This window comes from Mesoplodon densirostris, chromosome 4 (genome assembly GCF_025265405.1).
Source record: "Mesoplodon densirostris isolate mMesDen1 chromosome 4, mMesDen1 primary haplotype, whole genome shotgun sequence".
Taxonomy (NCBI): domain Eukaryota; kingdom Metazoa; phylum Chordata; class Mammalia; order Artiodactyla; family Ziphiidae; genus Mesoplodon; species Mesoplodon densirostris.
In genome coordinates this window covers 71289414-71361502 of record NC_082664.1, presented here as the reverse complement: position 1 = coordinate 71361502, position 72089 = coordinate 71289414, and the positions used below count along the sequence as shown (strand labels likewise).

At 36.7% G+C, this 72089-nt stretch overlaps 1 pseudogene; it reads right to left on the bottom strand.

The window, feature by feature from the left end:
• Window positions 1–37689: 37689 nt before the first annotated feature.
• Window positions 37690–41887, bottom strand: LOC132488082 (ubiquitin-conjugating enzyme E2 E3-like; annotated as a pseudogene).
• Window positions 41888–72089: the final 30202 nt, after the last annotated feature.

Genomic DNA, 72089 nt, shown 5'->3' with positions numbered 1-72089 from the left:
TATACATTCACAAATCAAACAAAATAGCCCAGATGCTTGGAAATCAGTTCCAAATAACTAGCTCCTTCAACTCAGTAACAATATGGGGAGATTAAGGTTTATATTTTCATTGGATTAAATATTATAGATTACATATTTTTCTTCAAAGACTGAAAACATATCATGTTCTACACTCTGAAAGGTTATTTGTCCTCTTATAATTTTAGTCAGCTGATAGAAATGTTAGGGATATTGTACATTTGAATATGGGAGCTCAGCAGCATTTGCTCATTTAACTGCTATTGGATATGTTGTCATCTACCTGTCTTTCTGACCATCTATTTCACATACGAATATGTCAATATACAACTGACTGCAATTAAATGAATTTATCCACCTAAAACATATAACTGAGGTATTTGACAGAGTAAGCAATTTCTTATGGAAGTCGTTGCAGTTTTGTTATTATGGTTGCTAGTTATTATACATCTCTGTCAGTTTAGCCCCAGTTGGGTAAATGGAAGGTATTGAAATTCAGTTTCCATCATCAAAACTTGGAAAAGACAACCAGTAGTTTAGGACAGTGTTTTTGTTGATTTTGACTGGTATCTGGTGAATGTCTATATCAGAATATCAATTCAGAATATCCTTTAATTACTAGGAAATTTGACAAAAATGACTATCAAAAACTAGGGGCTTGCATTTTTTTAATTGTTTTAAATATTTTTGGACACACAACAGACTGTGCAGTTATTACCTAAACAGATTTCTTCTCTGTGGGCTGAGTTGAGGAATTTTTGTAGTGACTGAAAGAGCCACATCCATTTCTGTCTTAGATTCAAAAACAGTAAAGCTAGAGGGTATGTCTGTTTTTGTGTGTATATATGTAGTTAAAGAACTACACTATCAAAACATTAATTATATTTGAAAGAGAGCAGAGAGCTTGTTTTGGAGAGAATCGCATTATTGAATTTATATTCCATAGAATGTGTCTGTGGAGAGGGCTGAAACTGCATACCTGTCTTATATGATGCACCTCTTCAGTGAGATGTGTAACAAGAGCAAAGAGATGAAGGAGGCAAACTTGGAGGGGAGGGATCTTAGACATTGGTCCTTAGATGGTCCTGAGCAGAGGAAATTCATGTGCAAATGCAAATCACATGAAGAACAGTCCGGGGGTCTTTGTTCTCTGTCAACAAAAACAAATATAATTTTTTCCTTCTATCAAACATATCACAGAATGATCTTAGCTGAATTTGGAGCAGGGAAGGGGGAGAGATGGAGTGACTAAGAATATTCCAATTATCATGGTTCTGATCCCCAAGTCCTGTTTATTTCATAGCTGCCAAATTTTATATCCAAAATTTAGATTCTCTTCCTCCCAAATCCTACATTGGTATGAATCATCTCTGATCATTTTTAGTTTTTGGCTTAATTACTAGTTTTCTACTTTAACTTACCAATAAACTAATTAATCTGACTAATCTTTCTAAACTTCTGTTGAGTAGTATAATAGCAGCAACAACAACAAAAATAAAAACAAAAACTGCAGCAATAATGACAAAAATAAAATGTTAACAATAATGCACACAATAATAGCAGAAACAATTTAAAAATAATTTCTCTGGCCAACAGGATGAAGATGGAATCCATTTCAGTCTGAAATTTGTGTTTCACGGCTGCAGTTGGACATTCCTCTGATTTCTTGTTTCACTGTTAGATGGATGATCTGTTCCTGCCCAACTCGTGTTCTAATAGAGACTCCCTTGGTCTAATATGGTAGGTCTTTTTAATGTCATTGAGTACTTTTGTGCCCACTCCTCTTCATTGCTATGGGCATGTTCCCCTTGGACACTGTTCCCAAGTAAATCAACCTGGGAAGGAGGCTGGGAGCAGAGGCAGACATGTGAAGGGATTCTTGAGTAGAAGGACCTGGTGCCTTCTGGCTGGAGTTCTGCTGGCGAATAGGCAAAAAGTTGTCGTATCTGGGAATCATGTTCACAGAGCTAAGGAGTCTGAGAGGGGCAAAGTAACTTAGGTTTCATGAATCCAAAGAGAACACTGGCCCTGAGGAACTCAGGCCATTGGGTAAGAAACAAAAATGAGAAATTAGGGCCCCCTGGATGAACTCTTGATTCCTTTAGGGATGGAGGGATGGAAAGGGGACTAAAGTGTAGGGAGTAGAAGTGGAGGCAGGAGACCAGGTTGAAGATGTTAGCAGCCAGTGGGACACTAGCTGGTAAAGCTGACCCATCTCCTTAGGAGGAGGGAGATGTGTTTTTGTCAATTGTAAACTTGCCAAGGTTTATTGTTCTGGGTTCGAGAACAGCCACCAGTGCCTGAGACTAGGCTGGAAAGAATCTGCCAGTGAGTCTGTACCTGCAGACATCTAACTCTCCTCTCAGCCCAGTGTTCTCCCTATCTCCTGAGCCCCCTGTGCACCCCACCCCCCAAGAAAAAGGAAATGAAAGAAAATAAAAAGTAGATGGGGAGGGAATTAGACTCATTTTTTTTTTCAGGCAGATGTTGGGGTTAAAGCAGGTTGTTTGGTAACTGCTTTCATTTTGAAGGGGAAAGAAAGCTGGTTAGGAGAGAAAGGGTGGTTGTGGGAGAGAAGAGCAGAGAATGAGATAGAAATTCCTCGGCAGCCCAGCAGCTAGGGCCAAATGGAAAACAACCTTAGCAACAGAAGGACAGTTTGAGAGCAAGGAAGGGTGATCATAAAACGTTTTTGCATTGTTCTGTTCCTGCAAATTAATGTAGCCCTGAGAATTTATAAGAAAATGAGATCTTCATACCTTGTTAAAAAACAATTACAAAAAGAAAGGCATAACTATCAATAGCCACTTTTGTCCTCAAAAAACTTTTTTCTTTAGGTATTACCGTATACGCACAATCCATAACTAAACCAAAGGGCAGTTGAGGGAAGAAAGGGAGGGGAAAAAAAAGAAGGACGCAACTTCCCTGCTGGTCGTACTGTGCATCTATCTCTTCACCTTTCACAACAGGGAGGTTGAACAATCTTTTTTCATTTCCGTCTAGTCTTTTCACTTAAAAATGTATGAAAATATTCCAGTTCATGAGATTGTTTTTCACTAAAGGTCAGCAGAGAATGAGGAGCTTTCATTTCTAGGGATAAATTCACTGAGGTGATGCTCAGTCTGCACTAGAGAAAGGCAGCTTTGGCTGGAACTGTATATTACTCTGCTCTTCAGTGGTACCCCCAGGCTTTCTCTGTGCACTAAAAATAACTAATAACTACTAAGTTCAATTCTTCTGGAAGTACAACTCTGCAACTTGAAATCAAACTGGTGCTTTCCATATAAAATCCAACTCTATTTAAAATAATATTTTATGGAAAATGTTCTTAGTTATTATGATTGTTTTTCATTCATTTGAATTGTTCCTTTGATTAAAAGGCAATTATCATTTGTTTCAGTAAGAAAATTAAAAGAAATCAACATCACCAGTAAAAGTAGCCCTCAATCCTGTTATGTACACCCCCAAAGTATGGCTTTTAAGAAGTTTCAAACAATTTGGACTTAATTGTATGTAACTGAGAACCTCTGAGTCACTGGAGACATGCCTAACTAGAATAAACTAAGTCAATACTTTTGTAATGGGAATATTTGACAGAAAGTAAAGAAACAATAAAAGCAGATATTTCACAAAGTAGTAAAAGTCATGCAGACATTCACCTGCATTCCATTTATGCACCCATTTAACAAAATTAGTAGGCTTCTATATCCCAGTATCGTAAAAACATCTTTAGCCAACCTATATTAATGCTTATGCATATGTATTATATATACCATGCTACATATAGCTCAAATATGTATATTTATTTTAAAGTAGAAACTAAGAACTAAACAAATATTAGCATTTCTAACTTTTTAGCCACCCATAATTGGTGTTTATTTGTGATCTGTAAACACCGAAGGAAAGCCAGAACCACGACATTCTGCTTAGGCTGTATTATGAAGCAAATATGTTTCTTTCTGTTTTGGGGTGTGCAAGAGTGAGGAATTTAGGACTGAGTGGCACTAAGATCTATATATGTTTTCAGTAAGCCAAGATGTAGTAATTTCAGCCTTTAAACATTCACATTCTATAATTAAAGAAATATACACAGTTTCAAAGACAGGAGAGGTAAGTCCAAGTCAAGCTATTATATCTCACAAAAGGAATGGTTTCAAATGATGCTAACATTTTTTTCCAGCAAAGAATTTTTCAAGGCAGATACAGCCAGATCTGTTGCACAAGTGGCAAAACAAATATTTAAAAAATGGTCTGTGGGATTTAATGGACTGATACTCTTTGAATGTTTATGATGAGTAATACTCCTTTGAAGAGTGTTGTGTGACTATCACACTCCTTAAAAATGGGGGAGGGGGGAGAAGTTTCGGGGGGTGGACGTGTCCAAGCCTCCTAACTGTTGCTAATGGTGGAAGGATGTGACCTGTGTAGAAAAAGGAAAGGATTCCACGCCAAGAGGGGAGCTGCAAAAGTCTATTGGTCCTATCATGTTTATTTTCTTTTGGGTACACATTTCAAAAACATAGCCTTTACATTAGGCTCTCATTTGCAGTTATGGCTTCACAGACAGTAGCCAGCTTGTATTAAAGTGCAATCCAATGCATCAGTCCAGTTTTGAAAAGAAGACGATGGACAGGAATAATAAAGTGACAGTCTTATCAATGAAAGTCTCATTGGCAGTTGGAAACTAGGGAAGAAGGAAGCTTCAAAACAGGGTAGTGGGAGGAGAGCAATACTCTTTAGGTGAGTTTTGGGAAGATGCTAAGTAAAATACTGTTCAGAAATTGGGATTAATCGAGCAGTTTAAATACAAATCTGCCGGAAATCGTGCTCTGTGCAAATGAAAATGAAGAAATTTATGCATATTCTAATTTTCCCTCTTTGGCTGCTATTTTGGAGGAAAAGACTTCTTTTGCTGATGGTGGGACTTTTTTGTTCTGCACAGGAAATGTGTAAATGAACACAAATGTGTGTGTGTGTTTCTCCCTTTCCATTTCTCTCCTCCGTCCCTCCTCCCCCTTTCAGCAATCAGGAGTTGTTAGGGTCCTACAGATCCTAGGGTTTCTCCCCATTCCCAGGATGACCGAGAGCAGGCAGGGCAGGGAGTGGAGTCAGGGCTCCTCTGGGTCACTAACCTTTGGAAATTAACCTAGAGTTTCCATTCCATCTTTGGACATTCAAAGAGAGTAGAGAGTGAGGAGGAGTCATCTATTTAATGCGATGAAAAATCATCTCGAAAGCTATTTCTTCTCACAACCGAATTCCCAGTGACGACTTGGTTGGGGAGATCTCAAAATTGATCTCATAAGCCATGTTGTGCAAATCCATTAACCATCAGCGCCGAGTTCAAACATTTTCCCTCTCGCGCCTTTGGGAATACAGAGGGCTGGTGCATTTTAATTATATTAAGACCAGCAAGAAACTCTCTAGCTCTCCTATTCTTAAGTAAGTCGCCCAGGGCTGGGAACGAGTGAAGTGGAGCGCTCTAGTCGTTCTGTGTTCTGTGGAATATGTCAGGGACTCCTGAGACGGTCCAATGAAGTGTGCGGGATGAAGGCAGGGGCAGGGGTGAGCCGGTCCCTGGAGAGAGGGAGGACGGGCCGGGGGCTGGGGGTGGGGATGGAGAGGGAGGAAAAGAGAGGTGCTCCCTGTCCTCTCCCTCCGCCTTTGCAGGCCTGGCCGAGAGCTTCAGAATTAATTCGGGGTCGAGAAAGACCAACAGAGACAGCCTCCGAGTTTCTATCTTCTTTTACATACCCCGGATAAAAACCCTAGAGCCAACTTTCTTCTTAACAATTTAGTTTGAAAAGGGCCCCACGGTGCCCCCTCCGCCCCCACCGCCGCTCGCAAAGCGCCGCGCGAGCCCGGGGCGTTCACCGAGGCCGGAGACGGTCCTCTGCCGGGTCCATCAGCCGCTCCGCCGCCCCGGCCGGGGGCCTCAGAAAAGAGGGCGGCCAGAACAAAGCCCCCGCTACGAGCCGTGCCTCAGATACATTTTCAGTGGCCCCGTTGGAACCCCGGACCCCCAGAGGGCCAGCTTTCTAACACCCACCCCGCCGCCCACTCCAATCTTCCTCCCTCTGGAAGGGGGCGCGGCGCGGCCGACGCCGGGCAGGACCGCACCCCAACCCCGCCCGCGCGACTGCGGGCCCGGGGCGTCCGCTCCCCTCCGCGTACCGGTGTCGGGGGAGCAGATTTGCCCAGGAAAATGCTGGGAGAGGAGCGCGGACCCTCGCTGCAGACCTCACGTCAAGGTTACCGCCACCTCTAGGAACCTCTTCGGAAAAGCTCCAAAATGCCTATTTTGCAGAAAGCCTGCTGTGCCGCGATGGGGCCTGGTGGCCAGAGAACCCCCTGAGAGGCCTCGTAAGGTCTCGGTGCTTGAGTCAAGCCGTGCCCAGGCCCATTTCTCCCGCGCCCTCCAGGTCCTACACTTCCGGTTCCCCCGGGGGCACTGACCCTCCTCTCCCCAGCACTTCCGTCCCGTGGGCTTCTTTGCTCCCGCCTAGTCACCGGGCTGAGGGACACCCCTGAGAGCTGTTTTCTATAACTTTCCCGTAGCTGTTGGGAACTTTACCTGTTCCATTCATTTCTTTTTATTTTGACTTTAATTTCTTTGCTTCCTTAAACTTGGGGGTGAGGGAGGGGGGCGCAGTGGAGGAGGGCCAGAGGTTGAGAGAAAAAGCCCATTGAAGATTTTTTTTTTGTCTTTTCAGATCACCCCCCCGCCCCCTCCCCCCCCCTTTCTGAATTCCCTGCACCCATTCACATCAGCAACTGAGATTTAGGCCAGTTTTCCCGAAGGGCCTAGAGCAGTGTCCGCACTTAGTAGGCATGCAATAAATGTTGAAAGAATTATTGAATAAATGATGCTGCTCTGCTAGACACATGGTGCTTAGGGATAGTAGGTATCCTCAGAAAGCAGCTGACTTTTGCCTTCCGGTGTTTTGTTAAATTCAGTTGCGAGGTTGATAAATAAATGGTTTTTACGGGCATTTTGATGTTTTTTAGGGACTCCCCCAAACAGTGGGAGGAAATCTCTTAGAGTTACTGAAAGTGTTTTCTTGAACTTTTTCATACGTATGAGATAAAATGCTGTGATTTTTAGAATGTGGGGTTATCAGCCCTTCTGTGGCTTTTCCTTTCCATTTTGCTTTTTTTTTTTAAGTTTTACTTTCTGTGGTAAGAGGTCAAGGCCTTATGAAGTTAATCTCTTGTAGCTAATTTGAGGCAGAAACTGAGAGATTTCTCTTTTGCTTTCTTGCTATGTTATAGTTTAATCCTTGCCAAACAATTCAATCCTATGTTGTATCTTCTGCATCGTTCAACTGTTCTTGTTCTTTACGATAACATTTCCTAAAAAATGCTATAAGAACTTTATGTAACCAGGAGAGAAATTTCATAGCTGTGAACTTGTGAGACTGGATTCAATCAGTCAACATATATTAAATGCATATTCTGCTAAGCACCAGTTGTGTAATCTATAGACTAGTCCCTAGGGCAGTTAATGTCCCACTCTCATTGACTGTAAAATAGTGAGAATATATAACCAATAAGCTAATAACCATGAAAGTAATTTGAAAGGTTATAATTGCTAATCAAAGTTAAAGTGTATTTAGCATCATTATTAATAGGCATCTGAGGGATACAAATAAGACCTGTTCTCATCTGGGAACTTACAATCTAGCTGGGCATAAATAATGTGAATGTAAATTGATAGAAACAGCTACTAAGCAGTATTCAGTGTCTGGAATATTGAAAACATTCAGTAAACAATTGCCTCACAAATTAATTTGCAGTCGTGTCATTCTTTTAACAGAAATATGATACTGATAAGAAATACAGGAAGGATTAATTAGGAAAACTTTCATGGAGAAAATGAATTTGCCCTTAATGTGCCACATAGAAAAATTGGAAATACAAGCTGTTTGTGTTCAAGGGGGGTAAAGGTGGCATAAATGGAGAATGAGAAAGATATTTGATGAGATGGAGTTTGGTGGTAATTTGTAGGAAACCTTAAAGATCATGCAGAGGAGTTTGTATTTGATAGTAGAGGTGATGGAGACCTGTGGTGGCCCTGTGAGCAGAGGATGACATGATTAAAATTGAGATTTATATTTAAAATGATTCTAGCCAGCAACTGAGCATAGTAAAAATTGAGGGAGAAAGAGTATGAGAAAAGATTTTGGTGCAGTTCTGGAATGGGACATTACTACAGAGTGACTGTAGACAGTCATCATTAAGCCCTTTCTCCCCAGTTTTTGTACAATGGAAATTACACTTAAATGATAAAATCAGTAATGAGTCTTGAATAAAGTAAGAGCCCAGACCACTGGAATAAGCATCACCACTTTAATCTTCATTGTTGGTAGTGCTAGGGGATGTTAGGTGTTGACTGATGGTGACTAATTTCAGGATATCTTCGTCACCAGTTAAAGCTCAAGATATCTTTCTCATTTAACATATTTACCCACTATTCAGTTTCAGTGGTTCTCAACTGGGTGTGATTTTGACACACCTCCCCCACCCCCAGCAGGCACATTTGGCAATGTCTGGAGACATTTTTACTTGTAACAACTGTGGGGCTACTACTGTCATCTAGTAAGTAGAGACCAGGGATAGATGTTACTAAATATCTTACAATTCAGAGGAGAGACCCCCATGACAGTGAATTATCCGGTCCCAAATATCAATTGTACTGAGGCTGAGAAACCTTCAGTTGTGGGAGTGAAGCCTGAGCTCTAACTCTGGAGAACTACACAAGGAGTCCCAGAACCTAACTTCTATTATAGTAACAATTTCGATTGAAGAAATGTTTTGTTTAGTGAGTCAAATGTACCTCTGAAAATGGCAGTGTCTCTTCTTAGCCTTGAGGCCTTTGAAATAGGAAAATCAGAAGGGTACCTGCTTGGATTTTCTACTTTTTATAAAATGGAGTTAGAAATCTTCCTTAAGGATTCGTCATCTAAATGTTATTTATTAAATTAATAAAATGTGCCTTTGAAGTTGCTTAGCAACTTACAGAAAGCTTGCTTTTTAGAAGTTCATTTGTTTGTTTAAAACTAGGGTAGGTTGTGTATTATTAGCTACATTACATAAATCAACAAAGAAATGTACACTGAAAATGGAATAAGATGTTTCAACACATTTTCTGCTCTCGTGTCTGGCAATTAAAACACTCTAATTGTCTCATAAAATTGCATCAAGTATTCGACAAACATTATTTATGTATGAAACTTCAAAATAATATTGAGTCTGTAAGAGAACCAAAGGGGGAAAATTCAGCAGGTTTGTCATAAAGTGTGTGTTTATCTTAACCTTTCTTCTTCAAAAATCTTATCTACTAAGTACTTTTATCAGACACTAATTATACTCTTTCTGAAAAGAATTTCTCCAACACCCTTCAGTGCCTGCACCCTTTAATCATATCTCATTACATCTACCTAATCCATATCTTTTTCACATTTCCAGGGCTCATTAACAGTTTTTAAAGCTAATCTTAATCTTGGACATTATTATTCCTTGTAATCGAGATGAAAATAATGCCAATAATATTTTATTTCTAAAATGTAATGGATCATTTAAAATTTGTTCTGAAGCCATTTCTTCTTTAAATATTAATGAGAAATTAACTTTCATACATGCATTAAACTATCATGAACAGTGAGATGTGTCTGAAAACCCTGAAGCACCTTTTCGAAGGAGAAGTTATTTTTATAAGCTGTTTTAACAGTGGATCATCAGTCACTTTGAAGGGAAGTGATCCTTGATTAACAGTTGGCTGATACTGTGCTTCCACAGATGTGTGACAGTAATACAGGTGCTACCTATGAAACAGGACAGGTAATTCATAGTATCTGATGGTTTTTTTTCTGATTGAAAAAAAAATCGTAAAGCCTTCATCTTTGTGTATAACCCCATTAAATTGTTGTAGACAAGACAAACCAAATGTCCCACTCAAATAATGAACAGTAGGCACCATGTTTCCCATAAATTTAAAGAAAAGATTGTATGGCTAGTACTTTATTCCTTTTGATTTTCCATTTTAAGAAAAGAAAATGGATCAAATGTGCTGTTACATGACTAAAGTGGAGGCTCACGATGATGAATTTTTAGGACTTGAAAGTCAAATCCTGCCTCTCAAGAGTATAACTACATAGGACTAACGTGTTATTCTCAATGGAAGATTCCTCCACTATTATAACTGAGATTGTTTCTTGAAAGTAATCTTTAAGTGTCTTAGGAAAAGTTTAATGGTCTGTTATTTATTTATGCACATACCATTTAGCTATAGTGTTTTCAAAAAACCACAAAAGTCATTGTCCAAAAGAACAATTTTTGGATAAGTACCTCAAGTTATGATTCAGTGGTAATGAAGATATAATAAAACTTTAAACCTGCTCTGATTTTTTTCCCATTCATTAGTTCTGCCAGACAGTACAGTAATTATCTCTTATTTCAGGTGGTTAATTAGATATTTCTTAGGTTTTTCCTTTGGAATATATTTTTTTCCTTATAGAATTTTTGATTTCTGATTTCTCTCCATTTATATGGTTCAGGTTGTTACCTATAGGAAACTGTTATTAAGCAGAATCAAGTGACAGCTAGTGAGTTTGCTGTGTCTTATCTTTTGCAGTGGCTAAGCACTAAACTGAGTAATTTAACTGAGTAAGATTTTTAGGATCTGTAAGATAATGTTTTTAAAATCACTCTTTTGACATTTTTTCTTTTAATTTCCTTACTCATCATTTTTGGGGAGGGTAACTTTGCATATGCTCAATTAAACACAGCAAGTTTTCACGTGTTCTTTTTTGCTTTACTGAAATAGCTTGAATATTCAGATCTTATCAAATTTTTACAATGACACCATAGACAATGCTTACTTTAATGGAATTTCCCTCCTTTCATTATGAATGAAATTAGTTCTACTAATAAAAATAAAATTTAGTATACAGTATAACATCACAACAATTTTTAAAATTGCAAATACAGGATTAATATAGTTTAAAATTGTTTTTGCTTTTGTAAATTAATTTTTATCTTTGTCTATTTCTCTCTTATTATTAAGAAGTTTTGCCTTTTTTGTACTGATCATCTACTTTCTTGTCCTTTCCATGTTGTTATTTTCAGAGGTTTCTCATGGGTCAGTACAATGAAGGTTGATGGCACAGTTGTTCACTTTGAATCAAAGGATATCTATTTATTGGTGTGCTGTTATCAATCAGAAGTTTCCAAATACGTGTTCTCCAATTCAAAGAAAAGTAGCTGGATCCAGGCAAAAATGCGTCTGGGACTCCCTGCACATGATGCATCTCTGGAGAAAGTTGCCTCAGCATTCTTTTTTGTTTTTGTTTTTGGAACACTTCTTTCTACAGTATACTCCAACTACTAGATAGGTTCCTAAGTTCATCCAAATCTGTCCCATGTCTGAATTCTTGGTCTTCTTCCCACCCTCTGACTCCACAGATAAAGAAGAAATAATAATAAAGGAATAAAAATCGTTTGTTTCTGTCTGACTGAATCATTCCAGTCTTGAAGCACCCTGGTAGGTTAATTAGCCTTATTACTGTATTTACTATCTCCCACACACTTATTTGTGGGAAACTGCTCCTCTTGGCATTTGCCTAGGTGGATAAGGGAACATTAGGAATGCAGCACTGGACTTTACACTTGAAATGCATGGCACCATAGCAGCATAAACCTTGAACGAGCTTAGTTTTTCATTGACAGGGTACAAGTGGCATAGCATCATCTTTCCCTGACATTGTATGCCAGTTATGATTTATTCTGGGCCACACTTCCTTCCAGAGCTAAAGTTCTTAGTATGGGGTTTGGTACCATCATAAAGAGAAAAATGGTGCCTCTTGTAGGAAGAGTTTGGAGAGCTTTACCCCAGTAATCAAGGTGGTTAAGATGATTAACTGAATCCTGTGGATATACTGCTTCTACTCTAAGTGAAAGAAAAAGAGAACAGCTGCTATTATTTATTCTCACTCATTTCTCACAAATAGCCATGATTTTTCAGTGAGCATTATCTTATCCTGGAATTAATTCTTTCAACTCCTGTCATGGTGCTTTGCTCTTATAGATTATAATAGAGAGGTATTAGCAAGAAATTTGAAATAAAGGACACAAGATGAGATTGCCTTTCGATTGTTAAATTTCAAGATCAACAAAAAACAAATCAGCATGAGTGTGTGCAAAGTTATCTTAAAAGAATAGACAAAATTCCTGTGCAGCAGGGTTTGACATAAACTAATTGAAGGTATTGACATATCTGCAGAAGGAATTTTAGCCATGAAAGTAGATAAAGGAAAGCCAGAAGCAAAGTAGGCAAAGCCTATGCAAGTATGGTTCAGAGATGAGGGTGTGGATTCAATTCCATTGGACTTCAATCCCAATGAAAGGCTATTCCTGCTGTGAATGTATATCAGGCTCTTTAAACTTGATGCTGTTAAACATTCTATCCACAAAAAATATCTTCTTTCTGAATCCATGTCTTCCAAGCAATATTTGGATTATTATTTGGCTTCCAAAGTATCTTTGTTCTTAGAATATACACTAATCACATGAATTTCAAATATTTCACTTATAACAGCAGTTACCTTTAGGTGAGTAATTATATCCCAGGCCTTCAATGAAGATCTATTCATTTAAGTTATTCATCATAAATGAATAATTTGATTTCTGGGTCAAAACATTACTGTTTTGATTTGATGATTACTGTATATCTACCTTTGATAGATGAATACATTTTTGGCATGTTGATAAAATCAGAGTGTAAGGTTTCTACTATGAGGGGCAGATCCAGAATTATACCTGCTAAGGTCAACCCTTCCTGTCAGTCTTTCCTGTGACCTACAAAATGCACATATTCAATACAAGTATATGATTCTCTTTGTGTGAAGGATAGTAGTTGAAGTAAATTACAATTGATCAAACAATCATTGGTTTGGACCAAATATTACCTTCAAAGTAATATTATATATTAATAGGAGTCAAAAAGACTTTTTGAGTTCTCACTTACTAGCTGTGAGGTCATCTTTACTTTTATGGACATCAGTTTCCTCTGTAAAATGAGTATATTGTCAAAACTCCCTCATATAGTCACTTTGAAATTAAATGAGATAATTCATATAAAGTGCTTAGCACTCAGCCCGGAGTATGGTATGAAATGAATGGTAGCTAATATGCTTTAAGCATTTATCACTAAGAGTAATAATAATACCATAATAAGATGACATAAGTTCAGCACATGATTGGGGAAGCAAGACTTTGACAGGGACCAATTGCAGAATACTTGAAATCATATAGTTTCTAAGAACTATGCTTACTCTAATATTCAGATCCAGTAGTTACCACTTTTGCTTTCCCCTGAAGTACCAAATTTTATTTTGATCCCCTTTAATTCTTTATTATTCATAATAATTGAGAAGCAGATTAAAAAATGAATGAATAATCTTCTAGGTCTTCCCTGGTGGCGCAGTCGTTGGGAGTCCACCTGCCGATGCGGGGGACACGGGTTCGTGCCCCGGTCTGGGAGGGTCCCACATGCCACGGAGCGGCTGGGCCCGTGAACCATGGCCACTGGGCCTGTGCGTCCGGAGCCTGTGCTCCGCAACGGGAGAGGCCACAACAGTGAGAGGCCCACATACCTCAAAATAATAATAATAATAATAATCTTCTAGCCTTTCTCAGGTCTCAGTGGCTTAATACCATCAAGATTTATTACTCCTTTATGTCATATTCCTTGTGGGTCGGGTAGAGAGCAGGAGTGGGTCTTTGTTCCATCCAGTTCCATTCAGGGACCCAGGAATGGCTCTGCCATCTTCTAGAGCCCTGGAGTCCTCCACTGGTACTCTGCATTGGGTAGGGAGGGAGGAAAGCTTTTTGAGGATTCTAAAAGATAATACCTATTCCTTTGGCCTGAAGTCAGTCACGTTAGGCCCAACCTAATTGCAGGGAAGGTTTGAGAATATAAGTTAGTATTATGTTTAGGAGGAATAAGAAATAGGTTTGCTGAACACATAGCATTATCTCTGCCTTACCAACCAACCAAACATTTCCACCAACAAAACTAAGTCTTAGGATTCTTCTCTAATTTTTCATCAATTAGTTAAAAATGGAGAGGAGGGCTTCCCTGGTGGCGCAGTGGTTGAGAGTCCGCCTGCCGATGCAGGGGACACGGGTTTGTGCCCCGGTCTGGGAAGATCCCACATGCTGCGGAGTGACTGGGCCCGTGAGCCATGGCCGCTGAGCCTGCGCGTCCGGAGCCTGTGCTCCACAATGGGAGAGGCCACAACAGTGAGAGGCCCGCATACTGAAAAAAACAAAAAACAAAACAACAAAAAATGGAGAGGAACTCTTTGCCTACAAAATTTATTTGCCCATAATTTTATAAAGCTATGTATCTCCTATTAGAAAGCCTTTATCAACAGGTATTGGTATCTAGGAAGACTTTCTACCACTTTTTGATAAACTTTGTTTTATAGGAATTCTCTGGGTTAACTTTTTGTGGAGCATTTATCCTACTTTATTTTTACTTAAACCTTGTATATGTGAAAGAGATTGTGTCCTCAAATGAGCATTTTCCTTGCTTTTATCATCTTGTGTCATTATCCCAACATTCTTTTATTATAGTTGTTATTGAGAGCATACTTTCAGATTTAGCATGGAGATTAACTGTAAAATAAGTAAATAGTGAATTGTTTTGTCAGAATGAAGTATAAAAGTCAATGCTTTTAAGAGGTTATTTTGTTAACTGCTATTTCTCAGTGACTACGGTACTCAAAAAACAGCAGATTGACAACCTTAGATTTAAGAATTTTCCCTATGAAGAATTGCTGTGACAGTAAACTACACACAGGGCAAACTTTGCTATGATACTCCAAAATATGACTTTTTCTGAAGTTCCACTTTACTGATGAGAGGGTTCCTTATATTAAAACACATTTAGCACATGGATTCCTAGGCACTCTCCAAAAGACAGACTTTTAATGTTTTCATGATGGTGTTTTTCATCCTGGTTAAATAAATAGATTCAAACTTCCTGCTTACTTTACACTTTATCCAACAAGTCACAAATGATAGCAACTAGCACTCAACACTCACATTTTAGTAATACCAATAATCTGTTAGAGATTGGCTGTGTATATTAATGGGTTTGTTTCCAATAAGAGCACTTTTGATTATACTGATACCATTTTGGAAGGCATAAATATTTTACACATTTTCTCATAACTAATATGCATATATGAAATTGGTCTTATATTTTGCTATTTTTATTAGATATCAAACTATCCCTTATTATTCATGTTTAATCAAAGGATATGTTTGTGAGACTTTTTTTTTTTGAGACATTCTTAAATGACCATTTTACTAATTCAATGAAGTTAAAGACTGACATTCTTTAGGTGATTATATATTCATGCACGTACTTCTGTTTTTAGTGGTTATAACACTAATTAATAATTCTTTCATGAAATATTTGTTGTTTTCCAACTGCTTTTTTTGTGTATCCTACAATTTTTCATATAATTACCTCTTTGCAAATTGTATAAGGTTATAGAGTTCAAAATAACATTATAATTTTTGTTTCCATGCTAGCCTGACCAACTTTAGCCTTTATTAAATAAATAAATGTTGAAAAATGAATATCCATAAATACATTAGTTCTTTAACTGGAAATGCATATTATTTAATTGAACAATTCTGTGAGAGAAAATGTTTGCAACTACACATTAAAAAAGTAAAAAAAGCAGCTTTATTATTTAATTAAATAGAAATAAATTATTGTGTGTATTCATATAAAGCCATGATTAAATATTTCAAGTATTATGCATTAAAAACTCAGTTGTCTTGCATTATCTATCTTTGCATATAACATTTCATTGATTATATTGTTTGTGTTATATAAATCATTTTCTCCATACTTTAGAATAATGATTGATGAAGATGAGGGAGCATTTACTGAGAAAGTAACTTGAGTTATTTTAACCTTTACACAAGCATCCTAAAGCTTTCATTTAACTTACTCTATTGAATGTGAGCCTCTTGAAGAATTTTTAAGTTTTCAGTCTACTTGGACATACAAGTTATTGAATATTCATATCAGAAATTATTACCTTGAGTGCTACATATTCTTTATGAGACTTCATACAATGTATTAAGTATTAAAAGGGTTTAAGTGCTCTAGACTTCAAACTATTTTGCTCCTTTTTCATAACTTAAATTGATATTACAAAGTCTGCGTTTGTATCACTAAACTTTTATATTATAGAATGTAGATATTTTAAGGTTTTATGCATATTTGACAAAAATATTTTCAACCCTATAGTAGTTAAGCAGAAATTGTTTAGCATTTGCAGTTGTAACATAAATGCTAATTATAATTCATTGTCAAACCATTAAAGATTTTATGTAAGTTGACTTCAAGACATTTTCTTCCAAAACATTTGTTACATTTCCCCATGTTTCCTGCATGGTGGATTTTGAATTTAGCATCTGACATGTTTTCTCAACTACTGGTTTATAATGAAAACATGTAGGTACTCGAGGGAATGTGTTAAAAGCAAAAATTCTATGATCCTTGAAAGGTAAATGACAGCGGTGAGATTGTCACATCTGGATCAGAAAAGTTTCATCTGTTTATCTATCTAAACAAACACAAATAAGATAATTAGGATTCTAACAATTCATGTTTTAAAAAACAATTTATGGCTTTGATTAGGTCAGAACCCAGTGATTTTTATTTTTCTTTGTTCGCACAAATGAGTAAAAATGGATTGAACTTCAGCATCAAATGCCTGTGAATGATTACAGCAAATCTACTATTTAATATTTTGAAATTTGAAGGCAAAATTAATCCTTGGCTTTCAAAAATTATAGATATATATTAAATATATATATTTATATACACACACATAAACACACATGCATATGCACATATGTAATCATGTACATTATAGTATGCTTAGTTATTCAGCTAAATTTACCTCACCATATTTTCATTCTTATTAGAACAGAGATAGTATATTTCAGAATTGCTAACCTGTAGCTGTGAAAAATCAATCCTATAGAAAAGTATCAATAAAATGAATCCCTTGGAAAATCACAATTGTTTATATTTAAAATGAATTTTTAGCATCATAGTAAACTATCAATTGACTTTTAATTTTAGTTTTGTATGTAGATTAGTAAGTTACAGAAGAAATTTTAATGTAAACGGACATCTTCTAAACCATGTTAGTTTTAACTTTTAAAAGAAAACTCTCTTGATATCCTGAAGACAGGAACTTAAAATATTTTGTTTACATTCCAATTACATGTCTTGATTTTAAATTAGTATAATCATATATTCTTACTGAATTAAAAATGGTTTCTTTAAATTCTAGTCACATGGCTTTCTATTAAATTAATATAATCATACTCTCTTGTTCAGTTAGTAGTAAAGTAGTTGTTTAATTAAACATGCCATTTGTTTACAATGCAGTGTTTCAGAAATGTTAGTTCAAAAGGTAGGATAAGAATTTATATCAAACATTTCAATCTGACAAGTAAATTACATTTCTTCCACCATAAAGAGGTAAGCAGAAAACTGTAGCAGTGATGAAAAGACATACTCTTATTACTCAGAGATATGATATGGGCTAGCCTACAAAATATGACCTTTTCCACTTTCAAGATTAAGACAAAATCTCTACAACCACTAAAATAAGGATTTGTCTTGACTTTGGTATTTTAAATATTTTATTAAAATTGTCACTCCTTTCATTAGTCAACCCAGAGGGTGAAAAAAAGGAGGATGGCTTTTAATATAAAAATCTGGATAAAATGAAATCTGTAAGTTATTGTACACATATGAAAAACTACAAGTCAGTAAATGCTATACTCAGGAGTAAAACATACAAAATGTCTTCCATTTGCCAAAGCAGAATTAGGATGATTGTGCAAACTTTTTATATTTTTATATTTTGTTAAGTAGTATTTGTTGTAATTTCTCCTTTACACAAAGCATTTGTTATTATAGCAATTACTATTGCTTTTACTACAGTGAAGGCATTCTCCTAACTTTTTGGTTAAACTTACGAAGTGAAAAACAAAAACACAATAAAAATTATATATGTAAAGTAAACATTTTCTATAATGCTCAATTTGCAAGGAAGTCTGCATAACTTTTTAAAGTCCTATAGAGCCAGAAGACGGGTTTTATATTTTGGTTATTTTTGCCATAACTAAAGTATAATACATATTTTTGAGAAAACATATCTGGTTTTGATTTTCCCATCGGAACTAAAACATGGGAAAGCTAAGATGACTAATAGTTATGCCTCAACTTGTAGTTTGTCAGAATAATGAAAACTGATGGTACTATGTCACAAAACATAATCTGATTTTCTGTTATTTACTCAAAATCCAGCTATCATGAGCTTGTTAAATGTTTTCAAAATTATTGAAATATTACCTCTTTAGCCTATGAATTACAATTATAAACGTCTATTTCCTCAGTTTCTAATTGATTCTTTGTGCATCCCTCTGTTAACGTTTTAAAAATTATGATAGGAATACTGATAATAGCTAATAATTATTGAGCGATTATTCTGTGCAAGACACTTTACATGTGTTTACTATTTGGATAAATTTGGCCGCCTCAACATACACATACACACACACACACACACACACACTGTTATCCTCACAATATACTTACCTTTTATTGAGTAGATTAAAATTATATATGAAAGAGAAATTAGGAACCACTCTTTTATAAGTAGGTTAATGAAAAGGGATGTTAAAGTGTGGTAAAACCAATCTGGTAATTATTTTATTTTGGCAGTTATATATATTTTTTCTCCCCTCAGTGAACCACAAAGAAAGAAGATGGGTATGATTTTTACAGGGGTGAAATAAGTTGTCTGTCAGTTGGGTTTAGGCGACAGTCTGTCTGCAAGCCGTAAGATGATCTGCAGAGTGCCAGAGGAAAGCAGGCAGGATTCCTGGCTTGCAAGAATAGATATTGATCTACCTTAGCCACCTAAACAATGCCTCACCTGTTTGCCTTGTCCATACCTTATTTTACGTAGTCTAATGCTTGTTTTGTTTGACTTTTCTTTTATTTCTCTGGATCTGAGCTTTGATACACTTTGGGGAGTACATAAACATAGTGTTGTACTTGAACATCACCATACTTCAGAGTCCTCTGGTGGTTTAGGACCACCCCTCCCTCTTGAATAGCTCTGTTATTGAAAATTATGAACCAGAGCTAAATTACTAGGCCTCATAGAGAAGTGGTTGGTCCAGCAGCCTAGTGTCCAATAACACTGAATGTGAGATGCTGCTAATTACTGCCCTATGGACCTCGTTTAAAATTTCTTAAATTTCAACTTGTAAAAGGTTTTATTATTATTAATTCTTTCTCTTCCCAGCAGATAGTTGATAAGTTACTATAGTATTTACAATTCTATCCACTTATTTTGGAGCACAACTATGTTACTATGTATTGCCTCGAGCACTAATGAAATACAAAACTACATTCAGCTTCCTAGTAAACTATAATATAAATATTTTACCAGCACTTATTATTAGTTTGCCATTTCCTGCTGACAGCTATTCCAACTTTGCCAGCAGGCACTGGGTCTCACAATTGTATTATGTTTTGAACAAATAGCGACAAACAAAAATTCTTGCAAAATAAATGAACAAGATTTCCTGGGGAAAAAAAACCTCTTCCAATGTTAAATGAATATTTCTTTCAAACTCTGACATGTAATATTATTTAATTTGCATATTGCACATTTCACTTTTACTGGAAAACAATTAAGTTAATGAGGAATTAAATAATGTGCGTTCAGGGATAATTTAACATTACTGGTTCTTTTATTTTAATTTTTTTTAACTTTTTGCTGTTCCAGAGAAGCCCACATTCTAATATATATATTGATAATAAAGGGCTGTGGTTTTCGAATGTTGCAGTTTAAAGACTAGCAGAGAATAAAAGCACCTTTTCTAGAACCACAAAAGGAAAAGGTTCACATAAAACTTTTGTGTTTTTTCTGTCCTGCTAGGGAATACCATAAAACTTAGAATTGATGAAATCTAAAAATGCTAAAAATATGTCTTGTCTTTAAGCTGGTATGACATTCTAAAGCCCTTCTAACGATCAGTGATAATCTCTCACTAGCAGATACCATCCACTCCTTTGCCCCAGTCTTGATTCATTAGATCAGTTGGATAAAGCACCACCTATGTTAAATCAAACTCTAACCTTCTCAATGTTTGCCCACTTGCAACTGAATGCAGCTAGAGAAAAAAAATCCAAATCAATGCTGACTAATTTCACCTTAAATTTAAGATCACTTTTCACTAGCAGGTCCTTCATACTGTCTAGAAATCATACTACATTTTCCTAGTTCATTAATAAGACTAAAATGATTATTCTACATCTTCTTGCCTCAAATCTCCAACCCTTCTTTCCTCATACTCATCTTAAGCTGTTGACTGTGATTTCTACTCCACTAAGAAAACTGAAGCAAGTGCAAGGGACTTTCCCCTACCTCTACATCTCTTGACCTAACTCTCTGTGCAAATTTACTTGACCTTTAATTACCATACTCCTAAAGGCTAGCCCTCAACCGCTGTACTAGATTCTATCCCTTTCCCACTGACTCTGTGATGTGGGACTAACCATTCTCTCTTCTCTTTTCTGCGCCATATATATTTCCTTCGATACTGGATGGTTCACATCGGCACATACACATGCTGCTATTTCTTGCTTTCCTAAAAAAAAAAAAACCCCTCCCTTTTGACTCTACTTCCCCTTCTGGCTCATTCCCCTTACAACCTTTCCTTTTCTCTCATTCCTTTTAAAACAAAACTTGAAAAAGAGGTTTCTACATGTGTTTTCCAATTTCTCCCCCCTCTTCTTTCTTTAATCCATTCCAAACAGATTTTTAGCCACAGAACTCTAGTGAAATTGCTTTTATCAAGGTCAACCATGAACTCCATGTTGCTAAATCCAGTGGTCAATTCTCAGGCCTCATCTTACTTGGACTCTCATTAACATTTGACCAAATTGATCACTATTGCCTTCTTAAAGCGCTTTCTTTATTTGGCTTCCAGAATAACAAACTTACAGTGTGGTTGTGTTTTATGTTTGTGTTGTTTTCCTACCTCTGGATGTTCCATCTCACATTTTTAATTTCCTCCCAATTTCCCTGACTTCTAAATGTTGCTGTGTCCCTAGGCTCAGTACTCATGTCAATTCTCTTTTCTATCCTGAATAATTGCTTTGTTGAACACATCTCAAGGCTTTAATTGCCATTGATATAATATATAAGCATTTAATATAATAATAATATAAAAATATTAATTATAGGGCTTCCCTTGTGGCGCAGTGGTTGAGAGTCCGCCTGCCGATGCAGGGGACACGGGTTCGTGCCCCGGTCCGGGAAGATCCCACATGCCACAGAACAGCTAGGCCCGTGAGCCATGGCCGCTGAGCCTGCGCGTCCGGAGCCTGTGCTCCGCAACGGGAGAGCCCACAACAGTGAGAGGCCTAGGTACTGCAAAAAATAAAAATAAAAAAAATAATATAAATATATTTATATGTAAAATATAACACATAACCAATAAACATATATAAATATAAATGATCAGTTCAGATTTCTTCTGTGAATCCCATTATTTACAGTTACCCATAAAATATCTCTACTTGGATAGCAAATATACACCTTAAGTCAGTGTGTCCAAAAGTAACCTTCTGCTATTCCCTTACAACTTGCTTTTTACCCAGTCTTTTCCTTTTCAGGGAAAAGCAACTCCATTCTTCCAATTGCACAAACCAAAACTTCTTAGAATTGTCTTTGGCTGTTACCTTTATTTCACATTTGGTAAAAATGTCTGTCCAATTTGTGAGTAATTGATGTTGGTGCTATTTTCAAAATGTATCCAAAATTCACCCACTTCTTGCCACCCTCATGGCCACAGCTCAGGTCTAAGCCACTCTCCATATCTCCTTTGGTTTATCACAACAGCCTCTGCTTCTGCCCTTGTCTCTCTTTAGTTTTTATTCAACCAGTAGCAAGGAAGGAAATGTTCAAATCTAACTCATATAATCTCATTTTTCTGCTCAGCCTCCTCCTGTGTTCTTATTTTAGTCAGGCTAAAAGCCAAAATTTTCACAACGATATACAGGGCCCCACATTACCTGTGCGCTTCCTTACCTTGTGACTTCCAGCCGTTTACTCTCTTCCTCCATCATTCTCTCTGTCCACACTAGTCTCCCAACTGTTTCTCAGTTATACCAAAACTGCTCCTGTCACAGGACCTTTGAATTTCCTGTTCCCTCTGCTGGGAAAGCTTCCCTTCCCCCCAGCCACACGCACATATACACATGGCTCACTCCTCACTTCCTTTACATAGATGTCAATGAGTCCTTACAGACTATAGGATCAAAAATTTCAACTCTTCCCCCATGCTTCCTATGACTCTTCCCTGTTTTATTTTCCTCCTTACTATTTAACAAACACATTATATATTTTGCTTATTCATTGTTTGACTTTCCCACTAGAAAGCTCCATGATGCCAGGGCTTTGTCTTTTTTATCTTATTTTGTCTGTGATAATTTCCAGTGCTTATATCATTGCTTCCTCCTGCCTGTAATGGTAAGACTTAAGAGGTTTTCAAGAACCGTTGTCTGATAAATGCATTCTGTTAACACAGAACATGCATATCATGCTGACCTAAGATAAGTTGATAAGTATCTCTTTAATGGATAGATGAATGGATGAATAAATAAAGATTTAAGGGGGGCTGTGTAAAGAAAACATTTTATTAAATTTTAATATTTTTAAATTGTTTATTAGTTGTATGGTGTCTGATGGATTGAGGAAATAATGTATTTTCCTCTCTGATTCTTCTGGTCTGTCCTATCAACTCTGCCATGCACTAGTTAATTTCAAAGACTCTGATATCAGGCATGTAATAATCTAATCTTCTTATATATTCTAGATTTCTCAGTTGAAAAAGGAAGCTAGTTATTGGCTATTTATAAACTTCATTATAGATGAATGAGAGTAATTTAAATTTACCTATTCCAAAATGTTTAAAATTACAGTCAGAAGGAATGTGCGATGATCTCTCTTCCCTCTGGACCTCTATATCTACTTTTTCTTTGGTCCAGTATACTTTTACTCCTTTTTCAACTTTTCAACCTCTGTCCTTGAACTCTCAGCTTCATGTCAGTTTCCTGATAAAATCTTCTCTTAACCACTTCCAGTTTGGCAGATTGGGCCAAATGCTGTATTTACCTCTATTTACCACTTACCACGCTTTGGTAAAAATGTCTGTTTATTTTTCAGTCTCTTATAATAAAGAGACTTTAAACTTATTGAAGGCAGGGCTTTTGTCTTATATTATTTATATTACTTTGTATACATATTATATAACTCAGTGGCCAAGATATGAATGGACATTTAACAAGGGTCTCCTACGCTCTGCACTTTTGCCCTCCAGAGCTAGGACTTAATCAGTTAAATAGAGAATCTTGAGAGAATGAAACAGGGGCCGTGTCTGCTTTGTTCATTGTTGCATTTTGTGTCTGTGCATAACAAGTATTTAACACATGGATGTTAAATGCATGCAGTTCTATATAGTAACATTAAGAATAAATATAGGCACATATACACATATCATTGCTTCCTCCTGCCTGTAATGGTAAGACTTAAGAGGTTTTCAAGAACCGTCGTCTGATAAATGCATTCTTTTTTTTTCTTCTTTTTTTTTTTTTTTTTTTTTTTTTGCGGTATGTGGGCCTCTCACTGTTGTGGCCTCTCCCGTTGCGGAGCACAGGCTCCGGATGCGCAGGCCCAGCGGCCATGGCTCACGGGCCCAGGCGCTCCGCGGCATATGGGATCCTCCCAGACCGGGGCACGAACCCGTATCCCCTGCATCGGCAGGCGGACTCTTAACCACTGCGCCACCAGGGAGGCCCAAGATAAATGCATTCTTTTAACATAGAACATGCATATCATGCTGACCTAGGTTTTTGGTAGTTTTCTTCACAAAAATCTTTATTGTTATTATTATTTTTTAGATTCTTATTTTCTTCTAAAAGCCTAGGAATAACTTTTGTGACAAAGTTGTATTCCTCTAGGACATTTTGAGGAAGATCCTTTTCCCAAAAGCCAATTTGAAAAAGGCTGATTTGTTACGTTTGTTTCTTTTCTTTTCTTTCCTTTTTTTTTTTTTTTGCTGCACCACTCACATGTGTGATCTTAGTTCCCCAACCAGGGATGGAACCCGTGCCCCTTGCAGTGGAAGCATGGATTCTTAACCACTGGACCACCAGGGAAGTCCCACGTTTGTTTCTTTTAACTCTTCAGTGTTAATAAGCGACTCTTTATTTTGTTGTTATAACAGTATTTTAAGAAATATCAAATTTCACTCTATCTCTGCTCCCTATTTGCATCTGTAGAGTAAGGGGCAGAGAGTGGAAAAGACAGAGTAGAGAATGTGGAGAAACCCAGGGGCACTCAAAATTCCTTTCACCAACTTTGTTTTGTTTGCATAATATGAAAATAAGCATATCACTCAAATTCAGGAATTGAATTTATCTTGTTCTATTCTCAAGTGCAAGGTAACTATAAGGTGAATCAACATCCCTTCCCAAATCCATCTGAACACGCACACACACAAAACCTTCTCATAGCTATATCTTAAAATTACAATTATTTTAGGTTAAAAGAATATTCTGACCCACAGATCAGTAGAAAATATTTGTAAACCACATATTTAATAAAGGACATGTATTTGGAATACATAAAGAACTCCTACAACTCAACAACAACAAAAAACTAACCCAATCTTAAAATGGACAAAAGATTTATGTAGACGTTTCTCTAAAGAAGATATTAAATTGGCCACTTATTACATGAAAAGATGCCCAACTTCATTAGTCATTAGGGAAATGTAAATCAAAACCACAATGAGATACCACTTCACTCCCATGAGGATGGCCAAAATAAAAAGGACAGACAATAACAAGTGCTGACAAGAATGTGGAGAAATTGGAACTCTCATGCATTGCTGGTGGGATTGTAAAATGGCAAAATCACCTTGTAAAACAGTTTGGCAATTCCTCAAAATATTAAACATAGAGTTACCAGTTAACCCAGCAATTCTACTGCTAGGTATGTATCCCAAAGAAATAAAAACATATGGTAATTCAAAAATATGTGTATAAATATTCATAGCAACATTATTTATAATAGCTAAAAGGTGGAAACAACCCAAACTTCCATCTACAGATGGGTGATAAACAAAATGTACTATATCCATACAACAGCATAGTGTTATTTGGCAATGAAAAAAAATGAAGTCCTGAGGCATGCTAAAATATGGATGAATATTGAAAGCTTTATGCTGAATTAAAGAAGCAGTCACAAAAGACCACATATTGTATAACTCCATTTATAAAAACTGTCTAGAATAGGTAAATCTATAGAGATACTAAGTAGATTATTGGCTGCCAGGGTTGGGGAAGGAAGGAATAGGGAGTGACTGCGAATGCATATGGGGCTTCATCTAAATTTAGATAGTAGTGGTGGTTGCACAAGTTTGTGAATATACTAAAAACACTGAATTACATACTTTGGAAGACTGAATTTTATGGTATGTGAATTATAATTCAATAAAGCTGTTAAAAACAGTATTCTGTTGTTACATGTTTCTGACAATGTAAATTTTATTCATGGTTTAGGTGTTCTTTTCCTTTGATTACATTAACTTTCTTGTACAACTTTTTCTTAGTTTGGTTCATAATTATGTTGCTTTATATTTGTTTGTTACACCATTGTCTCAGAGCCAGTTTTGAACCCAAACTCTAAAACTTGTTTCCATATATTCAAACACATCAGGCAAGATATTCATTTCTTTTCTTTTTATTTTATTTTCTTGGATATGTCTATTCTTCTGATCTAGCCTGTACAATCAGCCGTTTAGGACTACTGCATAGTTGTTTTCCTGGAAGATTTTTCATCACCTTGAAAATTACCTGTTTCTTTCCTGAGTTTGATTTCCTGTTTGCTGAATTGCTGGACTCCATTTCATTGCTTACTTCTTTGAGTTGGTGGAGTGCATCTTTAATAGCTTCCTAAGGTTGACTAGAAGGTAAATTATTTTAGAAATTATCTAAAAAGTCTGCACTCTTCTTTTTTTTTCTTTTTTTTAAATTTTTTGCTTTATAAAAAATTTAGTCAGTTATACATATACATATGTTTCCATATCCCCTCCCTTTTGCATCTCCCTCCCACCCTCCCTATCCCACCCCTCCAGGCGGTCACAAAGCACCGAGCTGATCTCCCTGTGCTCTGCGGCTGCTTCCCACTAGCTATCTACCTTACGTTTGGTAGTGTATATATGTCCATGCCTCTCTTTCACTTTGTCAGAGCTTACCCTTCCCCCTCCCCATATCCTCAAGTCCATTCTCTAGTAGGTCTGTGTCTTTATTCCTGTCTTACCCCTATGTTCTTCATGACTTTTTTTTCTTAAATTCCATATATATGTGTTAGCATACAGTATTTGTCTTTCTCTTTCTGACTTACTTCACTCTGTATGACAGACTCTAGGTCTATCCACCTCATTACAAATAGCTCAATTTCATTTCTTTTTATGGAGGAGTAATATACCATTGTATATATGTGCCACATCTTCTTTATCCATTCATCCGATGATGGACACTTAGGTTGTTTCCATCTCTGGGCTATTGTAAATAGGGCTGCTATGAACATTTTGGTACATGTCTCTTTTTGAATTATGGTTTTCTCAGGGTATATGCCCAGTAGTGGGATTGCTGGGTCATATGGTAGTTCTATTTGTAGTTTTTTAAGGAACCTCCATACCGTTCTCCATAGTGGCTGTACCAATTCACATTCCCACCAGCAGTGCAAGAGTGTTCCCTTTTTTCCACACCCTCTCCAGCATTTACTGTTTCTAGATTTTTCGATGATGGCCATTCTGACTGGTGTGAGATGATATCTCATTGTAGTTTTGATTTCCATTTCTCTAATGAGTAAAGATGTTGAGCATCCTTTCATGTGTTTGTTGGCAGTCTGTATATCTTCTTTGGAGAAATGTCTATTTAGGTCTTCTGCCCATTTTTGGATTGGGTTGTTTGTTTTTTTGTTATTGAGCTGCATGAGCTGCTTATAAATTTTGGAGATTAATCCTTTGTCAGTTGCTTCATTTGCAAATATTTTCTCCCATTTTGAGGGTTGTCTTTTGGTCTTGTTTATGGTTTCCTTTGCTGTGCAAAAGCTTTTAAGTTTCATTAGGTCCCATGTGTTTATTTTTGTCTTTATTTCCATTTCTCTAGGAGGTGGGTCCAAAAGGATCTTGCTGTGATTTATGTCATAGAGTGTTCTGCCTATGTTTTCCTCTAAGAGTTTGATAGTGTCTGGCCTTACATTTAGGTCTTTAATCCATTTTGAGCTTATTTTTGTGTATGGTGTTAGGGAGTGATCTAATCTCATACTTTTACATGTCCCTATCCAGTTTTCCCAGCACCACTTATTGAAGAGACTGTCCTTTCTCCACTGTACATTCCTGCCTCCTTTATCAAAGATAAGGTGACCATATGTGCGTGGGTTTAACTCTGGGCTTTCTATCCTGTTCCATTGATCTATCTTTCTGTTTTTGTGCCAGTACCATACTGTCTTGATTACTGTAGCTTTGTAGTATAGTCTGAAGTCAGGGAGCCTAATTCCTCCAGCTCCGTTTTTCATTCTCAAGATTGCTTTGGCTATTCGGGGTCTTTTGTGTTTCCATACAAATTGTGAAATTTTTTGTTCTAGTTCTGTGAAAAATGCCAGTGGTAGTTTGATAGGGATTGCATTGAATCTGTAGATTGCTTTGGGTAGTAGAGTCATTTTCACAATGTTGATTCTTCCAATCCAAGAACATGGTACATCTCTCCATCTATTTGTATCATCTTTAATTTCTTTCATCAGTGTCTTATAATTTTCTGCATACAGGTCTTTTGTCTCCTTAGGTAGGTTTATTCCTAGATATTTTATTCTTTTTGTTGCAATGGTAAATGGGAGTGTTTCCTTGATTTCACTTTCAGATTTTTCATCATTAGTATATAGGAATGCCAGAGATTTCTGTGCATTAATTTTGTATCCTGCAACTTTACCAAATTCATTGATTAACTCTAGTAGTTTTCTGGTAGCATCTTTAGGATTCTCTATGTATAGTATCATGTCATCTGCAAACAGTGACAGCTTTACTTCTTCTTTTCCCATTTGGATTCCTTTTATTTCCTTTTCTTCTCTGATTGCTGTGGCTAAAACTTCCAAAACTAGGATGAATAAGAGAGGTGAGAGTGGGCAACCTTGTCTTGTTCCTGATCTTAGAGGAAATGGTTTCAGTTTTTCACCATTGAGGATGATGCTGGCTGTGGGTTTGTCATATATGGCCTTTATTATGTTGAGGAAAGTTCCCTCTATGCCTACTTTCTGCAGGGTTTTTATCATAAATGGGTGTTGAATTTTGTCGAAAGCTTTCTCTGCATCTATTGAGATGATCATATGGTTTTTCTCCTTCAATTTGTTAATATGGTGTATCACGTTGGTTGATTTGCGTATACTGAAGAATCCTTGCATTCCTGGAATAAACCCCACTTGATCATGGTGTATGATCCTTTTAATGTGCTGTTGGATTCTGTTTGCTAGTATTTTGTTGAGGATTTTTGCATCTATGTTCATCAGTGATATTGGCCTGTAGTTTTCTTTCTTTGTGACATCCTTGCCTGGTTTTGGTATCAAGGTGATGGTGGCCTCGTAGAATGAGTTTGGGAGTGTTCCTCCCTCTGCTATATTTTGGAAGAGTTTCAGAAGGATAGGTGTTAGGTCTTCTCTAAATGCTTGATAGAATTCGCCTGTGAAGCCATCTGGTCCTGGGCTTTTGTTTGTTGGAAGATTTTTTATCACAGTTTCAATTTCAGTGCTTGTGATTGGTCTGTTCATATTTTCTATTTCTTCCTGATTCAGTCTTGGCAGGTTGTGCATTTCTAAGAATTTGTCCATTTCTTCCAGATTGTCCATGTTATTGGCATATAGTTGCTTATAGTAATCTCTCATGATCTTTTGTATTTCTGCAGTGTCAGTTGTTACTTCTCCTTTTTCATTTCTAATTCTATTGATTTGAGTCTTCTCCCTTTTTTTCTTGATGAGTCTGGCTAATGGTTTATCAATTTTGTTTATCTTCTCAAAGAACCAGCTTTTAGTTTTGTTGATCTTTGCTATCGTTTCCTTCATTTCTTTTTCATTTATTTCTGATCTGATTTTTATGATTTCTTTCCTTCTGCTAACTTTGGGATGTTTTTGTTCTTCTTTCTCTAATTGCTTTAGGTGCAAGGTTAGGTTGTTTATTCGAGATGTTTCCTGTTTCTTAAGGTGGGATTGTATTGCTATAAACTTCCCTCTTAGAACTGCTTTTGCTGCATCCCATAGGTTTTGGGTCATCGTGTCTCCATTGTCATTTGTTTCTAGGTATTTTTTAATTTCCTCTTTGATTTCTTCAGTGATCACTTCGTTATTAAGTAGTGTATTGTTTAGCCTCCATGTGTTTGTATTTTTTACAGATCTTTTCCTGTAACTGATATCTAGTCTCATAGCATTGTGGTCGGAAAAGATACTTGGTACAATTTCAATTTTCTTAAATTTACCAAGGCTTGATTTGTGACCCAAGATATGATCTATCCTGGAGAATGTTCCATGAGCACTTGAGAAAAATGTGTATTCTGTTGTTTTTGGATGGAATGTCCTATAAATATCAATTAAGTCCATCTTGTTTAATGTATCATTTAAAGCTTGTGTTTCCTTATTTATTTTCATTTTCGATGATCTGTCCATTGGTGAAAGTGGGGTGTTAAAGTCCCCTACTATGAGTGTGTTATTGTCGATTTCTCCTTTTATGGCTGTTAGTATTTGCCTTATGTATTGAGGTGCTCCTATGTTTGGTGCATAAATATTTACAATTGTTATATCTTCTTCTTGGATCAATCCCTTGATCATTATGTAGTGTCCTTCTTTGTCTCTTCTAGTAGTCTTTATTTTAAAGTCTATTTTGTCTGATATGAGAATTGCTACTCCAGCTTTCTTTTGGTTTCCATTTGCATGGAATATCTTTTTCCATCCCCTTACTTTCAGTCTGTATGTGTCTCTAGGTCTGAAGTGGGTCTCTTGTAGACAGCATATATATGGGTCTTGTTTTTGTATCCATTCAGCCAATCTGTATCTTTTGGTGGGAGGATTTAGTCCATTTACATTTAAGGTAATTATCGATATGTATGTTCCTATTCCCATTTCCTTAATTGTTTTGGGTTCATTATTGTAGGTCTTTTCCTTCTGTTGTGTTTCTTGCCTAGAGAAGTTCCTTTAGCATTTGGTGTAAAGCTGGTTTCGTGGTGCTGAACTCTCTCAGCTTTTGCTTGTCTGTAAACGTTTTAATTTCTCCATCAAATCTGAATGAGATCCTTGCTGGGTAGAGTGATCTTGGTTGCAGGTTTTTCTCCTTCATCACTTTAATTATGTCCTGCCACTCCCTTCTGGCTTGTAGAGTTTCTGTTGAGAGATCAGCTGTTATCCTGATGGGGATTCCCTTGTGTGTTATTTGTTGTTTTTGCCTTGCTGCTTTTAATATGATTTCTTTGTGTTTAATTTTTGACAGTTTGATTAATATGTGTCTTGGCGTATTTCTCCTTGGATTTATTCTGTATGGGACTCTCTGTGCCTCCTGGACTTGATTAACTATTTCCTCTCCCATATTAGGGAAGTTTTCAACTATAATCTCTTCTAATATTTTCTCAGTCCCTTTCTTTTTCTCTTCTTCTTCTGTTACCCCTATAATTCGAATGTTGGTGCGTTTAATGTTGTCCCAGAGGTCTCTGAGACTGTCCTCTGTTCTTTTCATTCTTTTTTCTTTATTTTGCTCTGCAGCAGTTATTTCCACTATTTTATCTTCCACCTCACTTATCCGTTCTTCTGCCTCAGTTATTCTGCTATTGATCCCATCTAGAGTATTTTTTATTTCATTTATTGTGTTTTTAATCGATGCCTGATTCATCTTTAGTTCTTCTAGGTCCTTGTTAACTGTTTCTTGCATTTTGTCTATTCTATTTCCAAGATTTTGGATCTGGGAAATAGAATCTTGGATCATCTTTACCATCATTATTCTGAATTCTTTTTCAGGTAGACTGCCTATTACCTCTTCATTCGTTAGGTCTGGTGGGTTTTTATCTTGCACCTTCACCTGCTGTGTGTTTTTCTGTCTTCTCATTTTGCTTATGTTACTGTGTTTGGGGTCTCCTTTTTGCAGGCTGCAGGTTCGTAGTTCCCGTTGTTTTTGGTGTCTGTCCCCAGTGGCTAAGGTTGGTTCAGTGGGTTGTGTAGGCTTCCTGGTGGAGGGGACTAGTGCCTGTGTTCTGGTGGATGAGGCTGGATCTTGTCTTTCTGGTGGGCAGGCCCACGTCTGGTGGTGTGTTTTGGGGTGTCTGCGGACTTTTTATGATTTTAGGCCACCTCTCTGCTAATGGGTGGCGTTGTGTTCCTGTCTTGCTAGTTGTTTGGCTTAGGGTGTCCAGCACTGTAGCTTGCTGGTCGTTGAGTGCAGCTGGGTGCTGGTGTTGAGATGGAGATCTCTGGAAGATTTTTGCCATTTGATATTATGTGGAGCTGGGAGGTCTCTTGTGGACCAGTGTCCTGAAGTTGGCTCTCCCACCTCAGAGGCACAGCACTGACTCCTGGCTCCTCAATTTGGGATGATGTGTTGTCTATTCATGTATTCCCCAGATGCAGGGTACATCAAGTTGATTGTGGAGCTTTAATCCGCTGCTTCTAAGGCTGCTGGGAGGTTTCCCTTTCTCTTCTTTGTTCTCACAGCTCCTGGGTCTCAGCTTTGGATTTGGCCCCGCCTCTGCATGTAGGTCACCGGAGGGCGTCTGTTCTTCGCTCAGACAGGACAGGGTTAAAGGAGCAGCCTCTTCGGGGACTCTGGCTCACTCAGGCCGGGCGGGAGGGAGGGGCACGGAGTGCGGGGCGAGCCTGCAGCGGCAGAGGTCGGCGTGACGTTGCACTAGCCCGAGGCTCGCCGTGCGTTCTCCCAGGGAAGCCGCCCCTGGATCCCGGGACCCCGGCAGTGGCGGGCTGCACAAGCTCCCGGAAGGGTGGTGTGGGCAGTGACCTGCGCTCGCACACAGGCTTCTTGGCGGCGGCAGCAGCAGCCCCAGTGTCCCACGCCCGTCACTGGGCTCCGCGCTTTCAGTCGCGACTCGCGCACGTCTGTGGAGCCCCTTTAAGCAGCGCTCTTAATCCCCTCTCCTCGCGCACCAGGAAACCAAGAGGGAAGAAAAAGTCTCTTGCCTCTTCGGCAGCTCCAGAGTTTTCCCGGACTCCCTCCCGGCTAGCTGTGGCGCATTAGCCCCCTTCAGGCTGAGTTCTCGCCGCCAGCCCCAGTCCTCTCCCTGCGCTCTGACCGAAGCCCGAGCCTCAGCTTCCAGCGCTGCGCGCCCCGGCGGGCGAGCAGACAAGCCTCTCGGGCTGGTGAGTGCCGCTCGGCACCGATCCTCTGTGTGGGGATCTCTCCGCTTTGCCCTACCCAGGTATGTGGGGAGTTTCTTGCCTTTTGGGAGGTCTGGGGTCTTCTGCCAGCGTTCAGTAGGTGTTCTGTAGGAGTTGTTCCACGTGTAGCTGTATTTCTGGTGTATCCGTGGGGAGGAAGGTGATCTCCGCATCTTACTCTTCTGCCATCTTACCCGGAAGTTCTACACTCTTCTTTCACACTTGATAGTGTGGTTGTAAATAATTTTCTCTTGGAATTTTAAAGTTATTTCTCCATTGTTTTCCACTTTCTATTGAATGATGCTACTGAGCTGTTGAATCTTGCTTGTAATTTTGCCTGGTTTTTTGTTTGTTTGTTTACTTGTTTAGACTTCAAAATGTAATTAATGCTCCTAACTTGTCTAAGGCAAGTCTACTCATTCAACATGAAGTGGAACATTTCTACAATGATGAGGAACATAGGCTAGTTTAGAATTCAATTTATTAATCTAGTCAATGTATAATCCTCAATGAATTCATCTAATAAGACTAATCTAACTTTTAAAAATTTTGCTAAGTTTACCGGAATTTCTTTTGATTCACCTTAGATGACATTTTAATTCCATTTAGAATAGTGGTTAGATGGTGGATCATCAACTAAAATGAAATCCTCTTCTGTAAAACTTTTTTCTTTAAAATTATGACAAAGTCATTCTATGGAGAAACAAGCTTTCAGTCGCCAAAAGTAGTGATCAGGAAACAGGCGACTAGAGCAAATACTACAAAGAGAAGATAATTTTTGAACTGACAACCCATTTATTTATATTTACCAGATAATCACTTCACCTCCTTCAATACTTTGATCATGAAATAAAGGACTGAGGAAATTAACTGGATTAATTCAGTCAAAAAAATTGTCAGTTTTTATTTAAATTGTTTCCAGGGGCTTTCAATCAGGTGGGAGGGTGGGCATGTGAAAAAATATTCTCTATCCACCTGCCCTGGGCATATATCAGAATCCCAGCAATGGGAGTTGGGAATATAGGGCTATGTGAGGAAGGGGAGAAGGGAGATGCCCGTGTTTTGCAAGAGTTTCCCCCTAGGGAATTCAGATATATCTCCATCCTGGTTTAACCAATGTAGGCTTGTATTTGCACTTTAGCCACTTTGCTGAGTCTCTCAATTGCCTTTTCCCTACCTAGCTCTGCTACTCCTCCCCCCTCTCCATTTTTGGAAGGGTAGCTAATTGTGATAAAGTGAGAGGTTTGGTGGTAAAGAGGATACAGCTTTAATACTGTTAAAACATTTCAAAAAGCAATACAATTAGCTAAGCACTTATGTTTTATTAGTAATAGCAAGCAAAATTAATAAGTAAATTCAACTAAAAATGATTATGTGTCAGAGTGTATAGTTTTTACATTGACATTTCACATAATCTGACTTTGCTTAGAAGAGAAATCACTCGGCTGTTAAAATTACTTTTAAAGAGCTGTCAAAATTGGAAAAACTGCTGTCAAAAATGTGATAAGAAAAGTTTAAAAATGCTAAAGTATGTTGACTTAGACAAAAAATATTATCTTCATAGAGGAAAACTTGAATATTTATCATTATCTTCAAAAGGGATGATTTTCCCCCCTGAAATTGGACATCGTTTTAAGATTTGTATTCTGACACATGTATTTTCACTTTAATAGCAAAATGAATGAAACCATTTATATCTGCACCACAATGAGAACATCTCCAGGTCCTAGAAAATGCTAAAATATTGATGTCATCCCTACACCTTCTTACTACTATTTATTTTATTATTATTATTTTTAATTATTATTATTATTTTTTTGCGGTACACGGGCCTCTCACTGTTGTGGCCTCTCCCGTTGCGGAGCACAGGCTCCGGACGCGCAGGCTCAGCGGCCATGGCTCACGGGCCCAGCTGCTCCGCGGCATGTGGGATCTTCCCGGACTGGGGCACGAACCCGTGTCCCCTGCATCGGCAGGCGGACTCTCAACCACTGCGCCACCAGGGAAGCCCTGAAGAGGAATTTTAAATAAAATATTTATATATATTTTAGCTAATAAAGAAATGCAAATCTATGTTTTCTAGAAAGTTTGGTAAAATTTTATAGTTTTATTCTACCTATTCAAATTGTAAAAAAAATCATATTATCTCCCACATGTCAGATACTTCATTATGTGTCTCAGTCAAGTGCCACAGAGAGTTTGAATTCCAAAATGGTTTAATTTTGAGACTTCACACTAACCTTCACTTAATGATTGATCCTTCTGTCTCTATCATAATGTAATTCAAAAGACAAATATTTGAGGACATTCAAATTGAGGATGGATAGATTGGTAAAACTAACACCTCTTTTAAACTCCATTTTACAGTGAGCAAAATCTGTCAATAATTTAAACCTTGAAAAGTTGATTTCTCTTTGAAATAAAGAGCCACTAGGATTCTCCAGAATATTCTAAGCATTTGATTATTGAGTCTTAATAAAAATGAATAAGGATTTATATCTAGATGAATAAAATATGTAAATATGAAATAAAATACACGATTTTTCTCCTAGTTATTTCCACTTTCCATTCATATATACATATATAATATGTAAATTTTAAATTTGTTTATGCTGAGTAACTATAGTATTTGCTCTTATTGTGTGATCTTGGGTTTTTGTCTCTTTTTCCATACATAAAATACAAGTAATTGTAGTTACCACCTAACTGGCACATTCACAAAAATTTTATGAGAATTAGTATACAAGTGACTGTAAAAACTTTGTTTTTAAACAGTCCTGTTTTATTTTATAAAGAAGAAAAAGAAAGTAAAGACATAGCTATAATGGAATGGATTATATGAGTGAGAATTGTAGAAGAAAAAAATTTTCCTTGAAAGAGTAACAATACAATTGTCCATGTTGAGCAAAGAATATCATTTTATGGTATCTACTATTTTATTGCTGTGTGAAATAATTTAGGGCTACCTATTATATTTCCTAATATTTATATAATCTTATATTTTAACACCACTACATTTAATCATCGAAGTTTCTAAAACACACCACAAAATATATGCATCCTAACACATGCAAGCTTAAATAATAAAGGTACTTACAAACATTACCACAAATGAGATAAATGTAATTTCATGGCATTAACCTGAAATGCCACCATAAGTTTAGGGGATGTCAACTGTAAAGAAAACTAAGTGTGAAGCTTGCAAATTTAAACACATCTAAATTTGAATATATAAATCTTATTGTTCTCAGAACCATGTTGACATACCCTTATTACTCACCTGCACAAGAAACTACAAATTTAGAACTCTAACTGGTAATCCAAAATACAGTATGTGTACACTGGAGAAAAGTTTGTGTTGCTATGGGAACTTTGGCTTTTGTTTACATTATGTTGCAAACTATATTATGTGCCTTGGTTCACCTTAATGACTACCTTCATATATTACTAATTATACTATTTTCCCTCATTCACTCTGATGATTAACTCCTTAAGGTTAACATTGCTCATCTTTATTGAGTTAGTTCATATTTTTCTTGAATACAGAAATACAAACTTAACGTTTACCTTGATTTGTGAAAATTGCATTATGCATGTCACCATCACCTGTTCATTACATTAAGTAAAATGAGTTTTGGCTTTTATAAAATTTGCAAAATTACATTTATGAAAATTATAAGCTTGACCTTGTTTGCCTATAGGAGTAACATATTCCAAATTGTAGAAAATAAAATTTGTGAACATTTTTTGTTTTGGATGTAAAAATATATAACTTCTTTATTCAAAATTTCTTGCAGGGCTTCCCTGGTGGCGCAGTGGTTGAGAGTCTGCCTGCCGATGCAGGGGACACGGGTTCGTGCCCCGGTCCGGGAGGATCCCACATGCCGCGGAGCGGCTGCGCCCGTGAGCCGTGGCCGCTGAGCCGGTGTGTCCGGAGCCTGTGCTCCGCAACGGGAGAGGCCACAGCGGTGAGAGGCCCGCATACCACAAAAAAAAAAAAAAAAAAAAAAAAAAAAAAAAAAAAAAAAAAAAAATTCTTGCAGCATTGTAAAAGAGGAAATCTAAGCTATTAAAAAATTGTTCACACCTTCAATACACAGGCAAAGATATGATGAAATATTCATTATGGGTATGCAGAATCCCCTCTGTGTTATTAGGACTCTATAGAGCTAAGTGAATGTGTTAAATTATAAATATGCCTATAGAACAGATATTGAATCTCAAAGTTTTAGTTATCTTTCCATATTTTTCAATTAAAAAACTTGAAAAATCAGAAAAATTTCAGAATGAAAACTATGTATTGGTTATTTTAATTAGGATAAACTGGTATTAATATATTTATTCTGAAATGGTCATTGGGTTCCTACTATTGCTAGATATGTGCTGGGCATGGGTATTCATGATAAGACAGGTAAGCTCTCATGAGGTTATAAACATGCAAAGAAGTAATTACAATATGGTTTTTCAGATCCTATATTTTGTAAAGCTGCTGTAAAAACCCTTAATTTTTTTTTTGCCTTCAGAAGCATATTTATTGTATTTGAGATGATACATCAGGTGCTCTCTGAGCTACAAAAGGGTAAAAGAAAATCCTCTAATTACAAATTGATGAAAGTAAAACGTAAGACGTTTTTTCACAACAGTGTGAACCACATACTCAGAAATTGGTATGGGTTTACTACAAATGATCTAATTCCTATATGGCTACCTTTATAACTTCATACAGATAATGAGTTAAGCCAAAATGCACTATAATATTTGGTAGAAATCAAGACCAGTATCTTTAGTATATTACAAAATGCATTTTAATATCCCAAAGAAGCAAGACTTGCAAGTAGGTGTTTAAACATAAATTATCTACAGTTACTAAGTTCTATTCTTGACACCATTTGCCCTTTGGGGCAGTCTCCCACTTTCCAGAGGATAAAGGCCCAGAGTAGAATCAGCAGCATAACACATACACAGAAGTCCATATTGTAAAGGCTATAAAGATTTGCTGCGCAGTGAGAAGATGCCTCTGCTCTTTCTCACTGCATACAAATTATGTGAATTGTGTTGCCTATCTCTTGTCATGTTCTTCTTTGTTGGTCAAATACTAAGCAGCTATGCTTCCAACCGGAGGATCTACAGAGTTGCAGTCTGTCAATGTCAAAGGGAACAAATTGACCACAAAATCTTTGAGATGTAAAACAGGACTCTAGCTGTCTTTAAGGATACCCAAACAGATGACTCCTTGACTGTTGATGTTGCAGTGATAGATTGTGGTGCGAAAAGTAACGTTTGGTGGCTTAAATGAATAACTGGATGAACATGTGATATTTAGAAAAAATACACCACTTTCATACACAGGACCTGATGGACCAAGTATAGTCAGTCTCTGTTCATAGGTGCTATCTCTTTTAGGTCCAGCACTTCGGTTAGGAGGAGGATCAAAGGTGATTTCAGCTAGCTCCTTCCGAATTCTTTTTGCACTACTGTAGTGGAAAATTTGCAGCGGTTTTGCTGGGGAGTTCAGACTTTTTCTTTTGCTGTGTGGTAAAAGGTTTTTCTCTCTCACGTTTTTGGGGTATGTAAGTATGTAATTATTTATATTCTATGGTTTCACTCCATTTATAGTTATTATAAAATATTTGCTATATTCTCCATATTGTACAATATATCCTTGTATATTATTTTATACCTAATAGTTTGTACTTCTTAATCCACTCCCCCCTTTTCTCTCCCACAGGTAACCATATGTAGTTTGTTTTCTATATCTGAGTCTGCTATTTTGTTATATTTGTTCATTTGTTTTATTTTTTAGATTCCACAGATAAGTGATACCATACAGTATTTGTCTTTCTCTGTCTGACTCATTTCACTTAGCATATTGCCTTACAAGTCCATCCATGTTGTTGCAAATGGCTAAATTTCATTCTTTTTTTATGCCTGAGTAGTATTCCATTGTGTGTATATATATGTATGTGCCACATCTTCTTTATCCATTCGTCTGTTGATGGACACTTAGGTTGCTTCCATATCTTGGCTACTATGAATAATGCTGCTATCAACAAAGCACATATCTTTTTGAATTAGTGTTTTGTTTTTTCTGGATATATACCCAGGAGTGGAATTGCTGGATCATATAGTAGTTCTAATTTTAGTTTTTTGAGAAACCTCCAAACAGTTTTCTACAGTGGCTGCACCAATTTACATTCCCACCAACTTCCCATTTCTCCACATGCTCACCAACATTTCTTATCTGTGTTCTTCTTGATGACAGCCATTCTGGCAGGTGTGAGGTGATGTCTCATTCTGGTTTTGTTTTGCATTTCCCTGATGATTAGCGATATTGAGCATCTTTTCATGTGTCTGTTGGCCATCTGCATTTCCTCTCTGGAAAAATGTCTATTCAGTTCTTCTGCCCATTTTTTAATCGGTTGTTTGTTTTTTTGATGTTGAGTTGTAAGAGCTATTTATATATGTTGGATATTAACCCCTTATCAGTCATATCATTTGCAAATATTTTCTCCCATTTGGTAGGTTGTCTGTTCATTTTGTCAATGATCTAATTAGGTCTCATTTGTTTATTTTTGCTTTCATCTCCTTTGTCTTAGGAGACAGATCCAAAAAAACATTGCTACAATTTATGTCAAAGAGTGTTTTTTCTTGTTCTTAAAGCTCTGGAGCAGCAGTGTCTTTATGGTCTGCATCTGAACTACCTCTCCTGGTTCTTGGGTTCTTATCATTCAATCTTTGCCTATCATTGGAAATCTTGTGAAGTTATTTCTTGAAAAATGTGATTGTGCACCTGGCCTGCTCATGCACTCCTACAATGTGAGGGTGAGAGAGAGAGAAAAAAAACCTTCCTTAAGGTAATGGAGGTAGCTGGGGGAGGGAAGGGGAGGGAGCAGGGGGAAAAAAGCCAAGGAAGCTTGTGCTGGGGAGTGTGGAACATTGAAAGTAGGAGGAGGTTGTGCCCCTTAAGATTTCTTTCCAGAGGAGTTACTATTTTTTTGAGGGCATGGCACTGACTGTGTTTGGGGGCAGGTTGGTTTGGGTTGAGGCAGGAGTTTGTGGAGATATGTATTATGTATGATACTGGAGTGATGGATACATGGCACTCTGCCTTTGTCAAAATCCATGGCACAAGAATGAACTTTAATGTATGCAAATAAAAAATCATTTAGAAGGTTGGTAGATTCCAGAATGTAATGTATACTGTGACAAAACAATCTAATTGTATAACATTTATAAAACCACCTCACTGAAGGAATGGGGAGAAAATTTCTGGTTTAAGTAGTTTTGGAAATGAGTGGAGACATTAGACTAAAGGCAAAGGAAGAAACTGCACATAAGCAGTGTACTTTAATTTTGATTCCCATGGGGCTATGGGTTAACAATTCTGAAGCCACTATGCATATATACTAGAAGTGAATAGTGAGGTAGATGAATGGCAGATTGTGGGAAGCAAGTTTCTCAGTATTGGAGCTGGAGGATACAGACAAACAAACAAAAAGTTTGGTAATAGAATATAGTTGGAGATATCAGCATAAGCTCATTTTTAGCTTACTATAGATTCAGACAGAAACACAGAGAAATATTTATAAATACAGGCATACCTTGTTTTATTGTGCTTCACTCTGCTGTGCTTCATAGATATTGCTTTTTTACAAATTGAAGGTTTGTGGCAACCCTGTGTCCAGCAAGTCTATCAGCGCCATTTTTCTAACAGCATTCGCTCATTTCATGCCTCTGTGTCACATTTTGGTAATTTTCACAGTATTTCAAACTTTTTCATTATTATTATGTTTGTTATGGTAATCTGTGATCAGATATCTTTGATGTCACTACCATGACTCGCTGAAGGCTCAGATGATGGTTAACGTATTTTAGCAATAAAGTATTATTCCATTAAGATATATATTTATTGTTTTTTAGATGTTATTGTACATTTAATAGACTATAGAATAGTATAAACATGACTTTTATGTGCATTGGGAACCCCCAAATTCATGTGACTTAGTGTATTGTGATATTTGCTTTAATGCAGTGTTCTGGAACTGAACTTGCAATATGTCCAAGGTATGTGACTGTCTGTCTGTCTCTGTCTCTCTCATTCTCTCTCTCTCTCTCTCTCTCTCTCTCTCTCTCTCTCTCTATATATATATATATATATATATATATATATATACACATATATATATACACAAAGGTTAACATACATCTACATATTTTCCTATTCTGTTAGCTGAGAGAGCCTAGAAGCAAGGACACCCAGTAGCAACAAGTACACTTAGCACCCAGATCTTGGTTTCTAGAACCATTCTTTTTTTTTTTTTTTTTTTTTTTTTTTGCTGTACGCGGGCCTCTCACTGCTGTGGCCTCTCCTGTTGCGGAGCACAGGCTCCGGACACACAGGCTCCGCGGCCATGGCTCGCGGGCCCAGCCGCTCCACGGCATGTGGGATCTTCCGGGATCGGGGCACGAACCCGTGTCCCCTGCATCGGCAGGCGGACTCTCAACCACTGCGCCACCAGGGAAGCCCCTAGAACCATTCTTTAATTAAAGGAACTAAGGCTCCTTGGAGAAATGGCTGATTCTAAGCCTGGGGCAGGAAATATACAAGATAATCTGGGAGAACCTTGTAGGGTTAGAAAGAAAGAAAGTGCTCAATACACACACACACACACACACACACACACAGTGATGGGAGTATGTCAAAGGGACACAGAAGCCAAGTGAAAGACCCCCCAATAGACAGAGCCGGAATGATTTGAGCAACAAAATAAAATAGTATCGAATTATAACCCAAAGTACAAGATACATATTCATGAGCCCAAACTGATATAAATAATTAAGTAAATAAACAAATGGGAGAGAACAGACACATTTCCTGTGCAGTAGAATTTTAAATAATTTATTTGGATACTCTACCCTCAAGAAGATGGAGCCTAACTTCTCACTTCTTAAGTGTGGCCTATGCATAGGGACTTCCTTCCAAAGGGTATAGAATGGAAAGGGGGAAAAAAGAGTAACTTTACAGTGGAGAAACCTGACACACTACCTCAACCAGGTGACCAAGATTAATATCAACGGTGACAAGTCACCTTGATAATATGTATTCTCGATGTGATGTGATGAGCATGACACTTTACCTCTGTGATCTTTCTCTCCAAAACACACACCACCAGTGTAATCATGAGAAAAACATCAGAAAAATCTCAATAGAAGGACATTGACCAAAATACCTGACCAGTACTCCTACAGTCTGTCATGGTCACCAAAAACAAGGAAAGTCTGAGTTACTATCACAGCCAAGAGGAGCTTAAGGAGAATTGACAACCAAATTAATGTGATATCTTGGATGGGACTGTGGAAGAGAAAAGAGCATTTGGTAAACACCAAGGGTATCTGAATAAAATGTGGACTTTAGTTAATAATAATGTATCAATATTTGTTCATCAATTGTGACAAATGTACCACACAAATATGTTTATAATAGGAGAAGTGGTATATGGTGTATGGGATTCTCTGTACTACATCTGAAACTTCTCAGTAAATCTAAAACTATTATAAAATAAAAACTTTATTTAGATAAACCCTTACTAAACACTCTACTGGATCCCCTTTTTGCATTCTACCAAGCCAGACTGAATTTTCTAATTTTTATTTCCAGTGAACCCTCTAAGTCTGCAGGTCTGGCTCAGTCAGAATAACTCTCACCCAGGGTAAGAGGAATCTGAAAGCAACTTAAGCTGACAGAGTCAATTGTTTCAGGTTTTCTGTTTTAAAATTCTCTGGTATTATGCATCTGTCCTGTCTCTTCTGTTATTCTCCATTGATTGCTTTATAACTTCTCATTGCTTGTTACTGTCTTGTCATTGATCAAGTACGATTATCTGCATCTACAGTTCTGATTGTGACTACTTGCAGACCTTGAATGAACCATATGGTTAAACCCTTTCTACTTAAGTAGGATTGTTTGTATGTGTATTGCCAATGCCTTATTTATTTAAAGTAAGTCTCCTTCAAAAGGGAGCCCTCATACACTGTTGGTGGGCAAGTAAGTCGGTGTAGCCACCGTGGAAAATAGTATGGAGATTCCTCAAAAAATTAAGAATAGAACTACCACATGATTCAACTATTCCACTTCTGGATATTTATCCAGAGAATACAAAAAGAGTAGTTCAAAAAGATATATACACCCCTATATTTATCACAGCATTATTTACAATAGTCAAGATAAGGAAACAACCTAAGTACCCATCAACAGATGGAAGGTTAAAGATGTGACATATATATATTCCATATATGTATATACATATGTATATATATGTATATACAGTGGAATACTAGTCATAAAAAGATGAGAACTTATCATGTGTGGCAACATGGATGGACCTTGAAGATATTATGCCAAGTGAAATAAGTCAGATGGAGAAAGACAAATACCTTATGATTTTATTCATATGCTAAATATTTTAAAAAATCAAAAAAATCAAAGAAACAAAATAAATGTACAAACCGAACCAAGCAAAACCAAACACTTATATACAGAGAATAGAGTAGTGTTAACCAGAGGGAAAAGGGGTCAGGGAGAGAAAATGGGTAAAAGGGTGTCAACTGGATGGTGATGGATGGAAACTAAATTTTTGGTGATAAGCAGGCTGTAGTGTATACAGAAGTAGAAATATAATGTTATCTACATGAAACTTATTTAATGTTATAAACCACTGCTATCTCAGTAAAAATAAGTATATAAATAAAATCAATCTTCTTCTTACCTCTCTGCATAACACTCACTTCTACCAATTTTGAATACTTTGTTCTGATATTTCTCATCTCAACCTCACCAAACAGACTTTTATCATTCTATGTCTTGATATAAAATAACACAACAATTTGTTAAATTCTTGATATGAAGGAGAAGGGATTTAGTGTAAGTACCCTATACCCCAATCATTGCCTCACTTTATGTTATATTTTTAGTTTTATTATAAATGATGATCGTTGTCATCATAGTATTATTTGCTATATTAACTATTAAATTATTTGCTACATACTTCCAAATGTCATACTTAAACTAATATATTTTTTTCTTTTTTCCTTTTTTTTTTTGGCTGCCCTGCATGGCTTGTGGGATCCTAGTTCCCACAAGGAATCGAAACTGGGCCCTCGGCAGTGAAAGCATAGAGTCCTAAAACTGGACTGCCAGGGAATTCCCTATTTTTTCATTTTGAAATAACTTCAAACATAAAGAAGTGTTGCAAGAATAGTACAGAAAACTCCTAGATATTCTTTTCTAAGATTTACTGATTTTTATTTTATTTTTTATATATTTATTTTTTTTGACCATACAGCATGTGGGATCTTAGTTCCCCCACCAGGGATCAAGCCCATGTCCCCTACAGTCCTGCAGTGGAAGTGCGGAGTCCTAACCACTGGACCATCAGGGAATTCCCTACTGATTTTTAAATGAACACTTACCACATTTTCTATATCACCTCTCTCTGTCTCTCTGTCTCTCCCTCTGTTTCACTCTCTCAGTCTCTCTCTGTCTTTCTCTCTATATATAGTTTATATGTAAAAACTATATATATCTATGTATATATATGTAGTTTATTTTTCTAACCCATTTGAGAGTTGGTTGAGTACATTAAGCATTTTCCTCCTTTAAAACTTGAGTAAGATTTTTCAAAATACAAGGGAGCAATAACTTAAGTAAGGTGAATGTCTATAAGATCCTGGAAGATATGTGTCCATAATTTAGAAGACCAAGACACTTTTCAAAGAAGGAAATAAAACACTATAGCTTGAAGTTTAGAAGCTTCAGGAAGAAAGTCTATAATTGCAGTGTGATTCCCTAATAATAGTATTTTAGAGGACAAGTTTACAGCTACCTTTAGACAGTGGGGAAGAAGCTCACAAGTAATCTTCTCCCAAGCTATGACACTGAATGGAGTGGGGCACCAACAAAGATGTTGTAACTAATGAGTTCAAGTATTATATCTATTCATATTTAAGCTGTTAATCTTTTAAAAATAACATGATAAAATAGAGCATAATAGGAAAATATGTCTTATTTTAGAAGTATAGCAAAGCGGGCTATCCAATGCAAAATTGTGAGTGAAATAATTTGAAGCAGAGAGAACACAAATACAGTATAAGCCCACATACCATGAAAAGCTAACAAATAGGGAAGGGAAGCAGCGGGGGAAATCCCAGAGCTTTTAATCTTATTTTATGGTGGCATTCATGCACTGAAGAGAGTGAAAGAACAGCCCCCCACACTTCCAGAAATGAGTCAGTTTCATGTCTCAAGCTGATTATAAAGCATTCAAGGGTGGCAGCCTCCCACAGCTGACTTTAACTGTGATTGGAATAAGAGATGGCCTTTAGTTTGGGCTTACCCTTCGTACCCTGAAGCCTTAAAACCTGATTAACAGGTAAACTTGGAACTTCTCTAGGACCAAAACATTGGCTTACAAATAACTTTCCATTTATGTATTCTGAAAAAGACAGCTCAACAACAGGCCAGTTATGTATGCTTAAACCATGCTCCATGTCATTTGGCATACATTTGGCACACTAGGCCAATTTTATAAGTTTAGGAACTTCATCTTAATTTTAAATGCTTTCAATTCTCCATTCCCATTCCCATCACAAAGAAAACCACTCCATCTGATGAACGTAAGTCATACTGTTCTGCATAAATTCCCAATCTCTTATGAGAATCAGATTTTTTTTTTTTTGGCCATGCCGTGCAGCTTGTAGGATTTCAGCTCCCCGACCAGGGATTGAACCTGGGCCAGGGCAGTGAAAGCGCGGAATCCTAACCACTTGGCCACCAGGGAACTCTCAAGAATCAGAATTTTTATCAAACAGTGTGGATCCAGGACTATTTGTGGTCTAGAAGGGGTAATTTTTTTCTAGTTAATGTCATGGTCTTTCATGACAAAACAGTGGGTAGAGATACTTAAAAAAATTTTTTTTTGGTATTTTTTTCTTTCCAATCACATGGGGTATTTCATATTTAGATATTTCTTTTTAATTTTTTCTTCTGAATAGAAGCTTACTTAGAATACATATAATAAAGAAAAAAAAGAAGATCAGCTTTGCAGAAGGGAAAGAATTTCTACATTTTTCTTTGACTAAAAACACAAGTCCTGAAACTTGCTTAAGGTGTTCATATTTCTGCTACACGTTTTCAAGTGTGAAGACTCAGCAATGAAACCACCTTTTTGTTGTTGTTGTTGTTATATGATCAACTTTGGCTAAATTAATTGTGATAGTATCAGAGCTACAAGATTGTAAGTAGTGATACGTTCCCTATCATCTGGCAAACAAGGAAAACCACATATATTGGATATTTCATATTTGTTATATTCCAATATATAGAACAGGTTGATAAATCGTACAGAGGACATTTAAAACACTGCAGGCTGTAATTTAAGAAAAATGTTGCTTTGTTCTTCACAAAACTCCATTTATTTAAAAAAAATGTGGAATATTTCCAAGTGTAATTTGTGGCTACTTTACATCAAACATCAGGTATTCTTATTTATTTGTGTCAAAATTCATTGAAAGCATGATACGTTGAATTTAAGAGAAATGGAGGTTAGCTTTTTAATCATCATCTTTTTCCCCGAGCTCAATTTAACCTGTTAAATCTGGTTTTTTAAAATGATGAGTCTGAAACAGTTGTACTGGAATATTTGGAACGAAAAATCCATTTTTCCCCCACGCTGTAGAAGTGCAAGCCAAATTAAAAGAGCATACAACCCAAAGTTGCATAGTGATATTCAAAAGGAAATTTCACAATTTCAATATGTGTAACATAATATGGAAGCTATATATGATGATTTTTCGCAGTATCTCCTTGGTTTTCTTCTCAGATGAACGTATCTAAAAAGTACATCGAATTATTAAGGCTCTAGGAGTTTTAAAACCCCAACTATCCCACCCATACCCCACTAACTTGACAATAATGTGTATAATGGAATCTACTCAAACGCAATTTACATTTCATTTCTCCTGGGAGGAGGTTTATAGCAAAATTAAATTTCAACTTATTTTCCATGTGAAGTGAAAAATAAGAATGGTCACTATACCACTCCATATTACTCCTAAATAAAGATAAATAAAGCACATAATTAATCCAGGCCAAGTAATCCAGGATTTACATAAGTGGCACTACACATTTTTGAAATGTCCTCCAAACTAAAGGTTTATAATGAGTGAGACAAGAAATTATAATTCACTCTATCAAAAATCTGAAGAGGGAGGGAATATTTTTGCTATGCACAAGCTGAATCAAGTTAATGAGGCATCTAACATTGCAAAAAGAACGTTGTCTATAAATAAATTCAGTCTGATTGGGATGTATTAGTTGTCTGATAATACTCTGTAGCCTACAGATGCTTGGGATGGAATGTAGATTTCTTAAAAAAGAAAGGCCAATGGCATTACTTCTGTAAAGCTCCAGGTCATTTCTTGTAAGTGACATTAAAAGAAAATTTCCCTTTAAAATATGGCTTGGAATTCAATATAATATTTCCAAAGCAACAAATTTAGCAGAAGACAAAATGCGTTTTTCAACTGAAATCTACCTGAACCTTGGAATTTGGGAAAAATATCTCTCCACTCACTTGTGGTTTTTTTTCCATTGAAATCTGAGTGTTAAGGTGCTACTCATAGACTACATACCTAAACTCTAGTGTCTAAGAAGAAGATATAATTAGATTCTCAGCTATTGCTCAGTCTATACCTACAACCATGCTCATGGACTTATGCTTATTGTTGATGGGAGGGCTGGGCTTTTATTAATGAGTACATGTTATATTTTATTAGCTTCCAGGTGTTTCTACAGAGTGGTGTGAATCTAATTCTTCCAATCAAATTAAAAGTTCAGGTATCACGGGGCTTGTTTTTTGTAGGATTGTAGGGTCTAGAAGTAGAGTACATTTTATATTGGCTATCCCTTTGCTTTCCTCTCAGAGGACTATTTTAAGTTGTCATGTACTCAGATTTATAACTCTGAAGATACATGTCTCCTTGAAAGCATCTACCATATATTCAGTACAAATTTACTTCTACCACTTTTATCCTTCTGAAATTGTTTTTAAAATGTAAAATATATACATCTTTATCTAAAAATGTTCAGAGTAGGGAAACATACAAAGTGAAAAATAAAAGTCCCTACTCCCTCATCTTTCCACAAACCCAATTCTTACTCCCTAAAATTTTCTACTATTAGTGCTTTCTTGTGTATTACAGAAATATTTCAAGAATTCTACAAATTTTTAGGTGGCTCCTTTAGTTTTATTGACAGATTTTACAGGTTTTGACTTGGAATTCTGGGAGTGTTAGAGACTTTATTGATGATGAACATTTTTTCTCTAGTTTTTTTCTTTTTTTGTTTAATGTTAGTGTCAGAGTGAGGAGTATAATAAGAATATCTTTATACTGACACATTTTATTGGAAGTTCCTTTCCTTCATTTCATTCTTTCAAGTAATTCTCCTTACTCTGCCTTAATTAGATAAAAGGTCTGCAAGATTAAAAAAAAATTGTTGTCTAAACTTTTCTCTAGCCACACCTACTTCTTCATCTACTCATTTTCCTTCCTCCAATCCTTTCCAAATGGAATCCCAGAATCTTAGGGTTGAAAGAGATTTTCAAAGTATGTAATCCAGGCTTTGATTGATAAATAAATGATATTCCCTATAATTTTATTGATCTGTTTGAAAACAAGTGATGAGAGATTTATTGCCTCAATGACATGTCCATTTTATTGTCTGCTTCTCTGTAATTACAATTCACTGCTCCTGACTAGGAGCACACCTTCTTGAGCCTTACAAAGTCAGTCTAATTTGTCTTCTAGTATCACTGCAAACATTTGAAGGTTTGTGTCTTGTTCTCTGATCATAAATCTTCCAGATGGCAGGATGAAACATTTCGAGTTCTTTCAGACATTTATCAAATGTCATAGCTTTCCATCCCTTCATGATTTTAATCCATTCCACACATCATTTACTGAGTAGTTACTATGTCTATGCTAGGGTTTACAGTGTCTATGAAATGATTTCAGCCTGGAGGAATTTATCTTGGTCATAATCAGTTTCTACTAGTGAAAGGGGGTCAACAAAGTATAAAGAAGCATATGTTCATGAAAATTTTATGGAATAAAGAGGACTGTGACCAGATAAGTTTAATGTTCAGCTAAATCTTTCAGTGGCTTCTGATTCTATTGGGAATAAAAATCCAAATTTCTTTTGGTCATCCACTAATTCCTTCCCAACTTCTGCAACCTTGTATCTTACTGTTCTCACGTCAGCACTACACTTCAGTCATATCAGCCTTTTGTAAGTTCCCCACACAAGCCAGTTTTTTTCTTGCCTTGGGGCCTTTGTACTCTTTCTTTTGCCTGGAATGCCCGGAACTTGGTAAAGTTTCAATACGTATTTGTTAAATGAATGAATGAATAAAGTTAAACAAAAGGGCTTCCCTGGTGGCGCAGTGGTTGAGAGTCCGCCTGCCGATGCAGGGGACACGGCTTCGTGCCCCGGTCCGGGAAGACCCCACATGCCGCGGAGCAGCTGGGCCTGGTGAGCCATGGCTGCTGAGCCTGCGCGTCCGGAGCCTGTGCTCCGCAATGGGAGAGGCCACAACAGTGAGAGGCCTGGGTACCGCAAAAAAAAAAAACAAACAGTTAAACAAAATTTTCTTCCTTCAAATCTTAGACTTCTCAGAGCTTTTAGTATGCAAATGTACAATCTAAATTTCTAAAAGGGTACTATGGTATGTAATGATTACCAAATTTATTTGATCATAAACATTTTTTCATTCAGCATCTCCTCAGACTAACTTATTATGCACAAACTTTGAGAATTACGGTAGCACAAAAAATAGGATTTGAATCCTGGCTGCCACCAATAAACCTATGTGGTCTTGGGCAAGATACTTGATCTCTCACAATCTACTGTTTGTGCCTCTGAGGGAGACCAGTAGAGACTCGATTTTTAGTTTTCTAGGTTCTGAAGAAAAAGGAGCGAGAGAAAGTACCAGGTGGAAATTAAAACATTTTATTTCTAATGGATATCAGTGGGAGGACAGAGCTTAGTGTGAATGACAAATGAATCCATACACTGAACCCCAGTCACGGGTTTTGATGGACCATTTCAAGAAGTGCAGTTTTTCCATTTATGAGTTGTATTATCTGTGGGCAAAGGAAATGACCCATAGGAGGCTCTAGCCCAAGTGAAACATGGGCTCACCTTCCCATGGGTTTTCTTCACCCTACTTGGACTTACTCATTCCAAACAATTAGGCTTCTGTCTTCATATCTTGCTTAGCATATCATGACCCTTCTAGGACTGGAGATTTGTCCTTATCACTTTTTTTGTGTTTTTTTTTTTTTTGTGGTACGCAGGCCTCTCACTGTTGTGGCCTCTCCCGTTGCGGAGCACAGGTTCCAGACGTGCAGGCTCAGCGACCATGGCTCACGGGCCCAGCCGCTCCATGGCATGTGGGATCTTCCCGGACCGGGGCACGAACCCATGTCCCCTGCATCGGCAGGCGGACTCTCAACCACTGCGCCACCAGGGAAGCCCCTGATCACTTTTATTATTGAATGCAGCTTTGATCTGCTTAATCTACATATAAGTAGGGGGTTATGAAAGATTTTTGAGAAGAAATGACATGATTCAACTGTGATTTTCGAATGATAACTGGAAGAGTGCTAGTTGGTAGGTACTAATGGTGAGTAGTAGGTCTCTGTTCGAAAGTTACCTCTTCAGAAAAGTTTGCTGACCATTCTATCTAAAAAGGTCATATCTTTTAAATTAGTCACCTTCTTAGTCTGCTTTTTTTCTTTAAAAAGTGTTGAGAAACATGATATTTTATTTGCTTTACTTTTTAAAATCATAATCTGAGAATATATTATTTGATGTGTTTGTTGGTTTATTATCCCAATAGAATGACATGAGAACAGAGGCTTTGTCTTGCCCAGTGTGTTATCTCCAGAACTGAAAAGAGCACATGAGACGTGATAAGTGCTCTATAATATTGGTCCAATAAAACAGTGAATAAATTGATTGGAAAGAGACAATGGATAGGAGAAGCACAAGAGATGCCCTGATATCAATTTATTGCATCGCAGTTCCAAATTCACCCTTCAACACCTGCTCTGCAGCTGTACCTTCTCCAGTGAAGTCTGAACCTCACTCTTGCAGAAAGAGCCTCCAGTCCAAGCATTTTTTTTCTTTTAGGTACTCTCTCATAACCCTAGGGAGATTTACTCTTTTATCAGAGCTTAGTAATTATTTATATTAAACTTCTCCTGTTTGAACCACTGTGTTGTTTCTATCTCCTGTTTGGACCCAGATTGATTCAGAATTGGTATAAGAAGTGGGATAGATCTCAGGAGGTAGACTCTTGAAGATGGGATTTTGAGATTGTTTGGCCATGCCCTTGAGCTTTAGCACAGTGCTGAGCTCCTTGTCAATGGGAAATAGATGCTAGTAATCCATGGCTTGTAGTGGCATCACAGTTAATTAAGCTACCAACTGTGGTTAATTGTAATGAAGTGCCAACTAAAGCACATTTCTTGGGAACTCAAGTGGCTGTTACACTTAACTAGGTGGGAATAATGAATTCTATAATGACTGGAATGTAGGATGAAATACTTTTGTGTGCACCTGAGCAGTTATAGAGAGAAAATAATAATCTTAACTCAATTACTTCTAAACTTAACTCATAACTTCACAACCAGAGAGTTTCTATGATGTTACTCAAACTATCTTAATTCTTGTAGTTACAGGAGTGATATTGGTGAAAATCAAATGCAAAATGTAACTGTGTGAGTTGCTGAATTACAATGACAGGTAAATTCACACTCTTGCTAGGTTTCTCACGTGAAAGTGGAAAAGAATGGAATTCTGAAACTTGCAGTGGGGACTTCTGGTTGGACCTAAGTGAAACTGACAATCTTGAACCCACATGCCATTCTGAGACTCCCTCATCAGGGAAAGTAGCTTGCTTTCTGGTGTTCAAAGAGGCTAGCCTTTTCTGCCTGAAAAATTGGTGATAATCACACTTGAAAAGATGCTTTGGAAGGAGATGCTTACTGTCCTAAAGATATATACCACAACCTCCCCTGTTGCCACACTTAATTTTCAAAGATAAGGTGATTCTGTCAACTAGTAAAGGTCAGCAAAGACTCCAAATAAGAATGTGCTTCCTCACAGAGATCTTTCAAAGTTGCTAATTGATCACAGAGTCCCTAGGAATGAAATAGATAGCCTAACAGATTATTTCTTGATCTATACGATGGGAAAAACTCTAAGTCTGGTATCCAAAAACCTAACTTGAGTTACCACAGTCTCTCACCCAGTTTCAAGATATGTCAGTTCACAGAGTCAAGGTCCTTGATTGAAAGGGAAGCCAGGTGCCACCGAGGAAGGATTTTGCATCATTGCCATAAGGATACACATAAATCTTCCTTCAAGCCTTTTCCAACTGGACCAGCAGCATTCCTTTAGAAAACACTCTTTTAGAAAATTCACAAGCTTACATGTTCGAATAACTGGAGGGCAGAGTTCAGGGCAACCATAGGCACTGGAAAATAAGGAAAATATCCTGGAAATAAGACAACCAGAGAAAGGGTATCTCCAAAATTTGTTTGTAAAATTTACCTAAGTCCTTGGCTGATCCATGCCCAGGGCAGACTCAAGCAAAAGTTGACAGAATTAAAAAGAGATAATTCCATAATCATAGTTAGAAATTTTAACAACCCTCTCTCAGCAACTGATAGAACAATTAGAAAAAAAATTCAGTAAAGATCTAGAAGATCTGAACAATATTATCAACTGCCTTGACCTAATTGATATTCAACAAGAGTAGAATACACATTCTTACAACTGCACAGAATATGTTCACCAAGATAGAGCAATTGCTGGGATATAAAAAAAAGCCTCAATAAACTGAAAAGAGTCAAAATCTTACAAAGCATGTAAATAAGTAACTATGTAAGTAAGCATAGTACCTGGGACATTTTGTTACTTAATAACAAAAATCTGTTGATTGAGTTAATTTATGCATAAACAGATCATGGATCTTGGTTTTGAAAATAACCTCTTAACCATAAGACACAGTATATTTTGTTTCAACACAAACTGCAGGTGACTTGGTAATAGCAACCATGTAGTGGATGCTGTGATATGATGCCAAGATCCTTCTTCTGGAATGAAGGCCTTGCTCCTTCTGCTGCTATAAGTGCTACTAGCATCAAGCTCTCAGCTGTCAGTTACCTAAATGGAGGGATTATTTCAGGTGCAATGAGTATCCTTGTTCAAGGTCACAATCTTTACTGGGGCTTCAACACGCAGTAACTATTTGAAGTATGGATATAAAGGCCTGAACCATTCATCCTGTCTTGGAATAAGGGCCATCCAGCTTCAGAACCCCCTGCAGGGTTGACTGAGGCCTTCATTTAGACTGTGTGAGAGCTCACTTTCTCTCACTGCACAATCCTTCTTCCTTCTCTTTCCTTCTGCAGTGTGGACGCTGAGAGCACTTAATAAATCTTAATAAATCTTCTGAGCACTCATTTTCATTTATTCCCAGAGAAACAACTTGCAACAAGCCCTTAGAGAGGAGTGCTAATTAGATTTAGCATATCTCCCTGTGAATGGTTTTCCATTTTCCTGGCTGTTGTATCTTCTTTTTTAGTTGTTATAAATTCTTTGTTGGTACTCTAGATTCTTGAAGTTTCCAAAGAATCAGTTTTAGACTGCTGCCATAACAAATTATCACATTAATATTAGTGGGTTAAAACAATATACATTTATTATCTCACAGTTGTATAGGTCAGAAGTCTGTTTGGGCTCAACCATTTTCTTTGCTTTAGGTCTCACAAGGTCAAAATCAAGGTGTCAGCAGGTCTGGTATTTTATCTGGAAGCTATGAGAAAGAATCCAAGTCCAGGCTCATTTAGGTTGTTGGCAGAATTCAGTTTTTCATGGGTGTAGGGTTGAGGATTTGCTTCCCTGCTGGCTGTCAACTGGGAGCCTCTCCTTAAGTCCACCCATATTTTTCATCACATTGCTTCTCCATCTTCAAACCAACAAGGGCACATTTAGTCCTTTCAGTCTGACTTTTGCTGTAGCTCTTCTGATGTCAGCCAGAGAAAGTTCTCTGCCTTTAAGGACTCATGTGATTAGATTGGGCCCATTGGAATAATCTAGGATAATATCCTTATTTCAAGATGTAACCTTAAAAACACCTGAAAAATCTTTTGCATGTAATTTAATATATTTGCAGGTTGTATGGATTAGGGCATTGACATCTTTGGGGTGCCATGATTTGGCCTGCCACATGGGTTTAGTTGTTTACAATTTACCTCTAAAACAATGCATATCTTGCAACTGTTTATTGGTTTCCAGAACTTCCATGTTTTTCCTCTTTGCTAAGGAATATGGCAAAGAAATAGCCAAACTACTAACCAAATGTCAAAATAAAAATATTTTCCAAAAGGTGATGACTTAGAAATCTCAGTGCTATACAGGCTTTGGATCAGGGGGATTACTGAAGGATTTACTGCAGCAAAACAAACACACAAACAAAAAAGAATGCAAGAAAAAGAAAACGATAAAAAGTAGTTGGGTTATCCCAGGAATGCAACAAAAAGGAATAATAGCTTGACAACTATGTATTAAGCCTATAAAACAATCAAACTAAGCTGGAAGTCATATTGACATGAAAGGAATATCTTCCAAAAATGCACAATATCAAATAATATAACTACAAAGCTCTGGATGATTTTAGCAATGAATATAAAGACATGTTTCTTTTGACATATAAAAAATAAAGAAAATTAATTGCAGCCTCCAGAAAATTCCAGGAAAGAAAAATATTCTGCAAGAGATAATTTTCTAAATATGTAGCAAAATAAAATATAGTATGATTTTGAGCAATGGATGGAAATGTAGGGAAAAAATAATTGACCCCAGCATTTGGAATATTCTACTTGGAGCAACAGAACTTTAGTAATCTAAATACATTTCCATAAGTACAACTGCACTCCATGGTAGAGTGAACAATGTGTGTTACAATATCATAGCATATAATATTATATATATAAAGTTTTGAATTCTTATAATATATCTACGTATATCTATAAGACTATATACGTATAGGTCTAATTGCACTTTAAAACTTTTAATAAAAGTTAAATATGTTACTGTTTGTTATGTGTCTTTATTGAAAGATTGGGAGAATTCTAATAGGGTGCTGAAATTAATAAACTTTAATAAAATTAATTGGAAATGAATTATTTGGCTTATTTTTAGCATCAGAATTAGGAATGTAGAGGAAGAAAATGTATGGAATAACTTAAGGAATTTATTTAGTAATAATTCTGGTAGGGGCTTTTGCTTCAAAAGCTTCAGATTTCTAGTTTGAAACCTCAGTTAGGGGAATAAAATTTTTTTGGTTTAATTTAGAAAGTGTTGATAAAATTAACATAACATTATTTTATGGATCAAAAGCCCACAGCCTTATCAGTATCAGATTCAGAAATGAGTGGAAACAGTTTATATATAAACTTTCATTGGATGATAATATTTACCCCTTAGAATAGGATGAGGAAGGTCAAGAAAATTTCAACGTCATTCACTTCAGCAGAATTTGAAGTTTGGACACTAATCATGTTGGTGAATGAGATAAACACTAGCATCTGAAAAAAAGAAAAAGAAATTCAATTGACTGGGTATGTGCCCACTTAAAATGTATTCAAAATTAAACCATTCACTTAATTACACTGTAGGTATTCAGAACATTAACCACTTTGTCTTCTTTTTGCTTCCAACTTCTTTTGCTTACAACTGATGCCACAGTCTGCTGCTACAATGGTATGTTCACATAAATCAGTGTAATGTTATCTTTTAACACAAAAAACATTGATGGTACATATCATGCGAAACTTTGACATCTCAATATTTCTTTTTTTGTCCTTTTAAAGTGATAAACATTTTTAAGATTTTTCCAAAAGAAGTTTATATAGGTTCTTGCTAGCTAAAGACAATTCAGAACAGTCGTCTACTGATGTCTTACTTTCCCAACTCATTTTTATTTAAAAATGCTCTAACCATTAGCTTTCCAAAAATCTCTAAAGCACAAGAGCAAGGTGCTGAGCTGAAAAAAAAAAAAAAAAAACCACCGAGGTAGTGTTTCTTTTTACTTTCTCTCTCTCTCTCTCTCTCTTTTTTTTTAGGTGTGCTTTTATTTAGCACTCTGAGAAAATATGGTCATATAATTTTCTATTCCCTCCATTTTTCTCCAAAGAAAGAAATCATTTTAGTGAATACTGACAGTCGATATATAAAAATATATATAGACAGAATATATTCTAAGAAGATCCCTTCTTTCCTTCCTTCTCGCCTCATGAATTTTTTTTCCTTCTTCCAAAATTCTAGGGTAAATACCATGAACTCTTTTGTCCTTTTGATTAACTGAGTTAGGTTGAAGCCAATTTTTGTGTTTCCATTTATGTGATGAGGTACTACTTTTCCTGGAGCATATGCAGAGAAATCTTCCAGGAAAAGGCAATACAAAGAATGGGGCCAGAGAAAATGGAGAGAGGAGATGTAGAGGAGAGATACAGAAACAGGTAATTACATGGAGCATGAAAAAGCTAGTTTAAAATTTGTAAAGCAAAGACTAATAGGTATGTGAATTAGAGATGAAGAGTGATAGTTTATCTTTCTAAGAGATAATATGCCTTTTGTTGACATACACAGGTTATCCAGAACTGCTGTGAATATCCACTTAAATAAAGCTCCATACCAGATCCCCTTCCTCCCTCAACCATGAATTTTTTGTGGCTACACTTGAAGTTTCTTTTTAAACTATTTGCCCCCAAATGACTTTATCCATTAAAGTATTTATCCTTAAAAGCATTCAAAGAAAAAATATAGATGATTAAAATTTTATCAAATTATATGATATGTAAATTCTTTAAAGTTTTTTTAATATACTATTAAACTGTCCCCAAATAAGTTGGTCTTTTAAGTTTTTAACATTTAAAGTGTTAAAAGAAAAAAAATGATTAAAAATTCAAGTTACTCAAATTATAGGATATATTATTTCAAAAACATATTAATGCTTTTGGTACTCTGTATTCTTCAGGAAGCATATCTGAACAGATTTCTCCCTTTAATATTTACACAAGTGTACAGAGACTGTTTTCTACAAAAAAGAAGAGGATGTGAATTTGCTTTAAACATAGTCACAGTCATAGTCATTCTTTTGCTTTAAACATGGTGGTGTTATGAGACTTATGCAGTATACCACAGGGGTAATAGTGCACATGACTAGAAGCTTTTAGAATCTCTGGTGGGAGGCATCTAGCTGGGGAAGTCTCTGCCTGGTGCTTTGTAGGTCTGGTGAAACTGGTCTGACTCCCCTCCCTCTCTTTTCAGTGCCTAATATTCTCAGGGCCTCTTTAAAGGTCCTGCATGCCCCAGCCAACTTCTATTGCTCAGGAATGTCTTTTGTTCTCTGTTCTATTTGTCTGTATTTGATCTTATTCTATCAATGTTAGAAAGACTACATTCACCTTTAGTTTTGTTGGTGTTTCCAGGAGCTTCAATTACTGCCATGCGAGATGATTTCCTGAGAATATTTTTACTTCTTCTGCTTCAGCAGAGAAAAAGTTTTCCTGATTTTGGGCTGTGCAGTTTAGCTGGTCAAAAAATGCTCTATAGGGACTTTCCTGGTGGCACAGTGGTTAAAAATCCTCCTGCCAATGCAGGGGACACGGGTTTGATCCCTGGTCTGGGAAGATCCCACATGACATGGAGCATCTAAGCCCCTGAGCCACAACTACTGAGCTTGTGCTCTAGAGCCCACAAGCCACAACTATTGAGCCTGTGTGCCACAACTACTGAAGCCCGTGTGCCTAGAGCCTGTGCTCGGCAACAAGAGAAGCCACCACAATGAGAACCCCGTGCACTGCAATGAAGAGTAGCCCCATGAAAGTCAACCATTAGAGTGAGATACACATGCCCTGGAAGTTAAGTAGCTGTTGTTTGATAGAATGGGAACTGATTGTGAATCATCAGACAAAGAAAACACTAGTCTTGGTAGGTGGTTTTGAATTTTTCCAAACCTTGTAGCAAATATTTAGAAGTTCATATTTGGAACAAAAAGAAGTTGAAAGCCACTGTAGCTTTCTAAGAGAGGGAATGATGTTATCCAAACAACATTTATGGAAGATTATTCCAGCAGCTGTGTTGGACTTCTTTAGTTGCCTTTCAGTTTATTGCCTGATTGCAAGTAGCATTTCAAAATATGGCAGAAACATTTGAGAAGTTGATCTAAAATGTCTCTTCTGTAAAAAGCCATAACATACTGGTAAAGTATATTGTGTATATATATATATTATTTTAAGACAAACTAATATTAAACATTCAGATAATGTGATTATAATCCATGTATCTCAGAACAGAGAAGTAATCCAGGTGGTATTTCTGCAAGACCTCTTACTAAATTACATGTATAATAAGTAAACTCTCAATATGCTCCAAACATTGAGAAGCTGCCTGATATAGACCTCTTCTCCATTTTCAAAAGGAATTAATTTCCATGTATTCATTTAGAGGGAAATATCAATACCATAGGAGTAACTTTGCTTTATGTGAGTCTTCCAGTCCTGAGTCTGGATAGACATGCAATTTATAGAGGCCTGTTTGGTTAAATGTATCCGCCTTTAAAAATGTTCAGTCATTTGTTACAGAGTGAATTGTGTCTCTCAAAAATTCAAAAGTTGATGTTCTAACTTCCACTACCTCAGAATGTGACTGTATTTGGAGATAGAATTTTTAAAGAGGGTTTAAGTTAAAATGAAGTAATTAAAGTGGGCCCTAATCCAATATGAATGGTGTCCTTATAAGAAGAAGAAATTTGGACACAGACACAGGGAGAAGACAATGTGAAGATACAGGGAGAAGATGGCTTTCTATCAACAATCCAAGGAGAGAGGCCTAGGACAGATCCTTCTCTCATAGCCCTCAGAAGGAGCAACCCTGTTTACACTTTGATATCAGACTTTCAGCCTCCCAAACTGTGAGATAATACATTTATGATGCTTAAGAAACCCAATCAGTATTATTTTGTTATAGCAGTCCTAGAAAACTAATAAAATTATATAACTAATCCCAATTCTAAGTTTTCTAAATAAATAAGAAGGAATTCAGGCAGATTTGTGTGCAACAAAATCTACTACAATGATATCTGCAATACTGAAAAATGAAATCAACTCATTTGTTCAACAATAGAGGGACAGGTTTATAATTTCTGGTATATATAAAGCAATTAAAATTACATTTTAAAAGAATGCTTAATGACATAGGAAAGTGATCATGAAAAAATGTTAAATGAAAAATCAGTCAATAACATTATTTACACAAAGATCCTACGTTAATAAAAATAATATATTTATTTTTGTTTAGACAAAAGAGTAGAAATAAATCTATCAAAATGTAATATGCCAATTGACATTGTCTTTTGGTGATATTTATTTTCTTCTCTTTATTTTTCTGTATCTTTTGTGTATCTACATTGAAAAAGTTATTATTATTATTTTCTTTTTGGCTGCATCGGGTCTTTGTTGCTGTGCATGGGCTTTCTCTAGTTGCGGTAAGCAGGGGCTACTCTTCGTTGAGGTGTGTGGGCTTCTCACTGCAGTGGCCTCTCTTGTGGAGCGCAGGCGCTAGGTGCGTGGGTTTCAGTAGCTGTGGCACACGGGCTCAGCAGTTGTGGCTTGAGGGCTCTAGAGCACAGGCTCAGTAGTTGTGGCACATTGGCTTAGATGCTCCGTGTCATGTGGGATCTTCCCGGACCAGGGATCGAACCTGTGTCCCCTGCATTGGCAGGCGGATTCTTAACCAGTGTGCCACCAGGGAAGTCCGAAAAAATGTTTTTGACATTATAAGATGTTCTTATTTAGATAAAATAAACAGAAATGGAATGAAGTTAATAGACCTAAGTAAGTTTTAATAATAATAACACATATTTTTACCCTTTTAGTGGAGGCTTGCATGTGTGTGTGTTTATGTAAGCATTTGTAAAATAACAATTGCTTCTATTTTTATTTTCAATAGGTCATCTCTATTGGATTCAAAGTTTATGTGATGGAGGAAAATATCTTTTAGGACACTAGCGCCAATTAAGATTGAAGTTATTACTATTGCTCTATCTTAAAGTTCAGTGAAACTCTCTCTTGACATCTACAATCTTTGACCCCATAGAGGGGATTTTTAATTTCAGACTCTGTACTGTTCAGTTTTAGAATTCCTATTTCTTTTTTTTTTTTAATTTATTTTTTGGCTGTGTTGGGTCTTTGTTGCTGTGCATGGGCTTTCTCTAGTTGCGGTGAGCGGGAGCTACTCTTCCTTGTGGTGCATGAGCTTCTCATCGTGGTGGCTTCTTTTATTGAGGTGCGTGGGCTCTAGGTGTGTGGGCTTTAGCAGTTGCACCACGAGGGCTCAGTAGTTGTGGCCTGTGGGCTCTAGATCACAGGCTCAGTAGTTGTGGCACATGGGCTTAGTTTCTCTGTGGCATGTGGGATCGAACATGCCACAGAGGGATATTCTGTGGGGATTGAACCCATGTCCCCTGCATTGGCAGGTGGATTCTTAACCACTGTGCCACCAGGGAAGTCCCAGAATTCCCATTTCTTGTAGTTTCTATTTTTCAGCTGAGATTCTTCATCCATTCACTTATGATCAAATTTTCCTTTAAATTCTTGAACCAATTAAAAATAGCTGCTTCAGAATTATTGTTTACTGATTCCAGTGTTTGATTCACCTTGTACTCTGGTTCTGTTGACTAGTTTTGCTGTTCACTTTTGGTCATTTAAAAAATATCTACTATTTTTTTAAAATAACAATGTTCCACATTGTGGCTGATACGTTATAGAAACTGGATTCTATTGTCTTCCACTGAAGAGGGAACTCTAGCAGTTTACATGAATGACTGTAAAGAGGAGAAAGGGGAATATGCAGACTTCTTATTCCTAACTTTGAGTAATGTTAGACCCAGAGTTTGTATTGACATAAATATGTGGAAACTTAAACTTTCAGCAAGTTTCCCCTTTTAGAATGGAGACTTCAGAGGAGTATGTAATAAATGGAATCCTGGCTTAGAGGTCAACTCACAGTGTTTCCACTATGTTTGTGGATCCATCCAGTACTCATTTTCTGAGTCTCTGAATGTATAATTTGAATTAATATACTTGGAGTTGGAGTAATCAACATATTTGTTCTTTGGCCTGTGGGGCAAGTGCTGTCATAGTGGAGAAGGCCAAGTGAAAACCTCTGAAACATTCCATGCCCTCCAGTTCTCCCCACCAAGATGTAAATTAAAAACAATATCATACTCTGTGGGATATGGTAGAGATTAATGCAACATTTAAAAACCTAAAAGATGCAGGTGTGGTTGTCCCTATAAGTCTATTTAATTAGTCAGGTTGGCCCTTATAGAAACTGGATGGGTACTAGAGAATGACTGAAGATGATTGCAGATACCGTGCTGGAGTTGGTATCATTGTCAGAACAGATTAACAATGCCTCAATATACGGTATGTGGTTAAAATTTGGCAAATGCATTCTTTGCTCTTCTAATTTGCAAAGAAAATCATACATAGTTTGCATTCACACATTATGGACAACAGTATTGATTTACAGTGTTACCTCAGTGTTACATGAATTCTTCCACCCACTGCCATCATATAGTCCAAAAATATCTGGATTATATTGACATCTCACAGAACATCATGCTGATAAATTACATCAATGACATCATACTGATTGGTCCAGACAAATAAGAGATGGCTAATAACATGAGACTTTGGTAAGACACTTACGTTCCAGAGGGTGAGATATAAACCCCAGGAAGATTCAGGGACCATGCCAGTGAAGATTTCAGGTATACAGTGGCCAGGAAAAAGCCACAATTCCCCTCCAAGGAGAAAAATTCCTTAATCTTGCCCCCCTTACCACAAAGTAGGAAGCACATTACCTATTATTTTTCTTCAGTTCTGAAGGCAATAAATCCACATATAGGTGTACTTCTCTGGTGTATATACTGGGTGACACAAAATGCCACCAACTTTGAGTGAGGTCTGGAGCGTTAAATACCTAAATGTAACACCCAAAACCATAAAACACCTAGAAGAGAACATAGGTAGAACACTCTTTCACATAAATTGTAGCAATATTTCCCTTGGATCAGTATCCTAAAGTAAAATAAACAAAAACATAAATAAACAAATGGAAACTAATTACATTTAAAAGCTTTTGCACAGCAAAGGAAACCATCAACAAGATGAAAAGATGATCTACTGAATGGGAGAAAATATTTGCAAATGATATGACTTATAAGGGGTTAATATCCAAAATATACAAACAGCTCATACAACTCAACATCAAAAATACAAACAACACCAATTAAAATGGGCAGAAGACCTGAATAGACATTTCTCCAAAGAAGATATACAGATTGCCAACAAACACATGCAAGGATGCTCAACATCACTAATCATTAGAGAAATGCAAATCAAAACTACAATGAGGTATCACCTCACACCAGTCAAAATGGCCATCATCAAAAAATCTACAAACAATAAATGCTGGAGAGGGTGTGGAGAAAAAGGAACCCTTCTACACTGTTGGTGAGAATGTAAATTGATACAGCCACTATGGAGAACACTATGGAGGTTCCTTAAAAAACTAAAAATAGAACTACCATATGACCCAGCAATCCCACTACTGGGCATAGACCCTGAGAAAACCATAATTCAAAAAGAGTCATGTACCATAATGTTCATTGCAGCTCTATTTGCAATAGGCAAGTCATGGAAGTAACCTAAATGCCCATCAACAGACGAATGGATAAAGAAGATGTGGCACATATTACTGTAATGAGTAATAATGGAATATTACTCAGCCATAAAAAGAAACAAAATTGAGTTATTTATAGTGAGGTGGATGGACCTAGAGACTGTCATACAGATGAAGTAAGTCAGAAAGAGAAAAACAAATACCATATGCTAACACATATGTATGGGATCTTAAGAAAAAAAATGGTTCTGAAGAACTTAGGGGCAGGACAGGAATAAAGACGCAGATGTAGAGAATGGACTTGAGGACACGGGGACGGGGAAGGGTAAGCTGGGATGAAGTGAGAGAGTGGCATGGACATATATACACCACCAAATGTAAAATAGCTAGTGGGAAGCAGCTGCATAGCACAGGGAGATCACCTCAGTGCTTTGTGACCACCTAGAGGGGTGGGATAGGGAGGGTGGGAGGGAGACAGAGGGAGGGGATATGGGGATATATGTATATATATAGCTGATTCACTTTGTTATTCACTTTGTTAACACAACATTGTAAAGCAATTATACTCCAATAAAGATGTTAAAAAAAAACCCACACAATGAGATAGCATCTCACACCTGTGAGAGTGGCTATCATTAAAAAGAACACAAATAACAAATGTTGGCAAGGATGTGGAGAAAAGGGAACCCTCCTACACTGTTGGTTGGAATGTAAATTGGTGTAGTCACTATGAAAAACAGGATAAAGTTTCATTAAAAAACTAAAAATGGAACTACCATATGATCCAACAATTCCACTCCTGAGTATATATCTGTAAAAAATCAAAGCACTAATTTAAAAAGATACATTCTCCCTAGTGTTATAGAAGCACTATTTACAGTAGCTAAGACATGGAAACAACCCAAGTGCCCATCAACAAATGATTGGATTAAGAAGGTGTAGCATATATATACACAGTGGAATACCACTTAGCCATAGCAAAGAATGAAATTTTGCCATTTGCAGCAACATGGATAGACTTGGATGGTATTATGTTAAATGACATAAGTCAGACAGCAAAAGACAAATATTATATGATATCACTTATACGTGGAATCTAAAAAATAAAACAAACTAGTGAATATAACAAAAAAGAAACAGACTCACAGGCATAAGAACAACCTAGTGGTTACCAGTAGGGAGAGGGAAGTGTGGAGGAGCAAGATAGGGGTAGGGGATTAGAGGTACAAACTATGCTGTATAAAATAAATAAGCTACAAGGATATATTGTACAACATAGGGAATATAGCCAAAATATTATATCATTTATAATAACTATAAATGGAATATAATCTTTAAAAATTGTGGATCATTATGTTGTACACCTGTAACTTTTATATTATTCATCAAATATACCTCAATAAAAAAGAATGAAATAATTAGTATATCATATTCTGCTCCTTTTTAAAAAAAATTATTATGTTACTAGGAATCTTTTATGGTGATTTTTGTAGTTGTTCATTTGTTTTCACTGCTATGTAATTTCTATTGTGAACTTAACACTATTTACTTATCCATTCTCCTGTTGATGGACATTGGTGGATTCATAATTTTCATCAGTTCTGGAGAAGTCTCAGATACTATCTATGCAAAAGTACCTCTCAACCATTCTCTCTCTTTTTCTAGTATTTCAATGAAATATATGATGTAGTTCTAATTCTGTCTCTATATTTGGATCCTATCATTCATATTTTTCATCTTTTTGTTCTCTGTACTGCATTCTAGATAATTTCTTAAGATCTATCTTCTCACTCACTATCTTCACTTTGGCTTAGTCTAATCTGCCTTTAAACATGGACTTTTGGTTTTTAACTTCAAAATTATATTCTCTATCTCTAAATTTTCAACTTCCTCCCCTTTCAAATCTCTGTCCATGTTTTTGTTACTCTTCTGTATTTTTGAGATTGCCCATTCTATTTTATTAAACATTTCATTAGTTGAAATTTTATATTTTGATTCTCAGAATGTCAGTATCTGAAATCCTTGGGAATAAATCTGTTGTCTGATGTTTCTACTGATTCATGTATGATGGCTTGTTTTTTTACATGCTTGGATATACTTGATTAAGAGGTCATGTTTCATCTTAATTTGTGAGAACCTTGGACACCTCTATGCAAACAGCATGTTGTAAGCATTCAGCTTCTCCTATTAGAGCAGATTATACTTCTTTCTTTCTACTGTTGAAGCCCAAGTTCCTTAAAAGTACCAACCTTGTCTTTTTTCCTTCATTAAATAAGTATTTAATTATTTAGGAGGGGATTAACAGCCTAAGATCACTTCAGGTTTTTTCTAGAGTCTCTTTCTAATACAAGAGTCTGAGTTTCAGATCCCCTTTCTCGTAGTTAGCTCCTGATGGTAAGGAGACTATCAACCTGAAACTACTTAAGCTTCTAGAGCCACTGTCTAATGCAAGAGCCTGGGGCTCAGCTCTTCTTCCTTGAAGCTTACTTGAGGCTTTCCTGATGAGAGTGCTAATACTGACATTTACCTTCAGGGAAGCTTCATGGTTCTGATTTGCTTGCTGCCTGCTGACTCTACTCCAGGTTCAGCAAACATATTTTCCCCTGTAGGGGGTGCCCTTAGTATTTCCCTTATTTCCTGTGACCTCAGCAATGTATAGAAAGTGGTTCTATCAAATATTTGGTTGTTCTATAGCAGGAAGGTCCTTTGGACTATTTTGGGTCATAATGCAGTACATGGACTTGACATGTGCATTTGTATTTTTCATTATTTATTTTTTTTCAAAAAGAACACAAATACTTTATTAAATCAGGGTAAGAGGCCAGATGTCCCAACTTGTATTCCAGTTTTACATTACTTCATTGAATTTTTGCCATTTTTTATTATTGCTATTCTTGATATACAATATTATATTAGTTTCAGGTGTACAACATAGTGATTTGATATTTTTATCATTATGAAATAATCACCACAGTAAGTCCAGTTACCATCTGTCACCACACAAAATTGCCACAATATTATTGACTTTATTGCCTATGCTGTACATTTTATCCTTGTGATATATTTATCTCATGTCTGGAAGTTTGTACCTCTTAATCTCCTTCACCTATTTTCTCCATTCCCCCGACCCCCCTTCTCTCTGAAAACCACCAGTTTGTTCCATCTATGAGTCTGTTTCTGTTTTGTTGAAATGTGCATTTTTTGTTTTATTTTGTTTTTTTCTTTGAAATGTGCATTTTTAATAAGCTCTTCCCCATACTCTACTAATGCACACCAAAGTATGAGAATCAGTGTTACAGACTAGGCATGGAAATGAATGGCATGTTTGGCAATGGTGAGTGTTCTGGTCTGACTGAACCCAAGACTGTAAGAGGACATACTAAACTAAAAATGTTGATTAGATTCAGAGGCTTGAAGGACTTTAAGTGCAATTCTAAAGAGTTTGGAATTTTTCTGGCTATGGAAAGTAATAGAAGTGTTTTAAACAGAATAATTTAAAACTGAGGAAGAATTGACAAGACTTTGTACCTAACTGCACATGAGAGGTGTAGGAGAAGTCAAAGGTCATAGATGTATGATTCCAAGGTCATACACAGAAGCTATTATTGAGATTCTCTTGTGCTTGGCCTATGTTCAACATTTCATTTGCCATGATTTGATTATCTTGGGGAGAATTTTGTAATTTTCTCCTTCTGTCTGTCTGTCTGTCTCTCTCTGTATATATATTTATCCGTATCTATATTATATAAAGTGAGTTATTCAAGTTCAAGACACCTGAGATCTTCACCATATTTTCTGACAAATTCTGCAACAAGATTACATTTACTTTCACTGTCTCAGCCAGCATAAAGTTTTTTGGTGAACATAATCAGGTGCATATTTACTTTTTTTTTTTTTTTTTTTTTTTGCGGTATGCGGGCCTCTCACTGTTGTGGCCTCCCCCGTTGCGGAGCACAGGCTCCGGACGCGCAGGCTCCGGACGCGCAGGCTCAGCGGCCATGGCTCACGGGCCCAGCCGCTCCGCGGCATATGGGATCCTCCCAGACCGGGGCACGAACCCGTATCCCCTGCATCGGCAGGCGGACTCTCAACCACTTGCGCCACCAGGGAGGCCCCATATTTACTTTTTTTAAGAGCATTTTTAAGCTTACAGAAAAGCCACTCACAAAGTTTAGAGAGCCTCAGATACCCATCCCAGCCCAAGCCCCACCCCCAGTTTTCTCTTAACATCATACGTTGTGTTGTTAAAACTGACGAACCAGGAGACAGGAACAAGATGGCAAAGTAGGAAGATCCTGAGCTTACTTCCTCATATGAGCACACCAAAATTATAACTACTTACAGAGCAACTATCTCTGAGAGCAACCTGAAGACTAGCAGAAAAGCTTTTCCACAACTAAAGATATAAAGAAGGTGTCACAACAGCTGGGTAGGAGGGGGAAGAAATGAGGTCTGGTCAGGATCCACACCTATGGTCAATTAATCTTTGACAAATGAGGCAAGAATATACAATGGAGAAAAGACAGTCTCTCCAGCAAGTGGTGCTGGGAAAGCTGGACAGCCTCACGTAAATCAACGAAATTAGAATACTTCCTCACACCATGTACAAATATAAACTCAAAATAGTTTAAATACCTAAATATAAGACACGACACCATAAAATTCCTAGAAGAGAACATAGGCAAAACATTCTCAGATATAATCCACAGCAAAATTTCCTTAGATCCGCTCCCAGGCAAAAGAAATAAAAACAAAAAATAAACTAATGGAACTTAATCAAATTTAAAAGCTTTTGCACAGCAAAGGAAACCATCAACAAAATGAAAAGACAACCTACAGAATGGGAGAAAATGTTTGCAAATAAGGAGACCAACAGGGGGTTAAATTTCAAAATATACAAACAGCTTATACAACTCACTATAAAAAAAGGAAAAAACCCAATCAAAAAATGGGCAGAAGACCTAAATAGACATTTCCCCAAAGAAGACACACAGATGGCCAACAGGCAAATGAAAGATGTTCAACATTGCTAATTATCAGAGAAATGCACATCAAAACCACAATGTGGTACCACTTCACACCAGTCAGAATGGCTATCATCATAAAGTCTACAAATAATAAATGCTGGAGAGGGTGTGAAGAAAAGGGAACCCTCCTATACTGTTGGTGAGAATGTATAATAAACTGGTGTGGCCACTATGGAAAACAGTATGGAGGTTACTTAAAAGACTAAATACAGGGCTTCCCTGGTGGCGCAGTGGTTGAGAGTCTGCCTGCTGATGCAGGGGACATGGGTTCGTGCCCCGGTCCGGGAGGATCCCGCATGCCGTGGAGTGGCTGGGCCCATGAGCAATGGCCGCTGAGCCTGCGCGTCTGGAGCCTGTGCTCCACAACGGGAGAGGCCACAACAGTGAGAGGCCCGCGTACCGCAAAAAAACAAAAAAAAAACCAGCTAAATATAGAGCTACCATATGATCCAGCACTGCTGGGTATATATACGAAGAAAAGGAAAACACTAATTTGAAAAAGATACATGCACCTCAATGTCCATAGCAGCATTATTTACAATAGCCAAGATATGGAAGCAACTTAAGTGTCCATCAACTGATGAATAGATAAAAAAGAAGTGGTATATATAGACAATGGAATGTTCCTCAGCCATAAAAGAACGAAATATTGCCTTCTGTGGCAATGTGGGTGGACCTAGAGAATATAATACTAAGAGAAGTCAAACAAAGACAAATACTATATATCATCACTTACATGTGGAATATAAAAAATAATACAGATGAATCTACATACAAAACAGAAACAGACTCAAAGACAGAAAACAAACTTACAGGGACCAGAAGGTAATGGGAGGAAGGGGGGATAAATTCGGAGTATGGGATTAACAGACATAAACTACTATATATAAAATAAACAACAAGATTTTACTGTATAACACAGGGAACAATATTCAGTAGCTTGTAAAATCCTAAAATAAAAATAATCTGAATAAATTATATATATATGTGTGTCATATATATACATATACAATGTATGTATGTGCATATATATATAAAACAATCACTTTGCTGTACACCTGAAACTAACACAACATTGTAAATCAACTATACTTCAGTAAAAAAAAAGAAAGTAGCTACACTAAACAACAGATTTACTTTTATGTATATATGTATGTATCTTTCTTCCAGTTTTATTGAGGTATAATGGACATAGAGCACTGTATAAGTTTCAGGTGTACCACATGATTCAGTTAGATACATCATGAAATGATTACCACAATATGTTTAGTGAACATTCATCATCTCATATGGATACAAAATTAAAGAAATAGAAAAAAAATTTCTTGGTGATGAGAACTCTTAGGATTTCCTGTCCTAACAATTTTCCTGTATGACACACAGCAGTGTTAGTTATATTCATCATGTTGTACATCACATCCCTAGTACTTATTTATCTTATAACTTGAAGTTTGTACCTTTGACTGCCTTCATTTAGTTTCTCCTTCTCCAGCCCCCACATCTGGTAACCATAAATCGAATCTCTTTTTCTATGAGTTTGTTTTTGATGTACAATTGACCTACAACACTATGTTAATTTCTGTTACAAAACAGTATTTTTTTGTATCCAAAATATATATATTTTTTAAAATTCCCAAATCTAAACAGTAATAAAACAAATAAACCAAATTTTTAAAATGGCAAAACATATGAACAGACATTTCACCAAAGAAGATATGTCGCTGGCAAATAAGCTCATGAAAAGATGCTCAACATAACCAGCCATTAGCTATTTGGGAAATGCAAATTAAAATAACAATGAGATACAACCTCACACCTATCAGAATAGCTTAAATGTTTTAAAATGTCAATTCCATGTCTGGCAAGAACACAGGGTAACTGGAACTCTCATACATTGTTTTTTTTTTTCTAGTTTATTTTTTCTATTTCTTTTATTTTTTAAAAACATCTTTATTGGAGTATAACTGCTTTACAATGGTGTGTTAGTTTCTGCTGTATAACAAAGTGCATCAGCTATACATATACTTATATCCCCATATCTCCTTCATCTTGCATCTCCCTCCTTCCCACCCTCCCTATCCCACCCCTCCTGGTGGTCACAAAGCACTGAGCTGATCTCCCTGTGCTACGCAGCTGCTTCCCACTAGCTATCTATTTTACATTTGGTAGTGTATGTCACTCTCTCACTTCATCCCAGCTTACCCTTCCCCCTCCCCGTGTCCTCAAATCCATTCTCTACATCTGCATCTTTATTCCTGTCCTGTCCCTAGGTTCTTCAGAACCATTTTTTTAAAGATCCCATACATATGTGTTAGCATACAGTATTTGTTTTTCTCTTTCTGGCTTACTTCACTCTGTATGACAGTCTCTAGGTTCACCCACCTCACTATAAATAACTCAATTTCATTTATTTTTATGGCTGAGTAATATTCCTTTGTATATATGTGCCACATCTTCTTTATCCATTCATGTGTCGATGGACACTAGGTTGCTTCCATGTCCTGGCTATTGTAAATAGAGCTGCAATGAACATTGTGGTACATGACTCTTTTTGAATTATGGTCTTCTCAGGGTATATGCCCAGTAGTGGGATTGCTGGGTCATATGGTAGTTCTACTTGTAGTTTTTTAAGGAACCTCCATACCGCTCTCCATAGTGGCTGTAACAGTTTACATTCTCACCAACAGTGCAAGAGGGTTCTCTTTTCTCCACACCCTCTCCAGCATTGTTTGTAGATTTTTTGATGATGACCATTCTGACTGGTGTGAGGTGATACCTCATTGTAGTTTTGATTTGCATTTCTCTAATGATTAGTGATGTTGAGCATCCTTTCATGTGTTTGTTGGCAATCTGTATACCTTCTTTGGAGAAATGTCTATTCAGGTCTTCTGCCCATTTTTGGATTGGGTTGTTTGTTTTTTTGATATTGAGCTGCATGAGCTGCTTGTACATTTTGGAGATTAATCCTTTGTCAGTTGCTTCATTTGCAAATATTTTCTCCCATTATAAGGGATGTCTTTTCTTCTTATGTTTTCCTTTGCTGTGCAAAAGCTTTTAAGTTTCATTAGGTTCCATTTGTTTATTTTTGTTTTTATTTCCATTTCTCTAGGAGGTGGGTTAAAAAGGATCTTGCTGTGATTTATGTCATAGAGTGTTCTGCCTATGTTTTCCTCTAAGAGTTTTATAGTGTCTGGCCTTACTTTTAGGTCTTTAATCCATTTTGAGTTTATTTTTGTGTATGGTGTTAGGGAGTGTTCTAATTTCATTCTTTTACATGTAGCTGTCCAGTTTTCCCAGCACCATTTATTGAAGAGGCTGTCTTTTCTCCATCGTATATTCTTGCCTCTTTTATCAAAAATAAGGTGACCATATGTGCGTGGAAAACATAGTATTTTGATATTTCTATACATTTCAAAATGATCACAATAAGTCTAATACAATGTCACAAAATATTACATATTTATTGACTACATTCCCCACACTGTACATTTCATACCAGTGCCTCATTTATTTTGCAATGGGAAGTTTGTATCTGTTAATCTGCATCACCTATTTCTTTTCTCCTTGCACTCCCCTCCCCTTTGGCAACAACCTGTTTGTTCTCTGTATCTATCACTCTGTTTCTGTTTTGTTATGTTTGCTCATTTGTTTTGTTTTTTAGATTACACATATAAAGAAATCATACAGTATTTTTCTTTGTTTGACTTATTTCACTTAGCATAACATCCTCTAGGTTCATCCATGTTGTTCCAAATGGCAAGATTTCATTATTTTTTATGACTAACTTTTCATTGTCCATGTATACCACATTTTCTCTATCCATTTATTTATTTGATAGACACTTGGGTTGCTTCCATATCTTGGCTATTGTAAATAATGCTACAGTGAACATAGGGGTGCATATCTCTTTTCTAATTAGTGCTTTTATTTTCTTTGGATAAATACCCAGGAGTGGAATTGCTGGATCATATGGTAGTTCTATTTTTAATTTTTTGAGGAATTTCCATATTGTGTTCCAGACTGGCTGCACCAATTTACATTTCTATTTATTATTATTATTATTATTATTATTCTTTTGGTGGAGCTGCACAGCATGTGGGATCTTAGTTTGCAGACCGGGAATCGAACCCACACTCCCTGCAGTGGAAGCAGAGTCTTAACCACTAGACCACCACAAGGGTTCCCTTTTTTCCACAACCTCGCCAACACTTGTTATTTGCTATCTTTTTGGTAGTAGCCATTCTGATAAGTATGAGGTGATATATCATTGTGGTTTTGATTTGCATTTCCATGATGTTTCGTGATGCTGAGCATCTTTTCATGTGCCTGTTGGCATGAAACAACAGATTTTCAATGTAGATGAAACAGTGTTCTATTAGAAGGAGATGCCATGTAGCACTTTCATAACTAGAGAGAACAGGTCAATCCCTGGCTTCAAAGCTTCAAAGGACAGGCTGACTCTGTCCGTTTTTGTTTTTGTTTTTTTTTTTTAGGGGCTAATGGAGCTGGTGAGTTTAAGTTGAAGCCAATGCTCACTTACCATTCCCCCAA